Here is a 72,089-nt window from a genome sequence, read left to right on the forward strand (position 1 = left end):
TCGGAAATAATTTTTGTCACTTTTTTGTTCAAGTATAACTGTGAAGTGATCATCCTCTTTTTTCTAATGTGATGGGTGAACGCGAATTCGATTTCTGAACTTTAACATTCCTGTTATGTAGAGAGTATGACCACGACTCTGAGTTCATGATTATTTCCTGTAAATGTTATTGATGATTCATTTTTTGGTTTTACTAGTTTGTGTTTCGACTGTATTTTGTTAATATAAAGAGTTATGGTAAAACCGTTGCATTTCAACAAGGGCTACTCAATACAAGGAAGTGGCAGAGCGGAAAACGAGCTTTAAAAAATCCGTTTCAGTTTCACCACCCTACTGAAATGAACTCGATAACAACCATGCAACACTGTGAATGTCACCACTAGCAATCGTCATGAATCTTCATTTTCAAGGCCCCGTGAAGATCCGGGGTAGAATAGGTCTTCAGCAACCCATACTTGCCGTAAAAGGTGACTATGCTTGTCGTAAAAGGCGACTAACGGGACCGGGTGGTCAGGCTCGCTGGCTTGTTTGATACATGTCATCGATCCCAATTGCGTGGATCGATGTTCATGATATTAATCACTGGATTGTCTGATCCAGACTCGATTATTTACAGACCGCCGACATATAGCTGGAATATTGCTGAGTGCGGCGTTAAACAACAAACCAACCAACCAATCATTTTCAAGACGACAGGCCTGCAAATTAACATGCATATGGTGCATAAAATCAGATACTAAACAATGTCTATATGACGATACGTATGATATGGATAATGCATGTTTCATAACAGATGCTGGCAAATCTAAGGATGTTTCCTTAAACATTAGCGTCTCTTATCGTGTGCTTCATAGTTACGAATACATAGAGTGAGTGAATGAGTTGGGTTTTTCGCCGCTTTTAACAGTATTCCAGTTATATCGCGGCGTGTCAGCTTAATGTGGGAGGAAAGCCCGAAGTGATGGAGGTCTCAGACGTTTACCACTTCGGTGAAACCCACGAGAACGGGTATGGTGCTGACAAACCTTGAAACATAATCGGGGCGAACCGGGATTCGAACCCACAATCATAGGTTTCTGGCGTGCCCAAGGGACGCAACTCTGCTCAGCGAATCGCGGCGTCTTAGACGACTGGGCCTCCCGTGCCCCCTACGAATACATAGAACGATTGATGCTGGTAACAAACACTTGTCGCCGTCGGGGTATGACAACACGTGAGCAACCAAGTCACCCTACCTGACCATCCAATCCATTAAGTCCCTGGGGCTCTTAGTCGGATTCTCTCATGAATTTACACCGACTCTGACTGGTCAGTCAGAGGTATCAAATCTCAATAACCACCTCTGTATGAAACAGCCGAGTTTACGGACACATCACCGCAAAAGCTGATATTAATAGAAAAGTACTGCCGGAAAAAGTCGGTATGTATTTTAAAATAAATATATGTTTTATTATATGGTTTACCACAATAACCAGTATGTGTGGTAATACAGAATTTGGGTACAAAAACCGCAATAGAAATCTACAAATTTTGGTGACAGCAGAAGCCTTGAAATATGGTCTTTACTATATGCAACTGCGACGTCATATCTTTTGCGTCACAATGTAGCGTCATAACAGTCATGTGCGATGTTGAACGAATCCGCGCAAAGCTAGCTTAGTTTTCTTTCGGGATGTCTAATTCAAGTTGGATGAAGGAGTTCGTGTCCTTATATGTTTCCATCTGAAATATTACCGTATAAAACTGTTCAAGCCTGTACAGTGCCAACAGCTGTTGTCGCTGTTTCCCTAATTCAGATCGACGACCCACTAAGAGCAATGGACTCAATCCATGCTTCTCCCCTCAGTGTATGTACCAACATCAAAGTGTTCCTGTTTTATTTATTCATTGTAGAGAGGGGCGGTCGGGTAGCCTAGTGGTTAAAGCGTTCGCTCGTCACGCCGAAGACCCGGGTTCGATTCCCGACATGGGACAATGTGTGAAGCCCATTTCTGGTGTCCCCCGCCGTGATATTGCTGGAATATTGCTAAAAGCGGCGTAAAACCATACTCACTCCACTACTCATTGTAGAGCGGAGATAAACATACTGTGATTTAAATGCAGAGATAGGTTACCCATACCCGGTATAACTGTGCGTTCGGTTCAAAAATCATTTTAGCTCGTTAAGACTGTAGTAGCTATATGTATTTCAGCGATATATAAATTCAGTTTGTCATCGCCAGAGAATACTCTGTCAAAGTCCATAGAGTGTAAAAGGCAAATCAGTGACGTAAATTATATGCGTTGATCACTGAAAGGCAGTGATGCCACTAGATGTTCGCCAAAAGGTGAAACATGTCCTGCGCCCTTGCGGTAGCACCTGTCCCTTACACAGTTTTCATGAAAAAGTACGTTTTTGTTTGTTGCCGAACACCGCACCCAGCAACCCTCCAGTAGCCTGGAAACAATTGAGCCTGGACCACACAATCCAGTGATCAGTTTCATGAGCAGTGATCCACATCGTGGGGGTACGCACCTAGTTATCAACGAAATCCCCTACATGATCACCTGATCCAATTACAGTAAACTACGTTTATAACGAACATGCTTATAACGAACTGCCCGATATAACGAACTTATTTTTTAGTCCCGACCATTTGTTGTATATATGCAGTCTGTATGCTTATAACGAACTACGGTTATTACGAACTAAAATTATTGGTCCCCTCGAGTTCGTTATAACCGTAGTTTACTGTAATAGGACGTACCAGTGACCAAGGGAGTGTGAAAAACGGTTTTAAGTTCGTTGTATGTAATAGCATCGCGCATAATTTATCCATTTGCATGAGCAATCTGGAACGTCACCTATGTAATTATTTCACAGCACACATTTAAAACCAAATGAATGTTATCTGAAGAAGGAAGCTTTTAGAGCAACCATTGTACACCACCAAATCTGCAACGGCTCTTCGCTTGTTGATTGAAACCCAACGAGCTGAAGTCATTTTCCGCAAAGTTAAAAATAAAATATACAGGGAAATCATTACCAGTATTGTTTAGGATAGAGGTGGCCACATGTAACCCAATTCTAACTGGAAGGGAAAACCAGCGTGCTATGTGGTTGACTATCAAAACTGACATCATTGGGGATGGAACAGACGTAAGGTAAACATATTCAGATCTGTGTTTCTTCAGTTGGTTATTCCTTTGATTTTGATTCTTAGACATTGTCCTTTGGCTTACACAATATACACACGTTTAACTGTATTTTACAAAACCAATACATAGCAAAGGTATGTAAATCTCGTGATTGTATAAGCAAGATGTTTCATTCGAAAATTAAAATAAAATCAACAACGATATATATAGGTTAACATGAGAGTCCATCTTGAGGAAGCTAATGGTACATTCCTGAAAACAATTGTATGAATTGAATGCATGGACACCAAAGTTATTCATGTATTTAGTTTGAATGATTTATGTGGCACGTCCACGACAAACTATCTATCTGTATGTCACGTGCACTCTAAAAAGACTTAGCGATACGTATTCTTCACATAACCAATATAATCCATTGGGAATATATTTGGTTCATAATGCCAAACGTGCAGTTTATGTCGAATATTTAGTGCAGGACTGTGGCGGATTTGACGTCTAATTGAACAAAGAAACAGACATGAAAAAGTATTTGATATAATCGTTAACAATTTTCTTTATATTGTGTTTACCATACTTATTCAGATGTCGGTGAAATACAATCTTCCGAACAAACATTAAGTGACAAACAAGGTTCGCCCACTAACATACAATGCCACAGCTCGAGTCATACAATGTGACGTCTTTCATGTTCAAAATAGTTGTAGAATATATGGATCGTCATATACAAAGAGGCGACAGTGTGGTGGTCTCGACCATCACAACCTGCAGGACCGGAATTGACTTCCCATTTCGAGAACACTAAATGTCATTACTTTATCTTAACCAATTACAATGTAATTCTTTAGATATAAACGTCTCTAAGGAATTGGCCTGTATATTTCTTTTTTTTATATTTACCCACCCTAGAAATGCAAACAAAAGTTAAAAAAAGATACGGTATAGTTTTGCTCGTTTCATAGATATCATACATGTGGAGATGATCTTTGAGTTATCGTTAGATGTTTAGATATATGTATCATATTATGTATTGTAGTACTTTCAATATGTAATGCGGGGTGGTCGGGTAGCCTAGTGGTTGAAGCGTTCGCCCGTCACGCCGAAGACCTGGATTCGATTCCCCGCATGGGTACAATGTATAATGGGTAATATTGCTTAAAGCGGCGTAAAACCATACAACTGGACATGCTAAAATCTAGAAATAAGCCAACCATCGGTCTAGAAGTAAATGCTATTTGCAAGCGGAAGTATTTATTTCCGCGTGTGAGTGTACAACGTTCCTTCGGTAACTGGATTGCAGTGGCGTACTGTCATCAGGACATCACCTCGGTTGTTAGTACCCCATCATGTTCAGTTAAACACCGTATGGAGTCACTTAACCTTAAATGCAGTATAGTCCTTAAACAATCGAAAACAGGTAAGACTGTTTCTTGATAATTATACACAATTAAAGGTAACTAGGAAGTAGTTCCCTTTTTTAACTAAAGTACATTTACGTTTTGAATGAAAACATATGTTAAAAAAAGTTGCTTTTATAGTAAAATGTGTAGCACTGAAACAATTACAATGCCAATAGAGGCCGCAAGTTCTTTATGGAAATGAAGGGACATTTCGTTGAAACATAAAAAAATCATTACTATTTCAGACAGTTATTAGGCATTGCGACATTTTCAATGTGTGTATTGATTCAAGTATGAAAGTACAATTGTTTGACTTATAACGAAATTTACAAATACACTTACGGAAGCAATGCATCCATGTGTCACGATCAATGCTGGGAACTAACAGATCCACTGTGTGTATGGCGTGAAGATTCTAGCACCTAGCACTTGCACTTGATTGGATATGCATCCTTTGAACTAGTGCTACTAAATTACGTTTATAAGTATAGACCTTGAGAGGAGCATGACTATATCCAACATGTTGTGAATTTGAAATGTTCCTGTGATTATGAAAAGTACTTCTCCTTGTAGGTTATTGGATCAGATCCACTTCATGACGAGAGGTCCATCCCTGTAAGATGCGCAAAACAACGATATGGGATTTATCAAGCATGTCATCGGTATCGCATGCCTTATTTTATACGGTAAATACCTTCTCGATAACCCTTAAGAGTGAGTGAGTTGGGTTTAACGCCGCTTTTAACAATATTCCAGTTATATCACGGCGTGTCAGCTTAATGTGGGAGGAAAGCCCGAAGTGATGCAGGTCTCAGACGTTTACCACTTCAGTGAAACCCACGTGCACGGGTATGGAGCTGACAAACCTAGAAACATAATCGGGGTGAACCGGGATTCGAACCAACAATCATAGGTTTCTGGCGTGCGTAAGGGACGCAACTCTGCACAGCGAATCGCGGCGCCTTAGACGACTAGGCCACCCGTGCCCCCGATAACCCTTAAGAAAACATTTCGCTATATTGTATACATACACAGAGAAATGCATCTTTCTTTGCATTTATGAAAAGTGTAAATCTCAAGTGATCTCTGTTTGTTTGTTTTGTGTTTGATGAAGCTACACATCAGCTTAGTGAAAATAATGTTAAGAAATGTCTGGACAAAAGAGTTACATACATAATTGGCAAATGGTCTAGATGATTATATGTCATCTGCCCAGTCACATAGAACAAATACAAATATGTCAAGCATATATTTACTTAATGTACTTCCTAAATGCTATGCAACTGAACATTGAGCCATATTGCCGATTAAAGCATGTATTTATTGTTTTTTCGATAGTTCAGTGCGTTTGACTTTTTATTGCCTTACCATCTCATTGTTCACAGCTTCCGCAGCCAGTACTCCTTGTAGTAACTGTGACGGAAACAACGTGACCTGTGTTGACGGTGTGTGTCTACCTCGCTGTGTCAATGTGACGTCATCTGGAGAGTGTCTCCAGTGTCGGGACTCCAGGTTCTATCGTAAACAGTGTGAACATGACTGTCCAGACAACTGTCTCAACTCTCGCTGTCAGATGGACAACACCCGTGTTGTGTGTACAGAGGGATGTGTGGCCGGCAGGAAGGGAGATAACTGTGGTGTGACCTGTCCTACAGCCTGTACACAGTGTGAACGTTATGGTGATGGTTGTACAGGACCGTGTCAGAATCCCCGGTATTACGGTCCACACTGTAGAACACCTTGTTCCTCCAGCTGTACAGATGGATGTAATAGGACCACGGGGGAGTGTGGCAGCTGTGAGCCAGGTTACATGGGGGACAAGTGTAATGTTACCTGTCCCCCAAGCTGTAGAGATGGATGTGACAAAGACACGGGGGAGTGTGGCAGCTGTGAGCCAGGTTACACAGGGGACAAGTGTGATGTTACCTGTCCCCCCAACTGTAGAGATGGATGTGATAAAGACACTGGGGAGTGTGTCAGCTGCGTGTCGGGCTACAGAGGGAAGAACTGTAATGATGCCTGTCCCCCCAACTGTAGAGATGGATGTGATAAGGACACGGGGGAGTGTGACAGCTGCGTGTCGGGCTACAGAGGGAAGAACTGTAATGATTCATGTCCCTCCAACTGTAGCGATGGATGTGATAAGGAGATCGGAAAGTGTGAGAGTTGTAATCCAGGGAACAGTGGGAAGTACTGTAATATCTCCTGTCCTATCACCTGCAGCGAAGTATGTAATCAAGACGGTGGGTGCATCTTGACCGGTAAGTTCTACACATATTATTTTATTCCTAACAATTCCACAAGGAAATAGACAAATGACGAAAGTTGTTGTATTGTGATGGTGTGATAAAATCTGTAAACTGTGACAGCTGTTACTGGAAATATACAGGGGACAAGTGTAATATTACCTGTCCCCCTAACTGTAGAGATAGATGAAATATGATCACGGGGGAGTGTGACGGTTTTGAGCCAGGTTACACAGGGGACAAGTGCGATGTTACCTGTCCCCCTAACTGTGGAGATGGATGTGACAGAGGCACTGGGGAGTGTGACAGCTGTAAGTCGGGTTACACAGGAAAGTACTGCGACAGCTGTGAACCAGGTTACACTGTAAATGTAGAGGTGGATGTGATAAAGACACAGGGGATTAGGACAGTGGTTAGTAGCAAACTGACAAGCATACAAGTCATTGAGGAGGTATGGTACGAAATATGGCATCAGGTTTATAAGTCCCCTGGAAAACTGACACCTAACAGTTGCCCCCGGAAAATCATCCTTTGGAGCAGTGGGGTCAGTTTCCTGGAGGATGTGTGCAGTGTTTCGGGGCCCCGACCGTGATACCGGTGTATTTATCATAACACATGGTGGTGGGGTTTGTTTGGGGGTTTGGTTGGGTTGAGTGTTGGGTGTTTGGTGTTGGGGGTGATTAGTATCCAATAATACGATTATACTTATTTATAAACCCGATCAGTATCGGATTTGGTATCATTGTTGAGTGCATGTCACTGTACCCAAACGGCATGGTACGTTGATCACAGAGTACTAATCACTTATGATCATTTTACAGGCCACCGACATACAGCTTGAATATTGCTGAGTGCGGCGGTAACCAAACAATAAATAAACAAACTTAATATAAGAATATTTGATTAAAGTACTGAAAGTGTGTACAGTAGGAGAAGATGAATATTCATCTCGTTTATCAATGTTAGAATGCATGTTTACAACATGAAACGCCGATGACGATCTTGTCTCAGAGTCTCTGTTTATCTATCTAAGCAGAGGAATCCCAGATGGGATTTTCTCGAGTTGTCTCCCTTACAAAAACACGCAGAAATGTACATGTAATCACAGCTCGACAATTTGACAATGTGACAACGCAACATTTGACCATTTGTCGCATTGTCGCGTTTTGAATAATATAATTTACTTTTACCAAAGGTCGACAACGCGACATATATCGACCTTGAAAGATGTCGCATTGTCGCCCTTTGGTAAAGTTAATTATATTATTCAAAGCGCGGCAATGCACAACGTGACGACAATGTTCCTTTCTTGGATTCCATGCTAAGCGATCTTTTTCACACGTTCTTCACCTCGAAACAGATCCGTTCTCCTAGTTGCATAGTTGGATGAGGTGAACATAAGAACGTGACTCAAGCAAAAATACCTTGATGGGATAGGCCTTATTGAGGGGTAAATGCAGAGGATAGAGTTGATTTCTCAATAACCATACACACGTGTAATGTTTTAGAATTTTTTTTATTTCTCCATATTATATAATTATATAGTTTTATGTACCACAGCTCGGAGATGTTTATTCATTGTCCCAGAAAATAAATCAACTTGCATGGCTTCACCTGGGCACCAACTTCGTCATCCTTTTAATTTGAACTTCAAAATTATATCTGAAACTATTCACATCACTGAAAAGTGGAAGAACAACGGCGCCTACAGAAATCGCTGCCCCCCCCCCCCCCCTCCCCTCTCCCCCGCACATTCAATTAGGGTCATAATTAAGTGTGGCCCTTATCTACATGTAGTTTGATATAACAGCGATATATAGTTACCCTGTTAGCATAATGGAGATACTAGGTGCACTATTGACAATATATATGACAGGAGTTTCGAAATGGGAGTGTCGAGTGTCACATAGTCATGTCAGTATGATAACGTTGCAGGTCATCTGTTTCAGTTAAGACCACTGTTGTGGTAGCTGTGCTTGTAATGGCTGCTTTGATTCTCCTCCTGATCATCATTCTGATGTACACAAGGTACGTTAACAGTAACGACAAACATCACTATATCACATCGGATTATCATAGAACAAATGAACTAATATATACTGCATATTCATTATAGCCAAATCATCTGAATATACTTGTTTCATTTTTCAAGAAGAAGATTTAAACGACGACAACTTTTACCGAAAAGAATATTCCCAGGCACTTCAAATCCAACTTATACATCATGTGCTGGTGAGAATTTGTGATTGTGTATATCTGTTTACGTTACCAGTCGAAATTACGTCAGTTAGAATTTCCGTCTTATTTGATATTGAAATTAATGGTAATGAGTTAGCACATAACAAAATTGATGATAAAATATTGCTACACTAGTCAGAAGACAGCTATTCATTTTTTGAATGTCGAAATCTAAATACAAACTTTACATTAATTGCATTTGACCGACATTACAAGGTGTTACTTTAGAATACATTCTACCATGCTGTAATAAACTGTTCATGAGGATATACCATCTAATCAGATTCGATGTTACACGTTGACGTGTGTGAAGAGCTCAGCGGAGACAAATGGATTGAATACATGCTAGAAGAGTTTAAAGTGAGTATAATTCAACACAGCGTCAGAGAATAATCAGTGATTATCTTACGAAACAGATTTCACAGGGCATAAAAGGCAAATTAGTGATGCAAAATATACACTAGTACATAAGCTTGTGATGAGGCCCCTATTTCGCGGACAACGTCTTCGTTACAGAGTGTTTGATAATCAGATCACTATGTGCTGCAATGAAATATGCAATACAAATGTTACTGCGGTTATTAGCTTATTATTATTTCATCATTGCCTTTACCATCTTCCTGAGGCAAGGGATTTAACTGACTAAAAAAGTCCTTTTAAAGTCAGTCAACGCCCTTGCCTCGGGAAGAAGTCCAATAGAATCTGTTCCTGCAGATAATCGTGACTGATTATTCTCTAGCGTTGACGTTTTATATTCTTATTGATGATGCAGTACCAACAACAATATTAATATTACCATTGTGTCTTATAGCTAGTGACACAAGTACAATTGTGCAATCCTCTAATGACATTTGAACTTTCGTTTCAGAAGCTGCCTTCTCCGGGTATAAAACCTACCTACTGTGCCTCCTTGGAAGAGAACACCGAGAAGAACCGGTACAAAGATGTGCTACCGTGTACGTGATTACAAAAAAAATATATATGTAAGATTCTTAAGACAATGGTCTCGTCACAGCCTAAGTTAACCTAACAATGTGATTATAATGAGGTACATCTTTTCATGATTTATATATATTCTGTGTGTGTGTTCCTTGTCAATATCGATTCGTTATGTATTATTTGATGTTCACAGTTGATGCCACACGAGTACCCCTGGTAATAGAGGAGGAAGATGACAGTGACTACATCAACGCCTCTTACGTAGATGTAAGTAGTCACAGCTACCAACAGTTTCTATCCAAAGCAAATTATTTCCAAATATCCTGAAATCTTTATCTAACACAATATAATTGATTTCCACACATACCCACCACTGATTCGTAGTTTTAATCAGAACGTTTTTTTCTGACAGGGTTACAGAGAACAAACACGCTATGTTGCAGCGCAAGGTAGTATTCATTCCTATCCATCCTAAGTAATAAAACACGTGTTGTTTCATTAGAAATATGTTAATATTCATATCCTAGATTACATACATTTGTTACGATTTTCATAATAGACAGAGAATATCACCCGAGTGTCTTTTGATATCAAATGTATCAACACGAGTTGATAAAAGGGAAAAAATTCCGAGGCTTGCCGAGGATTTTTGCCGATTTCATCAACGAGTGTTAATATATTTGATATCAAAAGACACGAGGGTGAGATTTTTTTTATCATCCATTATCATTCTTTCAACTTTTTCAATTTGTAGACAGAAATTAGCAGTGTCTTCAGTGTAGAAAGGAATGGTAACAGCTTCAGTAGCAGAGCCATTAGTGATATCGTAGATATCGCTTGATTTCATCCAAGCGATATCTCCTGTGGGAGCCAGTTTTGGATGATATATTAACATATTTGTGTTCTATTAACAGGTACCTCTACATATGTTCACACGTACCGGGTATGTAACTTAACCTTAGCACGTTGTTTCAGGTCCTTCTGAGGAAACAGCGGACGACTTCTGGAGGATGATATGGCAGCTGAACACCACCAAGATTGTCATGGTTACAAACCTTGTGGAAGCGGGGAAGGTAAGAATAGAAACATCAGAAATATTATTTATATGTACTGCCGACAGAAAAATATGGGAACTGATGATATGATAGTGAAGGTGTAATGTCGATGAATGTTATGCACCGAATTTATGGAAGTACGACAGAAAGCAAAATTGAGTCACTAGTGTCGCCAGCTGGTCAAATACCTTTCACAATAACCAAATCAGTTCGTCTGTCATGTGTGATACCGCCCCAGACCATGACACTATCTGCATACCGATCATTGTAAAGAATTGTTGCCCTGGCATACCGCTCGCCGCTATGTCGCCATCAACGTTTTCTGCCACGTGTGAATCAGAGGCAAAACCTTGATTCGTCTGTAAACATGGTGTAACGATAGTGGGGTACAACCTGTCTATAGCCTACCCCAATAGTTGCTACTTATTGTAAGTTGTTTGGGTCACACCCTTCACAGAAGGCCTTGATATCAGGCGGGCTGCATAGAGCCGGTGTTTAGTGGTAGATGTTGCTTTTCGCCAATCTGTTATTGTTCGAAAAACTCCTATTCTGTAAAGAGGAATGGATTGCGTAGTACAATTAATGTAATGAGGTAATCTCAACGATAGCAACATCCAAACAATTAGTTCCCGTATTTTTTTCGGTATTTGTATATATGTACTGATGCCTTCGGGAAAAATATTAATATCTACATGGATCATATTTGAACGGAATACGTAAGTACGCTTATTAGACGATATATTCAGCAACATCGTCAATCAGTGTTTCTCCGCTATCTCTTGCAGGTGAAGTGCGAGAGGTACTGGCCGTTCTGCAGCTCTGAGTCCACGATGTATGGCAGAATGAGTGTTCAGTGTGTAGAGGAGAAGGTGTACCAGACATACACGCTCCGCTCCCTGGCCATCTGGAAGGTAGGTATCCTACACACTCCCCTCTGGGAACATCTGAAAGGTAGGAGAGCTACACCACCTACCGCCTCCCTCCACTGTCTGGTCATCTGGAAGGTAGGTATACTGCACCCCCCCCCCTCTAGGGACATCTGAAAGGTAGGAGAGCTACACCATCTACCTCCTTCCTCCACTGTCTGGTCATCTGGAAGGTAGGTATCCTACACACTCCCCTCTGGGAACATCTGAGAGGTAGGCGAGCTACACCATCTACCGCCTTCCTCCACTGTCTGGTCATCTGGAAGGTAGGTATCCTACACCCTCCCCACTGGGACCATCTGAAAGGTAGGCGAGCTACACCATCTACCGCCTCCCTCCACTGTCTGGTCATCTGGAAGGTAGGTATCCTACACACTCCCCTCTGGGGACACCTGTAAGGTAGAAGAGCTACAGATTCTACCTCCTCCCTCACGTATCTGGTCATCTGGAAGGTGGGTCTCCTACACCCTCCCCTCTGGGGACATCTGCAAATTAGGAGAGCTACACCTTCTACCTCCTCCCTCCGCTCCCTGGCCATCTGGAAGGTAGGTCTCCTACACCCTCCCCTCTAAGGACATCTGAAAGGTAGGCGAGCTACACCATCTACCTCCTTCCTCCACTGTCTGGTCATCTGGAAGGTAGGTCTCCTACACCCTCCCCTCTGGGAACAACTGAAAGGTAGGCGAGCTACAGCTTCTACCGCCTCCCTCCACTGTCTGGTCAACTGGAAGGTAGGTGTCCTACACCCTCCCCTCTAGGGACATCTGAAAGTTAGGAGAGCTGCACCTTCTACCTTCTCCCTCCACTTTCTGGTCGGGGGCACGGGTGGCCCAATCGTCTAAGCGACGCGATTCGCTGTGAAGAGTTGCGTCCCTTGGACACGCCATTGTGGGTTCGAATCCCGTTTCGCCCCGATTATGTTTCTAGGTTTGTCAGCACCATACCCGTGCTCGTGGGTTTCACCGAAGTGGTAAACGTCTGAGACCTGCATCACTTGGGGCTTTCCTCCCACTTTAAGCTGACACTCCGTGATATAACTGGAATACTGTTAAAGGCGGCGTTAAACCCAACTCACTCACTCACTCACTCACTTTCTGGCCAACTGGAAGGTAGGTATCCTAAACCCTCCCCTCTGGGGACATCTGAAAGGTAGGAGAGCTACACCTTCTACCTTCTCCCGCCACTGTCTGGTCATCTGGAAGGTAGATATCCTGCACCCTCCCCTCTAGGGACATCTGAAAGGTAGGAGAGCTACACCATCTACCTCCTTCCTCCGCTCCCTGGCCATCAAGAAGGAAGGTGTCCTACACCCTCCCCTTTGGGGACATCTGAAATGTAGGCGAGCTACAGCTTCTACCTCCTCCCTCCACTGTCTGGTCAACTGGAAGGTAGGTATCCTACACCCTCCCCTCTGGGGACATATGAAAGTTGGGAGAGCTGCATCTTCTACCTCCTCCCTCCGCTCCCTGGCCATCTGGAAGGTGGGTGTCCTACACCCTCCCCTCTAGGGACATCTGTAAGGTAGGAGAGCTACAGCTTCTACCTCCTCCCTCAACGTTCTGGTCAACTGGAAGGTAGGTATCCAACACCCTCCTCTCTAAGGACATCTGAAAATTAGGAGAGATGCACCTTCTACCTCCTCCCTCCACTTTCTGGTCAACTGGAAGGTAGGTATCCTACACCCTCCCCTCTGGGGACATATGAAAGTTAGGAGAGCTGCATCTTCTACCCTACTCCCTCCACTTTCTGGTCAACTGGAAGTAATGTATCCTACACACTCCCCTCTGGGAACATTTGAAAGGTAGGAGAGCTACACCATCTACCTCCTTCCTCCACTGTCTGGTCAACTGGAAGGTAGGTATCCTACACCCTCCCCATTTGGGACATATGAAAGTTAAGAGAGCTGCACCTTCTACCTACTCCCTCCGCTCCCTGGCCATCTGGAAGGTAGGTGTCCTACACCCTCCCTTCTAGGGACATCTGTAAGGTAGAAGAGCTACAGATTCTACCTCCTCCCTCCACTTTCTGGTCAACTGGAAGGTAGGTATCCTACACCCTCCCCTCTGGAGACATCTGAAAGGTAGGAGAGCTACACCATCTACCTCCTACCTCCACTTTCTGGTCAACTGGAAGGTAGGTTTTCTCCACCCTCCCCTTTGGGAACAACTGAAAGGATAGGTATCCAACACCCTCCCCTCTAAGGACATCTGAAAATTAGGAGAGATGCACCTTCTTCCACTGTCTGGTCATCTGGAAAGTAGGTATCCTACACCCTCCCCTCACGGGACATCTGAAAGTTAGGCGAGCTGCACCTTCTACCTCCTCCCTCCACTTTCTGGCCATCTGGAAGGTAGGTGTCCTAAACCCTCCCCTCTGGGGACATCTGAAAGGTAGGCGAGCTACACCTTCTACCTCCTCTTTCCACTTTGGGGCCATTTGGAACTTCGGTACCCAACACCGTCCCCTCTGGGGAAATCTGAAAGGTAGGAGAGCTTCACCTTCTACTTCCCCCCCTCAACTTTCTGGCCATCTGGGAGGTAGGTATCCTACACCCCCCACTCTCTGGCCATCTGAAAAGTAGGCGAGCTACAGCTTCTACCTCCTCCCTCCACTGTCTGGCCATCTGGAAGGTAGGCATCCTACACCCTCCCCTCTGGGGACATCTGAAAGGTAGGCGGGCAACATCTGCTACTCCACTCCACCTAGAAGATAGGTAACGTCAACCATCCACCCTCTGGCCATCTGAAAGATAGTTGACCCCAATCCGCCGCTCCCTGGCATTCTAGAGGGCTGGTGACCTACATGTACAACCTCCGCTCCGGAGCCATCTGGTGTGTAGACGATCAACAACCTCCGCCCCCTGGCCATCTGGAAGATAGGTGCATGACACCGTCAGTTTCCTGACCATCTTGAAGGACAGTATCCTAAACCGTATATACACATATTTCGTTTAGGGGATGAAGTTATATTTACTTTCATTCAAAACTAAGTTTACTTGTTCCTCATATTCCCTGTTCGGGACAGACCATTTGATAGAAAATATAAATTGTCTCAGAAAATGCTTGAAAAAATAATTATGTTTCAGCCTCTTGTGAACAAATTAAATTGTCTGCCACAAATATTACGAAGTTGCAAGGTGTTTTTAAAAAAGAAAATATTAAGGCTCTATTGTTTTTAGTTAAAATGTTAACTGAATTAGCTGCAAATCACCAGCACCTCCACCCCTTCCTAAAATATGAAACGTTCGTCCCATAGACGTTCTATAAAGAGACTCTATGGCTTATGTCATTGCAGGAAGGTGCACAGACAAGAGTGATCAACCAGTTCCACTTCACCAAATGGCCTGACCACGGGGTTCCGGAGGACACCACAGCACTATTACACTTCTACCGAGCAGTGAAAGACACGGGACCAGATTTCACAGGACCGCTAGTTATTCACTGCAGGTAACACACTAATTACTTTCAAACACGACCTCGTTCATAACAAAAAAGAGGACGTGTATGAGTTGTTTCTATAGCTAGAAACGAATTGAGGCAATTACTATTGTTAATTGTGAAAGACACTTGTGATGTAAATATTGACTTAATGTTAGTTGACAATACAGTTTTACCTAATCAACGAAAAAATCTTTATGGATGTACCCACGTGTGTGACGAAAAAAAAGGTTTGAGGGAGCAATTTTAATGTACATACGTTTCGCTCTTTCCTTTCTTTCCTTTGTGTCATTTAATTTATTAATTGCAAAAAGTAGCGTACATGTAAATGTATGGGAGAAGACAATCTAAGTTGTGATAACTTGTGCCCAATCCTTTTCACGAGAATACAATATGTTAAAACAAAACTGTTTGAATACAAGCTCAGATCAAAGTCTTGGTTTACATCTTCAAAGCTGCTATTATACTACCAGTTAATCATCTAATACTGTAAAGAAGCCCCGTGTCAAGTATTTCAAAATGTGTTTTAAAGATGTCCATTGTTCAGTTTCATGTTTTTCTAACTTCTTTTCTGAAAAGTAGCACTATTCATTTTTAAACAGTGCAGGTGTTGGACGGTCTGGGACATTCTTAGCGTTGGACTACCTACTGGACCAGGCCAGGAGCGAGGGTCGAGTCTGTGTCTACAACTGTGTGCAACACTTCCGTAGGAAGAGGATGAAAATGGTTCAGACAAAAGTGAATTAAAATTACATTGATCTTTATAATGAGCGTATATAGTGCATTGAAACCTGACATTGCTAAACTGAATCATATTGCAAGTTAAAATAGTTCAAATCAAATGTTACACGTTGTGAGTACAAGTGGCACCAGTGAATTAAATCTTCGCTGGGTCTCTTTTTCAGGAGCAGTATGTCTTCATATACAGCATTCTGAACGCAGCTCTACGGTCTCTTGAGATCCTCCCCCGTGCCAAGAAGCCGATTCGTGTCCAGTGTGAAAAATGCTGGTTCAAGGTCAATGCAGAGATGAGGTTGGTAATCTCAGTTATAACATTTACACCAAATTTTATTCATCAGTGACAAAAATGGTGTCCGATTAATTCACTATTTTCACTTGTGCCATAATCATGTTTCCGTTTTTTAAGGTGCACTTTTCATGTGTTTTTTTTACCGGTGGGCAGGCTATGCTCCCTTTTCGCGAACACCTGGTGTCATCATTATTTGATAGCGATTGATTAATGCATGATTGAATGTGAATCGTACAATGGACCCTGATTTTAGTAGAGAAATCTTATGATTTGGAAATGTGTTTCTCTGTTATTTATATGTATACATGTAATCAATGTAAGTATATTTGGTGATGTGTTAACCTAATGGTTAAAGCGTTAGCCCGTCATACTAAAGGCCCACATGGGTAAAACGTGTGAATCTCATTTCTGTGTCCCCCCGCCATGATATGATTTGAACGTCGTTAATTGGCTTACAACTCTGCTCACCCACCAAGTAGACTGTTTTGGATGTGTGCACATGTACAATGTACATGTATGTTGCGGTTTAATGGGAGAGCGTCCGTCCTGAGAGCGTTAGGTCCGGGGTTCGTCATACCCAAAAACGTAAAATGATGGTTCTTGATATTACCCTGTCTAGCGCTGGGCATTAAGGGTCTAAAACAAGGACTGGTCAGCTCGGAGTCAGGGTGGGGAATTCGTGTTAAACTGCGGCATGGTATCTCAGTGATCACTGAGCTAGCACTGTAAACCGGCATCAGTCCGGACTTATTACAAGAAGCCACAAACACACACGTGTATGCACGTCGCTATATAAGTGCAATAATCTTGGACGCGACGTTAAACCAAATGTCACCTCACCTCACATGCATGTTGCAAATGTCGGTAGTAAGTGGTATGTTTCTGTGACAGTGATGGTGACAGGGATGTGGACGAGGAGGACGAGTATCACCTGCTGTGGACGTGTAAGTTGGAGGATAGACAGAAACTCATACCAGGAGGCCCGACCCCTCTCCCAGATGTCATTACCGTGGTCAGTGAAACCCTGCCCTTGCTGGAGAGAGGGGCAGATCACCCTGACGAGGAGAGACTTTCACCAAAGAACACAGACAATAAAGAAGGGAGAATTAGCTGGGTCACTGCCCTGTAGAATCAGCAGACCTGGACGTACACAATGGTCATTATGGACATACACAATGGACATTGTCTTAAAACAATGCGAGGTCAACTTACTCAACACTGGTTTCATAAACGCGAACGAGATGAAAATACAGATAATATAAGGATATTAAGAGAATATGATCTCTTTAATACACGTCTTTGAAGGAAGGACATTTTGAGCTTTGTATATGCATGTATTCTTATACTTTTGACATTTTAAATCATGATTTATTTCTTATTTTAAGTCAGTAGCTAGGGTATTTGTATGATGATATTTGCAAAGATATTATTATTCCTTTTTTCAATTAGCTAACATTTCGCTATATTTATGATGTACAAATGTAGTTTGTATTATTTCCTTATTATGTGTAATTAACAGTGAAACACCGTTAGCCGGACGCCCCGTTCGTCCGGAAACCCTGCCTACAGGGCGATCTTGGTACGAACGACTCTTATAAACAAGTGGGCATTGCTCCACCCATGATACATTAATCAGGAAACGTATTAAACCGGAATCAATAAGAAGGGTGTACAACCGGAATTTTGGTTTCACTGTACTGTAATGAAATGTGGCAATCAAATGCTAATGTTTTGATACACTCTGTTTGATACATTGCATATTATTTGTGATTTTTTTTTATTGTATTTAGTAACATATAGACATGTGTCATATATCTGGCTTTTTTTGTTATGAGATAGACGGACTTGTGTATTAGTTTCTGCCTTTAGCAGATTTATAGATAAATGGTTGAGTCGTTTAACAGCTTATGAGCACAAAAGAGTGAAATTGGAAAAAAATATAAAATGAAGATTATTTTACATTTTTCGATTGTAACGGGGAATGTAATGTTTCAGTTTGCTTGTAAATAAGAGGTGATGCTAATTTTGTTTGCCAAGGCTGATTCTTAACGCAGTAGAACAGTAACCCGCACGTTTACGTATACATAATTGTGTCGGCTGTAATGTGTATGTTGGGGTTAAGGTTTATCTAAAGAGTGATCTTTGGACAAAGTGTAATTAAATTAGATTGGTTCGTATTTGATAATGATTGGTTAATTTAGCATTACATAGAGTCACTATATCATATCTAATAATGATATTATGGTAGGACATTTTGCATCAGTTTTGTTTTAAATAAAAAGCCCATAATACGTGCCAGTACAGTCACAAATCATTCAGTTTGAGTGAGTAAGTGAGTATGGTTTTACGCCGCTTTTAGCAATATTCCAGCAATATCACGGCGGGGGACACCAGAAATGGGCTTAACACATTGTACCCATGTCGGGAATCGAACCCGGGTCTTCGGCGCAACGAGCGAACGCATTAACCACTAGGCTACCCGACCGCCCCCTTTCAGTTTGATGCAGTAGATGCTGATGACAGTGACTCAAACACATATTTCCGTGGCATGATTCACTCAGTTATATGAGTGAAGCATTGAAAATGTACTTAATTCAATTAACACTTTGGCCTTTAGTGTGAATGGGTGAGTGAGTTGGGTTTAACGATACTTTGAACAGTATTCCAGTTGTATCACGGCGTTATTGGCATTTACAAGCTAGAGTATTACAGAAGACATTAGCATGGACTTCTTAACTGTTAAGCACTTATTTCTCTACAGTGCGACATGTTGGTACGGTTTCATTCATCTGTTTTACTTGCGGGATTGTTCGCTTCATCTCTTCACATGTTTTCACATCAATACATAAGTGTTTTATGACCTAGCATAATTCTTTAAAAGTTTCATTTCCTGAGTGATTTGTCATCAACCGTTTAGCAATTATTATTATGTTTAAATAAATTTTCGAGTTGGTTTCCCGAAAATGCGACATAGATAAATTTTCGTTTCAAAGTCCAGTTTCACAGGACCGTGCTTGGCGGAAATATTTACTGAAATCGTTTTCACAAAACTGGTTAACTGCCACCGGGGCAGAATGCGGAACATTTTCAAATTCTGATATTTTTCTTCCCTGTTTAATTAGCAGGAGCATGACATCTGTCCAAGGTACACTTTGTGTAAACAAAAGAATAAAGAGGGCATCAAGTATGTTTTTGATATCGCCAAGTTGTATTTGAACGTTCCACTCTTTGAACACTACTATTTTCTGATTCTAGGTTGATTACGAGCTTACAGTACATATCATATACGTCAGTGAGATAAAACCCCACATAACCCCACTATCCGAAATATTATCAACATGTATTATAATAGATTTACAATAAGCAAAGTATGTACAGTATTACATTTAACGAAATATTTGATATTTAATTAAGTAGAAAACAGCATCTACGTGTATTAGTCTAAGTGTTATTTCTCTTTTTCTATGGATTTACATTTGTTATATTTGAATGGGTTTTGCACATAATTAAGAAGTGTGGCTTTTACAAACAGTGTCTAAATATACAATCATAACACACCATTGTAGTAAACCCTCGATATCTCTAAAATGACTTTCAATAGATATGTAAGATATATGTATTTACGTTACATGTGTACGTGCAGTTGGAGATAATTGGATTGTACAAAGGTACACATAGCTTATAGTCCAGATATACTGGATGACCACTTTGTAAATATCTATAGAATGCAGTTAACTTCTGCATAATATTCTGTTTGAGCAAATGATCATTGCAATAAACGTGTAAAAAAATCATGTAGTATCGTTTCAGTTATTATTATCAGAAGAGTTGAATGTAGGTTGTTCGATCCCCAGCCGAATCATACCAAAAAAACGCTAAAGATGGTACTTGCTGTTGCCATGGCTGACAATAAGCGGCCCCCCCCCCCCACCCCCCACCCCCCCACTCTCTCACACACACACACACACACACACAGACACACACACACACACACACACACACACACACACACACACACACACACACACACACACACACACACACACACACACACACACACACACACACACTAATTTTTAAAAGCAAATGTAGTATGTTGTAGGCAGTAAAATTATCTGAGAGAGGATTTTGATATTTTGGACCCCTCCCTTTTACAAATGTTGGGTCCGCCCTTGCTGTCGCTCGGCATTAAGGGGGTAAAACAGGATTGTAGGCTCAGAGTCACTGTGAACAATTTTGCATCCCTTAGTCGTGTCGTGATCCGCTGATCGTGGGTTGGAATCCGAGAATCGAACTGATGAAAATCATTATACGTCTACGATCTGCATCATGTCAAGATTTCCTTCCACATTAAGCCGACGCAGTGGTATAACTGAAATGTTGTGTTTGAAGAAGTGTTAAACCAAACTCGCCCAGTCACTTAAATGGCAAATTGAGAGGGTAGCCGTACGTTCGCATTCAAGTTATTCCTGCGCGGTGATTCTATTTGGAGCATTATTCATTTGGACAGAATATGCCAACAATTATATTAGAAATTAGAAATATCCACAATCAAACCATTAGGATGACGTCACGCTATTGTTCTTGCAGCTGATTCTGAGCCATTTGAACGCGCATCTTAAACAAGTAAAACTGAGGCAAATATAGGTCATTATACCAAATTGTAGATAAATTATACATCAAACATGACATGGCTTATGTCAGAGAAATCAGTCGAATCTGATGATTCCGAAAGCAGCATTCGTGACCAACTCGTGTTATTTCGGGACAAGCCGAATAACGACTCGTGCCCCTCTCGTGGCCATTTTTGCGACTGGATTCCGTCTAAGCGCAAATGGGCATAGTTAAAAGAATTGTCAACTCTTTGCGTAATGATTCACGCATATTTTCCCCCATGTCATATATTCCAGATGTTATTTAAAACACATCTCGACTTACGGTATTTATACAGTATGACTAAACATATTTAACTGTATCTAGGGTATATTTTCAGATGCAAGACATTTGTAAAATCATTAATTATTCCCGAGGGACTCTTTGATCGAAGTACCTGATGTCGTACGCGCATTCTGATTGGTTTGTCGTATTTTCGCACATAACATTCATCGATAGGGGGACGAGTCTTCTTGCAGGTTACGGAAAGGGGCGAGCGGTGACGAATGCGAAAGCAGGATAAACTCACCCCTTCGGGGCTCGTTTATTCTACTTCCGGAATCGACATGTTCTCATGATTTCTGCATTAGCAAACAACTTGTCCTTGGACCTTGACCCGTGATTGGATAAATTGTGTACATGTGTTCATCTGTGTGGTAATATTATGCAGGTTCATTTTAAATGAAGGACTAAGTTTCAGTTAAATATGTCCGCGATACACGTTGCGCCACAGTGTTTCGACTCATACAGACATTCCTTTCTGATCACTTGTCCGGAGGTTTATACGAAATCAGCACACTGCTGCGCCCGCAATGTGCAATATCTGTTATTTATTCTGGATTTGTTTCGGTGTAGCTAAAATTTTAATAAAAAAACCCAGGAAATTTAAATCAGGGACAATGAAAGTTTGAAATAAAATTTATGATCACAATGGTAATACTTCCTTGCAGATATTGACAAGAAGGAACTCTCGACTGTGTGTGAACATGAGACAGTGTCCCTGTGCATGTAATGATGCCATTAACGACCTGATCGATACCTTTGTCATAAAGCACAATGTGTCAGAGATACTGCCGACGTCATTTCAATTCTTAAGTCACTCACTGTACCACAGAGGGTGAGTTCTCAAACAGAACCATGATACCCAAGCATACCTCGACCGCTCTCAATGAGACAATTCGGGCCAATATTTTTCGGTGGTCAGACTCGGTAACTTGGTTCGCTGTGTGTCGTCGTATTCTGACAGATAGCTGCTTAATATCAGTCGCCGGTTTGTCTGGTATGGACACGATGATATACAGGCCGCCATGACATAGTTGTGAAAAGTTCTGTCTGTGGTCTCAAACAACACTCATTCACTATGTTATACATTCAATGTTTTTTGAGTAATCACGAATGTTATGTACAGTAAACTACGTAAATTTGACGTAAATTCGAATCCATCCATACACAAAATCTGACTTTTTTTCTAAATACCAATGAGTAGAATATCTATGATGAGCATTTGACATAATTCACTCCTACAATTCACTGAGTCAACTTAACATAACTGAATTATAATTCAATATATTCATACAGCCTACTCACACACGGATGGACAAAGTAGATATCTGACCAGTCGCTGAAGCTTATCAGCCTGTGAAAGCATCAATTTACTCTATACCACCTTGTTTCATTTACTTGTGATTACATAGTAATCTGTACAGCTGAAGCACATGTATCAGATGTGGTCTCTGCTTAGGCTAGAGACTTTGTTCGAAATATGCCTCTATATATCAGTGAATGGGTAACCGGGAGGATGAGATGGCATGACAGTGTTCACCTTCTAGCGCCTCACAGACAGCTTTGGTTGTATACTCCCCGGGGAGCTGAGAATGACATCGGGTGCACAGTGATCCATTGATCGTGGTCATAAAAATATATTTGGCGAATCAGAAATGGAATATAATTTGGATGATACTATTGGAAATATGTATATGTTTTATCTTTTATGTGTTTTTGAAATATAGTTACTATATATCCTATGGCTGACCTGCGTAGCCCCATTAATCGAGTAAAGTATAAAGTATCATTCATGAATAACCTAGTATCCATCGTTGCTAGGGGATTGTGGGGGGCTTAAAATGATAGAGAGGGATCTTCACTTCACGTATCGTCAGTTGCATTTATTTATCATTAACGAGAAAGACGTATCACACTATCCAGAAGATCAGGTCATTAAAGGCATGTTCACAATCCAGAATACCTTCGTTTGCTGTTGTGTGCAGGGTTTGTCTTATGTTGCTTTAAGAATTACGTCAAGTATATCAGCACGACTTCATAGAGACAATACACATGCACTGGCTAGTAATTACGGAGTTCATCTAACAACTTCTATATACAAGATGTATGTAAAAAAAGTAGGTATAAATTATGTATGTATTTTTACATCTTCCAAATCTTCCACAAGTCGCAAATACGTAAAATTTTAACTTTTCTGTAAAGCTGTCACATTGATTTAATATTATATGTCATGTAGTTTAGAAAGAGAGCACTGGCAACTGAGGGAGACCAGCAGCACTACATCTGCACCCCGTCCGCACCTGTAACGTTTAATACTGGACTCCGTTTCAATGTGGCCCCTATTCAGAGGAAGTAACATCCGCGTCCGCAGGACAAAAGGAGAATTGCACTCTGCTCTTTCAGTTGTTACTGACTCACATTCTGTTATCCGTGACACCAGACCGTGTAAATGTTTTCGCCGTAAATCTTAATACAATAGGTTCACATATAGTCACATGCTTGCTGGACTGGAGTAATGTGTGTTTATATTGGCTTATGTTAAGTTATGTAATGGCATGTGAAGTATTTGACACAATCTGATATAAATGTGGTATTAAAGTTTGTATTTGATAATATTCTGGTTTTCAAAATCTGTCTCTTTGTTCATTATTCATTTTGGATGTTCAGAATAATATCTATAAAAACTACTGTAACGACATTCTGCGTAAGGCGGAAATATTTCAAGTATTTATTTTTCATTTCCTTGGGTTTCATGAAACTACGTTTGTATAGTGTTATGTCAAATCAGTTATGTCAAAGTACAGCGCAATACAGACACAAAACTAATTTCTATGTTAACATTTATTCATTAAAATACAGAGCAATCTGAGAGTCATACGTGTATGAAATAGTAATAGTATATAGTCTCCCTTCCTTTACAGTACCTGTGAGCTGAAATGCAGTTAGCTAATATTAGTTCACTACTATAAGACTAGCTCGTGGGGCATACATGTCCTTGATCACTACATTCAACCGCCGCAGTGGTCTAGTGGTAGAGCCTCCGCCCGGGAGATGAAGGTCCAGGGTTCGATGCCAGACCGCGTTATAACAAAAGACGTTAAAAGAATCGATGCTACTTGTTGGCGCTCGGCATTATGAGGCTAAAACAAAGACCGGTTGGCTCTTGGGGTATTCATGTTTAACTGCAGCATGGTATCTTAGTGGACTAGCACTATAAAATCGGCACTCGTCCGGATTAGTACAATCAACCAAACACTCACACACGTGCATGCACGTCGCTACATTAGTGCACTAATCTTGGACGCGACGTTAAACCCCATTTCAGCACACCTGTGACTACATTCAGATCTACATAAACTGGAGAGAGGTGTATTTGTTTTGTCCTGAAATTATAACACTAATCAACATTGTTTTCAGTAACATTATGTACATGAGAAAACATTTGTACATGAAACATAGAAGCTGATTTCGTTGACATGAATCTACAATTAACATGTATCTTGAAAATTTCTAGTCGGTTAGGACTATTGCATTTATCATGCTTTGTACATACATGTATGGATTCTGTTTCTATTTGGGGCGGCGTAAAACCATACTTACTCACTCTGTTTCTATTTAGTAAAGTGAGTGAGTGGGTATGGTTTTACGCCGCTTTTAGCAATATTCCAGCAATATCACAGCGGGGGACACCAGAAATGGGCTTCACACATTGTACCCATGTGAGGAGTCGAACCCGGGTCTTCGGCGTGACGTGTGAACGCTTTAACCACTAGGCTACCACACGCCCCTATGTGGGAAGCATACATTGTTGTCCAAACAATAAACAGTATAGCTATTTGAATGTAATGGATAAATACTTTAGTTTGATCCATGTAAATGAATTCGTTGTGTTGTGATGACTTCCTTGATATGAGTAATTACATTGAGAACAGTTTCCTATGGTATATAATGATAGGCCAAAGCAGTCTGCTGAATGACTAATCTGTGATACTAAGATTGTTAGTATAAATCAATTTAAAGTGTGAGCAAACGGGAAGCCATAATCGTATACAATAAAAACAACTTTATATACATGCATACATTGTGTACACTGGTATCAGTTTGCAGAAAGAGCCTAGAAAATATATACTTCAGCAATGACAGAGTATGACTGATGTTTGTACAAATGTATAAGCGATCGAGGGAGGACTAAATTGTGTCAGAAAAAAAATGAACATGAAAAGTGAGAAATATATATTAGCGGAAAATAGACTGAAGTTTAACGTTAAAAAAAGGCTTCAAGATAAAAATTTATCGCTTCTTTGACGCTATAAGCTATAAATTTCATAAATTAATTTCATTGCTTATTATTAATCCAGTTGACATAACATATGGTTGAAAAGCTCACTCCAAATATTTGCAATAAAATGGGCCTCTTGTGGAATAACACTTTAGTTGGGTTAGTTCAAACGATGAAATCATTGCAGATAGACTCTGACTTCGAGGAAAATAAGATGAGGCGGTCATTTGAAAATCTGTCCCAAACAATTTACAACATGGACGTAAGACCATAGGCCAAATATGCAGTGATGAACACGTTGAACGTGTTTCAGGGGGACACATCCGTAAGTAGGCAATGTGGTATACACGGGCATGTTATGAACGGCTCAATTATGAGTGACGCGTGGACAAAGAGAACTCATCCGGTTTTACATTGCATCTTGATTGGCGTATGAATTCGCTGGTCTATTTGCCACTTGCCTCATCAACACGCCGTTGCATCTGTGAAATATGAAAGATGAAAGTGAAATATGCTGAATGAACGTCATGACAACACGAGTTGTGTTTTTAAATTATTGGTATATCATCATCTCCCCCCTCACCACTGAAAGGACACGTACTAATTTCCGAAGCGAAATGTTTGAGGAAATTGTATTCAGGGAATCTGAATGTAAGCAATTGAATGTGCTGGCGTTAATACGATATTGCTTCCTTCTGCATTCCTTTCCTATTATATATAGCTCCGACGCCAGAAAATATTGATTTTTTTTCGCTAAACAGATTTCTTTGGGCGTATAAGTCGATTAGAGTCAAAAGTATATGAATGGATCACTGAAAAGATGACACAAGGTGTTTGCGAAAAGGGGAAGCACTTTCCACCCCTCATATAATTTGCTGTAACTGACACATCACATTACTGATGTGACTGGACCTGTGAAGATCCGGGGTAGTCTTCAGCAAGCCATGTTTGCCGTAATAGTCGAAGGATCGGGTGGTCAGGCTCGCTGATGCATGTCATCGTATCCAAATTTCGTGGATTGATGCTTATGATGTCAATAACTGGATTGTCTGGTCCAGACTTGATTATTTAGAGACCGCCGTCATATTGCTGGACTATTGCTGAGTGCGGCGTTAAACAACAACAAACAAACTGATATGACATACGTGATGCCGTGTAGTTTCATCACTTGCTATTGATAGTTTTGATGCTTACACAGGTTGGTGAGCGACATTGTTCCAGCATCGCTGACACTGGAGCCACACAGGTCTACAGTTGTCAGGCAGTATCCCCCGGGTCTGCAGGGCTCCGATCAGGGCTCTGTACAGGAGAATGTACTGTTCCTGCAATCCAAAACATTTATTCATTAAAAGCAGTCTCAAAATGCATATATTATTCCTAAAAATTCAATATGATTACATGACAAAGAACGGAATATTATTTGGGTACCTATATAATATAACGAACCATTCTCCACATACTAACATGTGTGTGAGATAATATCTGTCCACTTACCGGTGTGTTCACCATATTCATTCTCTGCATTCGGAATCCTTTGACACAGGCGAACACACAGGCTTGACCTTCATACCGCGACTGTTCAATCAGAAACCCCAGGGCCAGAAACGTTCCGGTTCGTCCAACCCCAGCACTGCATTACACGAAGAGAGAAAAATTACAGAAATTATTTAAGCATGAACATATGGTTCATGGTGAAGCCAAATAGGGAATTATATTTGACAACATTTTTCTCACTGATGAGTCAAATGTGCAAATATTCCACATGTCTACCACAATGTTTTCTGAAAGCCTTGAATGCTGTAACCCTGATCCCACTACTTTGGAGCAATACTATAATGTCACTCTGAATCTTTTTGCAAAGATGTAAATATGAAATAGATGAGACTGTGTCCTTTGTATCTTTTATCTCAACTTCTTCAGGTGGGTAATCCAGTAAAAGGGGTATTTGGCAATTTGTGAACGATATCATATCATCGGAGCTTAAATGTAACATGACCAAAGTCCCGTGTTTTGAATTTGCAAATCCCAGCAGAAATCGATATATCAAGGGTATAAAGGTTAAATGCCTTGGCCAAATTCCCTTGCGCTAATCCGAGCAGACATTTGTACTCACATGCAGAATCAAACAGATCAGCACACAGGGGAGCACAATTGACACCTTTTGCCTAAATGTCCTATCACCACATTTTTCGAACATGTTATCTATAGGGAAGTCAAGCATTTCACATGTTTTTCCCAATGTTCTAAAAAATGAAAAACGCATTTCGATATATGTGTGCGAAAGATACTTCTGTAGTTAAGCTCGACAGAATGATGTTGGTACAAATTTTGATATCTTGAAATGCATAGGCTCAACATTGAAACTTGAGTGTACCTGCAATGCACCACTGTTGGGCCTTCTTCATCTGCATCCGTGTTCTTGACCACCTTATAGAAGTCAATGAGAGTAGCCACTTCATCGGGTACACCATGGGCCGGCCAGGATGTGTAGTGCAAGTGGTTGATCTTCCTTGTTTGGGAGTTGGCCTGTTAAACACGTTTTTATGAATTAAGATCATACCGTGAAAACAATGTAACGTTTGTAATGTTTCAATGCGATGGAGAAGCAATTAAGTCACAAGAGACTAAATATTAATTACTTTCCAAACGGCGAATTGTCGTGTAGTGTAATGTTCAAACACCCTCTCCTCCACGCACTGGACGGACACATCCCCGTAAGTCTTGCAGTCCATGCTGCAGCATGGCCAGTACTTGTCACACTTTACCTACAATGAAGGCATGAAACCGGTGAAGCATCGTTAGTCTTGATCCCTTTGATAATGAAGCCCGCTTTCCGAAAGATTACTTTTGAGAAAACTCTAACTTATGATAAACTTTACACCGAACCCATAATACGTTAATACGGACATTCGTTTACCCGGACTATTTCAAGGGAATGCTAAGAAATGAGGTTTCATTGGATCTGAACAGAGTAACGGTCAAGAATTAAGGCAGATAAATGACGTTGTGTAGCGATGAGATATAGTATCACTGTTAGCATAAAACTACTCTCCAAAGCTGAATGAAACTAAATTATAAAAATTATTTATACAAACATGAATTGTAATACCTCTTAATGGGGAAACCTCTTTGGAAAGATTTAACGCCCATATACCACTTACAAATCCTGCTTCTACAAGTCTTGTCAGCATTACAATCTTGGTGGCTTCAACCTGCCAGATCATTCTCCAGAAGTCCAACATCAAGTGGCTAGGCGGACCTGTGCTCAATAGAAATTAAAACAGTTATCCCCACAGAAGGTGTTGTACCAACATATGTTCATAACAGATGTTCATAACAGATGTTCATAACAGGTCGAGGATCGGTTGGATGATAAAATTGTCAGGAGAGCATTACACAGCATGCTTCATGGTAATGTGCTTGAGTATTTACTGAAAATTGCTGTAATATATATATTTGAAGGAATTCCTATATGTTATATTGTGTGCAAACATGCAATAGTATACATGCGTACAGACCCGTGAAGATTCCGAGTCTTCAGCAACCCATGCTTGCCGTAAAAGGTGATTATGCTTGTCGTAACAGGCGACTTACGGGATCGCTGACTTGGTTGATGCATGTCATCGATCCAAATTGCGTGGATCGGTGCTCATGATATTAATCACTGGATTGTCTGGTCCAGACTCGATTATTTACAGACCGCCGTCATATAGCTGGAATATTGCTGAGTGCGGCGTTAAACAACAAACCAACCAACCAACCAAAATACATGCGTATAACTACCTTGTGTTGCAATCCACTCTGATTGATGTCCGTAACCCTACAAAAAGGTGGAAAAAAGAAGGTTAAAACACAATTATATTTTCTTAAGTTTATCTTCTCCCTATTGGATGGTTTACGAAATACATGTGAATATCCTAACACTTGAAGTGAATATACTTACGTCGATGTACGAGGCGTTGATATAGTCACTCTGCTCCTCATTCTCCACTGTGAGACAGACGCGAGTTGTGTCAACTGAAACATCACCCATACCAAGTTGCAGTGAGATACACAGTCTTTACAAACTACGTCCTTACTTTACACACTATTTGTGTCAGGGTAGACGTCTTGCAATATTTCCGGTATATGACAAGGGTTTGTAAATAATCGTTTGAAATTATGAGTAGATCAAATATGTCATCGATCAGAAAGTAATATTTGAACCATCGATGTATCGATAGCCCATTTAATAGACCTATAAAGCATAACTACATACATGTACATACTTACTTACTTATACTCTATATCTAATCTCTAGTTAAAGAAGAGTGTTAGCGAATTCGTGAGTAGGTATGGATCCACCTCATTCTTTGCACTATTCCAGTAATTAAAGGGATTCTCAAGCCGAATCCATGTTGGGAATTAAACATGGTTTGACAAAATAACGCTTTGACCACAAATCCTAGATAGCCAACGACACCGATTACAATGATAATACCAATAAGCATTGATGTCGATCTTATAAAACGGAATGAATACGTAGTAACTTTTATCTTGGTTTGGAGGTGCAGGTTACTTACATGGCAGAATGTCTTGGTATCTGTTCTTAGATATGTTTTCTGTCAAACGTCCACAGTGTGAAGATTGGTTATTAGGTGTTGGCAGATTCTGAGGAATATCAAGGGGTATTATAACAAGATATGCACATATTAATGTGAAAACCACGTAGAAGCAACAATCGCACACATGTCTTTCAATGATTAATGCGATAAACTCGAAACATTGTTCCACAATTCAATAGAGTAATACCCGAAATTCCTGCGCCATGTGGGTAACCGAGTTGTCTTCCTGCAGTTCCGGGCACATCTTAATGTGTGGAAGGTTTCTCACTGCAACAGAAACCTAATTGTTTTAACACATGTCCATATCTTCTCATGTCATTTCAACCCAAGTGATGATCAAACTTAATTCTGACATGAATTATTCCAGAATCCTCGTTGATGCTAAGGTAGGGTAACTTTTTTATGTAATATCAGAATTCTTGTAGGCAACACGTACTGGAGAAATAACCGGACGCTTATTAAGATTTTCAGTCAACACTCTGTATTTTGTCCTGTCCATTCTAGATTAATACTTTGGGTTTGCAGGCGTGATAATAATAGCAATGCCTCTTAGAAAATGGTCAAATGTAACATATGTTATATTCGGGATTACACCTTCTTCGTAAGTACAAATTCTGGTATTATTTTAGGCGTAGTCCGGTTCTAGATTCAAATTTAACTGCCACCACACAGAGGGGTACATAAAGTACGTGATCTATCAGTTGTCGGACTTCCATTTTGTCGACGCCTCTGTAGCTGATTGGGTTATGTTGCTCAGGTTGTGTGCTGGCGAGTAGGTGCCTCACTCTGAGAGTGTGGGTTCGAATCCTCTATAGGACGCCACCCCTAAAATGTACTAGAATTTGTACTTTACTAAGATAGCATATTCCCAAGTATAACGTATGCAACATGATATCCATGTCACACTTACAGGCACCAGCGTGTTCATATAGAGGGTTAGAGGTGGATCCATCGGACGCCTCACTGATGTCATCCAGACTTACTGCAGGGTTTACATTCATGGGAGTAGGCCCACTCCGAGCAGCTTCACGTTTCAGTTTGAGTTTTAATCTGTAATTAGCCGTGAGGATATTCGAAAACAAAACAGCTTAAGAAGACTTTAAGAATTCACCACTCATTCGACATCAAAGACAAACTACTGCTAAATAAGTATCTTTATAAAATATATATTTGTAAATCTTAATATCATGTCATTTGTTTAGTATTTGTTTTGTGATTGCTAAATATTTTGACGGATCATATTTGGTGCCAATTCTGTGCCACTTTTGTGTACACCATCACACTAAACTCCTTTATTACATTATAAATGTCAATAAGGTCTCGTCACGATATGGCTGAAATGTTGCCGATGTGACGTTAAACTTAACTCACTCACTCAAACCTATATTACATCATTAGTTAATTCTGAAAGATGGAGGACCAGATGACATTACTCGCAGTGAATTTGATCAATTACTTTCGGTAACGCACGGAGCAAATTCAACAAAATTTCAAATAATGTCTTTTCAGTCAAGCAACAGATGCCATCAGTCAAACGTTGCCATGTCGTACCCATGGCTGACTATTTACCTTCTCAATATTAAACACGCAACGACCGCTATACAGATAGTTACAGCCAATGACGTCAGTATGGATCCGACTGTAGACATGTCTGCAAATTAAGGAGTGATATAGTTCTTCAGGAAAGAATAAAAAAAGTTGGTATCCATAAAAAAGTGTTATGTATTCATGTTCTCCAACTTCTAAATGCCTATGAAAGACTCCATATTGATTCATTTTGTTTTCAGTTTCAGGATACAGGCCACTAGATTTTTCGATAGGAAAACATTTCATGTAAAAAATCCACTAAACATGTAATATACTTGTAATTGTGTCAACAGTTTCAAATCTACATTTGTAAATGGTCTGTTAAAACGATGTTAATTTAGATATAGGTATATTAATATATTAGTTAAGTATGTTATTATGAAAGTTTTACACATGTGTCTGTTAACTATATCAAAACATTTACGTTACTTAACAATTGAAGTAACAGTACTATTTATGTTGATGCTAGAGATAAAAACAATACAATGAGTGATCTTATATGTCAACTAAAGTGTGGCCTAATAACCATCAATACTCGTACTACTTGACTATTGACTATGAAATGACAAAAATTACATATCGTCTTAAATGTGAAAATACAGTCTGAGTCATCAATGGTTCACTGCTATATGCATTTTCTACTGCTGGGCAACCTTTAAATAAATTATTCCCCATAGCATCATTCGAAGTGTTGTGGGGGTGGCCTGGCAGTTAAAGAGTTCTAATTCTAATTAGTACTCCCTGAGGGGGGGCACACACTTGAACATTACAGGTGTTAGCGACAGGTGAGCTAAGCGTTGCCCATGGGTGGCTATTCACGAACATACACAAAAGTCAGTCAAGCGTTCCCATGAATAAAAACGGGAACACAAATTATATTTATGACACAAATTTTGTTTTTGTTTATTTGTTGTTTAACGCCGCACTCAACACTATTCCAGCTACATGACGGCGGTCTGTAAATAATCGAGTTTGGACCAGACAATCCAGTGATTGACAAGTCAAAATAGGGCTCAATTCTATTCAGTTGCGGCGGTGTTCTAGTGTGTAGGGTATACGTATGTGCATATATTCAGATGATAATTGTGTATTATTCACTCCAAAATGCCACGCGTATTATTCAGTACACATTCGTTACAGACAGTTCGTGGGAACATTGTTACCCAATGAAATATGTACATAAAGTAAATTAATAACTATAACTGGATGTTCCTTTAACTTCATGAAACCGTCACCTGTTTCCATGTGAATGTTAATTTACTGTATGTATGTCCATCATATACATAAAAACCTTGACACTTACCATTTCCAATTTTGCATTCCCCTGTGCGCCTGTAACATCCATCTCTACAGTTGGGGGGACAGGTAACATTAAACTTTACAGATTTTATCACACCATCACAATACAACTACTTTCGTCATTTGTCTATTTCCTTGAGGAATTGCTAGTAATAAAATAAAATGTGTACAACTTACCTGGACGTGAACAACATTTCTAGTATCACAACTGTCACAATGTCCCACAACACAACTGCATTCGAAATTTGTCTATGTCCTTTCGGAATTGTAAGACATAAAATGTGTACAATTTACCTGTCTCGTTGCAACCGCCGTCTTGGTCACATCCTTCCCTACAGGTGATAGGACAGGAGACATTACAGTACTCCCCACTGTTCCCTGGATTACAACCCTCACACTTTCCGATCTCCTTATCACATCCATCCCTACAGCTTGAGGGACAGGCATCATTACAGTTCTTCCCTCTGTAACCTGGCTCACAGCTGTCACAGTACTTCCCTCTGTAACCTGGCTCACAGCTGTCACACTCCCCCGTGTCTTTGTCACATCCATCTCTACAGTTTGGGGGACAGGTGACATCGCACTTGTCCCCTGTGAAACCTGGCTCACAGCTGTCACACTCCCCCGTGATCCTATTGCATCCATCTGTACAGCTGGAGGAACAAGGTGTTCTACAGTGTGGACCGTAAAACCGGGGATTCTGACACGGTCCTGTACAACCATCACCATAACGTTCACACTGTGTACAGGCTGTAGGACAGGGCGCACCACAGTTATCTCCCTTCTTGCCGGCGACACATCCCTCTGTACATACAACACGGGTGTTGTCCATCTGACAGCGAGAGTTGAGACAGGTGTCTGGACAGTCAAGTTCACACTGTTTACCATAGAACCTGGAGTCCCGACACTGGAAACACTCTATAGATGACGTCACACTGACACAGCGAGGTAGACACGCACCGTCAACACAGGTCACGCTGTTACCGTCACAGTTACTGCATGGAGTAATGGTTGTAAGAGCTGTCAAAAAGTAGAAAATGCAATTTCAGAGGACACGTCAAAAATATTTACGAAAGGAAAACATGTTAATTAAATAAAAGTGCATTTTCTTTGATACAGATTTTATAATAACGATGAGCGAAACGTATCTAGAGAAAAAAAACAGTGCCAAAGTGCCACTTGTGTTATTTATTGCCTTTTCTAACTGGTCGCTATATTATGGAGTTGTTGATACAGCGAGGTAGACCTACAACACAAGACTCATCACCGCCACAAGGAATCTTGGCGACAGAAGCGGTGAAACATTTTATAACACAAGCTGAGAAAATTATTTATATTTCAAATTATTTTTACAAACAACTACTCTCAATGTGGACAGCGCATCCGTGGTCTAGTGAATATAGCGGAAAGGATCGCCGATCTTGTCAATCCAAAACCCGTTAAAAGGTACCTGTTGTTACTCTGCCTGGTACTCGGCATTAAAGGGATTGAGGGGCGATCGGGTAGCCTAGTGGTTAAAGCGTTCGCTCGTCACGCCGAGGCCCGGGTTCGATTCCCGACATGGGTACAATGTGTGAAGCCCATTTCTGGTGTCCCCCGCCGTGATATTGCTGGAATATTGCTAAAAGCGGCATAAAACCATATTCACTCACTCACTCACTCACTCACACATTAAGGGGATTAACAACGACTGACCGGCTCAGTGATATCCTATATCAGTGGAATAGCACTATAAGACCGGCATAACTAGTACAAGCAGCCATATGCACGCACCCAGTTACACATCGCAATATAAGTGCAATAATCCTCATTTCACATCACTTCAATATATAATTAAGAATAACATGAAGAAGAAATTTATTATTGTAAAAAATGCACGGTATTTCAGATATTCAACATGTTAGAACAACATCGGTTTACTTCCATTGTGATTCTCTAGCGTTGACGTTTTATAATAACACCCTTTAAGCAAACAAAATCTGTGCTTCACGAGAAGATTGATACACGATCTTACCATTTGCTACAAGGCATGACATACAGAAGATTTGCTTAAACCAAGCCATCACCAGGGTCAGTGTGCCAAAGTGCTACAATCAATACTTCAAGGCCTTAGTGGTATTCTGTAACAGAAAAGAAAACAAATTGAGAAAGATACATTTATGAGTGAGTATATAATGTAAATCGACAACGCCATGACATGTAAACCGTTATTTTGCTGCCTGCATGTTCAAAGTAATTCTATTAGAAATGACAAGGGTTCATAAGCATTATATCGATTCGTTATTCGCGAAGTCTTTACATATCGTGCTAAAACATTTCCAAACAGGTGTACTTAAATGAATTCATACACGATAAGTATACGTTTTAGGAAGTAAGCAAATCCCTGCACACGGGAGCGCCTCCATGGTCTAGTGGTAGAGCGTCCGCCCGGAAAGCGGAAGGTCGAGGGTTCGATCCCCGGCCGCGTCATACCAGAGACGTTAAAAGATGGTACTTGTTGTTACCTTGTCTGGCTTCCCGACCGCGTCATGCCAAAAGACGTTAAAGGATGATACTTGTTGTTACCCTGTCTGGCGCTCGGCATTAAGGGGCTATAACAAGGACTGGTCGGCTCGGAGTCAGTATACTGTGTCTGAGTGGGGTATTCATGTTAAACTGCGGCATGGTATCTCAGTGAGCTAGCACTATAAATCGGCACCAGTCCGGACTAGTACAAGCAGCCACACACACACACACACGCATGCACGTCGCTATATAAGTGCAATAATCTTGGACGCGACGTTAAACCCAATTTCCCCTCCCCCCTCAGTATACTGTGTCTGAGTGGGGTATTAATGTTAAACTGCGGCATGGTATCTCAGTGTGCTAGCACTATAAATCGGCATCAGTTTGGACACACACACGTGCATGCGCGTCGCTACATAAGTGCAATATAATTGGACGCGACGTAAACGCCGTTTCACCTCACCACTACCTGCACACAATTAAAACTAAAGAATGCCATGTCAATGCATTTGTGAAACAGTTTCAACAAAATCAGAAAATGCGCTATTGTATCACTAGTCCTGGTCGATCCTCTGGCTGTCTACTTTGTTTACAGGCTGCCGTCGTATGGAGTACAAAACAACTCATATTGTTTAATGCAAACTGTGTGAGTGGTGGGTGTTTCGGGTAGGGCAGCACATGCTTATCCTTTTCGTGAACACCTGGTAACATTACTGATTGTCAGTGGTCCATTCAAATAATATTCACCGCTATTTGTCTTTTACGCCCAATGTTTCGGCAGATGACATTTTATGTTTCAGGAAACATCCTGTGTTTTATTTATTCTCCATGGAGACAAAATGTTGGTTCATGGATATATAAAGCATATTTTCATTCAATTAATGACGCTCTATTTCGTATGGTTGTTGATGCCATTTGACTATTGTTTATTGAAAATGATAATTAAATTTTGTTAATTTACGAAATTACGTGATAATCGTTCTTTTCATCACAACACGTAGACGCTCATTAAAGAATAAGGTGTATGTATTGGCAGTATTGCACTCATGCTTCAACATAATATCACTGTAATGATGCTATAACATAAATTATAAAGTCAGGTTGAAAGTCGTTGTACTGAAATAACTCGCACGATCTTTCCCCAACGTCCTTATTGCGACCATTATCCACATAAGTGGCTTGTCATGAACTGGGGGCACGGGTGCCCTGTCGTCTAAGGCGCCGCGATTCGCTGGCAGAGTTGCGTCCCTTAGGCACGCCAGAAACCTATGATTGAGGGTTCGAATCCCGGTTCTCCCCGATTATGTTTCTAGGTTGGTCAGCACCATACCCGTGCTCGTGGGTTTCACCGAAGTGGTAAACGTCTGAGACCTGCATCACTTCGGGCTTTCCTCCCACATTAAGCTGACACGCCATGATATAACTGGAATACTGTTAAAAGCGGCGTTAAACCCAACTCACTCACTCACTCTGTCATGAACTGTCTCCCCATTATAACGTTTGTCATACAACGACAAGTTCCCATCATTCTCTTACATTACACGATGATGCATTGGAAAAAAATTCTTATGCAATCTTCCTTTCTGTGTATATTTACACCAAGATGTTTACAGTGGGTATATTCAAACGAGACTTATTCCTTGCAGGTATCGTTGAATGTGGCCATAATTTGAACTGTCCCTAATCACTGCCTCATGCGATCCCTTAGTGTTTACTTGAGAACATGACATCAGGTGTTTGGAGATCTTTTCCCACAACAGACTTGAAAACTTAAATACCCTTGTTGACCCATCATTCACATGTACATACGAACATACAGTAAACACATTTTGGATACCAAACGCATATACAAATAGTTTACAACTGTTAATATAATCAAGTTGATGAAGAAAATGAGAAATCTTTCATGGATATTCATAGCTTCAGAAAGCACAGAAAACATCCTAGAAAACGGATATTTTTTATATTCTTAAAAGAAGAATATTACTGTAGTTTAATGATATCATGTTATCGTTAATGCGTGGATGCGTCAACGTGAATATTATGTCGAGAACTGTGTTATCTCAAGCTAAATGTTGTAAATTGGTATGATTGTATTGGTTTGACGTTCATCTTGTACTATTGATTTTAAAACAGAATACTGTTTGGAAATAATAACATGACAAATATATGTTCGAAACTATATTGATAATGTGAAAACATAAAAAACCATGGCGAACACAAAATACTTCCAGTAGAATGCTCTTACAGTGCTGTGTCGTATGACATTCTACTAGTAATACACTTTTTGTGTCTAGCATGTATAATCCTTTTCTCGAATATATAATCTTGAGCGTGATAGTTACTGAGTTATAGACAATATGGATGTTTAGATTTGTAAAGCCAAAGCTATAATGGGGTAAAAAAAATACAACCTACTTACCCCAAACGGTCTTCCCCGGACCCCAAATGATCCATTACAACAACCGGTTACCGTGAACTAGTTGAATGAGATAATTGTTATGGTTTGCATCAGATAACAAAAAAATCTCGCAGTCACGGAAAATGAGGGGTGCAGTAGCTCGTGGACTATTAGTAATATTTTAGAGGATTGGAACCCAGTGTGGCATCCTGACAAGTTTCTATGTCCTTGTCAATCCATGACATCACTTAAGCTTGCCTCATGTCGCCTCTCCATGTGTAGTTTGATACTACTATTGTGGGTCAGTCGACATGATACTGAAACTAACATTTTCCTGTCGATTTATTGCAGGACAGCATTCGGTATATTCGCACATTAAGAATAATTAAAGTAGTTGTTCAAGGACAGGAGCGAACGAGTGAGTGACTTGAGTTTAAGGCCGCTTTGAACAGTATTCATGCCATATACTTAACGGCGTGTATGTTTCATGTGGGAGGAAAGCCCGAGTGATTCAGGTCTACTATTTTGGTGAAACCCACGATCTAGAGTATGGTGTTGACACACCTAGAAGAATTATCGGGGTGAACCGGGATTCGAACCTATTATCATAGGTTTCTCGCGTTCCCAAAGGACGCAATTGTGCACAACGAATTGCGGCGCTTTAGACGAATGGACCACCCCATCCTCTCAGAGACAGGAACCCATTTTGAGTATCCATAGGAACAAACATGAATGATAATAATGATTATAACACGTGTGAATGCTTATTTGTGATAGGTTCATGCAGGTGTAGAAGTTCTTTATTGTGTCAAATGGGATACCGGCATGGTAATGTCGTAAACCTTTTGTTGATTTAGGCAGAGCTAGAACCACAATTCAAACGGGAAGCATGAAAGCATGTACCCATGTCGGGAATCGAACCCGGGTCTTCGGCGTGACAAGCGAACGCTTTAACCACTAGGTTACCCGACCGACCCGGTAATCTATTAAAATAGTAGTAATACGAGTAGGCATTATGCGATATGAAATGTCAGCACACTTATAAGGAAATAGCACAAAATATATTCCTGCAGGTTTAGGGTTCGGGGAGTACAAAATGGTTTATTTTAATTCAGTACATAAGTAAAACCCAATAGATGTTGCACACAATAAATACCATGTGTAATTCAATGCAGTCAAACTTTCAGACCTTCTTTATATTGCTACCGTTGGAGATATTACACATGTCAAATGCTTATATTTTTCGTGTCACATATAAACTGTAACGTTTTGGGGCAAGGGATATTGTCAACCACTTAATCACTTAGAACCAATTCTGTGACCGCCATTTGAGGGTAATTTGTCTGAGACTATTTTGTGAACATGATTCGCATGGATTTGTTATGATGCTAATCACTATTCAATGTCTGATCTTACGTGACATAATGACTGGTTCAGCATCAAAGGACAAAACCACAGTCAGAACAATCACTAGGCAAAGCTTCTTTATTCAAATGTTTTCTTAATACAAAATCATCTATAAACCTCTGACAACTTTTATTTTCTCCTACGCTTGTAGAATAGACTTGGTGCCAGTTCTGGGGAATTTAACGGCACAACGTTACACGGATGAGATTCTTCGGCAACACGTCCTTCCCATTATGCAACGTCGTTTTCCAACAAGACAACGCCCGACATCACACGCCAAGACTGACAACAACCTTTGTGAGTAATCACAACATCCAGCTCCTGCTATGACCCTTCAGGTCTCCAGATTTAAACCCAATCAAACATTTATCGGATGCACAGGATCAACGACTGCGAGCACGTCAGCAACAACCACAGAACCCTCCACAGTTGGCACAATCACTGCAGGAAGAGTGGGTGAACACTCTTTAGGCCACAACACAGGTTCTGATTGTTTCCATGAGACGACGATGCCAGTCAGTTTTGGACACTATTGGTTGACATACAATATATTGAGCACAGATGACCGTCACGTTGAAAATCTACTGTGTGCCATATGGACCCTTGGTCAATGAGAATGATGTCTGCAGATTTCGAACAGTCGATCACCAAATGTTTAGTGTTTATATGATCTATAAAATATACATCTAAAATCACTTTTGCGTTTCTCTGATTTTTCAGAAAAAATGTATGTATAACCCCTGATTGTTTTTTTTGTACACTTACAACCAAGAGAGTTACAACTAAAGAGATTTACGTTTGAACTGGCTGACTCGCTGACTTGATGCTGTTGTTAACAAGACGTTGAGAGGGTCCTGGAGCGGCAGTACAAAGCCCGTATTGAACAAAATTATATTTCAAAAAGGCTTTCCTGAGTAATGCAATCTGCACCTTTAACAATGCATATCTTAAATCAGAAAAAAATTAATGTACTAAGTGTTTGCCATTGGTAAGGAGATCATTACTATGTGAACAGTATGCGACAGGACTACCTACTCATCTGAAGGACACACACAGCCAAGCAATTGCAGACCTCAAAACAAACCAAGCCAGATAGTTGCTCATCGGTATACATTTGCTTATGAAAGGTTGTGTATGAACATGTTGCTTCTGACAGTTATTCAAACTGAACCAATTCGATCAAAGAAATGTAAAAAAATAAGGAAATTATATCGGTGGTGTGTTCTCGTTAAATTCTATACCTCGCCAGTGCAGCTGGCATACGAGAATGTGGTGATAGTTTCTGATGATGGTGGAAGGGAGACAACTCCGACACTTAACTAACACTGGTGCACAGCATCCTGCTTGTGTATCCTGGGTTGTTAGCGTGCAGAGTATGTTGCGCTTGTGTTGCAAGAAGGCACGTAGGCGATATTACAGTAAAATAGGCCTCGGTGATACGTGTTTCTACGGAAGCCTTTTAGGGCCATTTCTTTCTTATTTTTGTTGGATACTATCTTGAAATTTCAAGATACTAAGTTGACTTTTCAAGATACTATTTTGAAATTTCAACTTAGTTTTTAAAAATTTCAACTTAGTTTTTTTTAAATTTCAAGAAAAAACACAAAAAAACACATGGCCCTAACAGGCTTCCGTATGTTTCTTTCTGCACTGTCCATTTAACATGTCAAATCCCCAATATGACTCATGGTTTGCATTTCCTTTTCACATTCCATCGTCTCACAGCTGGTGTGACAAAACAAAAACTACATAACCTTTGACCCATCCCCTCATACCCAAACGCGTGCGGTGTAGCACTGTATGAATGCAGAAAAAACTACACGACCTTTGACCCTCCCCCTCAATACCCAAACACGTGCAGTGCAGGAAGCAGAAGAAATGCACAACTCCCTCAATACTCAGCACAACAATATACAACATGAATGCATTTTCTCTTCTGTAGTAAGTAATATTAATAGTTTCATTGTTTGACCTTTTTATTCAGGTACCTGACTCCAAATCTCTTTTTGTCTTTTTTACACCATATTTTCATGGGAGTAAATTACCTGACGCTTTCAAAGAACCATGATATATGTATGAAATTGTACCGTGATTGAGTGAGTGAGACACCACTTCCAGCAATATTCCATCCATTTCGGGGATACTCAAAATGGTCTTATAATATTATTGCAGATACGTGTGTTGAATCGAAAGCAGGCCTTTAGCGTGACAAGTCAATCCTTCACCACTAGGCGCAAAAAGAATCGGATACAACTTAACCTGTCGATCAAGAGAATGTTATCTTATTAGCAAAATTAGGCTTAAAGTATCCATTCTACGACGTAAGGACAACGAAAGGACGAAGAATATACTGTATTTGTACACCAGTGTAGCCATTGCCATTACTTTATAGGGAATATGTAAACATGAAATACAGCTAAAAACTCAAAAGAATCTCTGCACTTGTACACGGAAGACGTAATTCAAAATGAACATATGGTTTTTAGTTTCAACTAAATGAGCTTTCATTTCAGCTGACAATTTGCGTGGATCGATGCGGTCCAGTCTCGAGTATTTACAGACCACCGTCATACAGCAGAAATATTGCTGAGAGCGGCGTTAAACAACAAACACATGTTTATAAGAGATAGTGATACTAGTTGTACACTGCAGAGTGAGTGAGTGAGTGAGTGAGTGAGTGAGTGAGTGAGTGAGTGAGTGAGTGAGTGAGCGAGTGAGTGAGAACACTATTCCGGCACGACAACCTGATGTAGTGAGTGAGCGAGTGAGTGAGAACACTATTCCGGCACGACAAACTGATAGCGTGAGTGAGTGAGTGAGAACACTATTCCGGCACGACAACCTGAAAGAGTGAGTGAGTGAGTGAGTGAGTGAGTGAGTGAGAACACTATTCCGGGCACGACAACCTGAGTGAGTGAGTGAGTGAGTGAGGACAATAAATGAATGTGTCTAAAACCTCTCCAAAGCCACAAGAAAACCAGGAGGAATACCACACTCACGTGATGCAAATCTTATGTACCTGCTCAGCACAGGACCTGCTTCATGTGTATGAATAAAGTCGAAGACGAAATACATGTCTTTACAATACTTCCTCTGCACGGCGAAAAGTCAGATGAGTTAATATGGTTTTACGCCGCTTTTAGCCATATTCCAGCAATATTATGTCGGGGGACACCAGAAATGGGCTTCACACATTGTACCCATGTCGGGAATCGACCCCGGGTCTTCGGCGTGACGAGCGAACGCTTTAACAACCTGGCTACTCGACAGCCCCTGCCCGTCGAAGAAATGAGAAATTATTAATCATGTTTTAGCAGGTCGTCTTCGTTTACCAGTAAGACTGTAAAACGTTACCATATTTGACTCATCAGTGACAAAAATCATATCCGATGCAATTCTCTGTTTTGACTTGTACCATATGTTTCCGTGTGTTTTCATCTAAATATCATATGTTCACGAAACACTACCGTCATGGGTTATGAAACCATGCATGCATAAAACACGTCGAGCCCCATTTGGTGCATCACTTAGAACAGACACGACTTACTAAACCAAAATCTCAAGATAATCAATGAGTGAGTGAGTGAGTTGGGTTTAACGCCACTTTTAACATTATTCAAGTTGTATCGCGGCGTGACAGCTTAATGTGGAAGGAAAGTCTGAAGTGATGCAGGTCTCAGACGCTTACCACTCCGGTGAAACCCACGAGCACGGGTAAGGTGCTGACAAACCTAGAAACATAATCGGGGCGAACCGGGATTCGAACCCACAATCATAGGTTTCTGGCGTGCCAAAGGGACGCAACTCTGCACAGCGTATCGCGGAGCCTTAGACGACTGGGCCACACGTGCCCCCTTCAAGATAATCAACAAAGAGACAAACAAATTTGTTTTTTCATCGTTTATGTTTCTGTCAGCTGTACATCAGATGATGGAGAACGTCTTGGTTTCCGCCATCAGGTTACAGCTAGTCTTGTTCTCCGTCAGACAGATGTCTTTCGGCCAGAGTCTGGAGGGCTAATGGTGGAAGGGGGAGGCAGACGAGGGTTATTATTTCGACATAAATATAGAATACTAAACGAGCTCCCGTGTAATACCAATTTTATGAAACGAGTGAATAGTTGTGGTATCTGACGAGCGAAAGCGAGCGTAGCGAGTTTAGTATTTTATTTATTACTTGCCATTTAAAACGTTTTTAGAATTATACTGTCGGGTGTGAATAGGCTGACACCTACACGATCCACGGCATAATACAATTGAGTTTAACAAAATAATACTTCAAACACGTCAAAAGTTGAAACGTATGAATTTATTACCATACAATAGTCTACTTTTAGAATTCCGTTCCACAAAATTATCGTAGCGTTAAGGTTATCGCAACTCACATACTTAAACTTAGACCAACGGCTGTCGTTGCGCTACAGCACGATCGCCTTGTGGAACGGGGCCTTGCACCTCAAAGTTTACAATCACGTCACAATACCTGATGACGTAATTTGTGGAATTTTGTTGCAAGATCCTTCGGCGAAACAATGCCATGTGACGTCAGCCTAGCAACAAGGTTGCTGGCGTCATCGAGTGTGCTTAAGCTCCTCTCAGTGATCTATCATCTCCACACGCAATGTCGTTGAATAAGCCAAGGGATGTTGAGAGCTTTCAATATGTTTCATGAAACGTGTTCCGAGAGTACATGAGCACGCGTTTTGGTATTACACAATGTGTAATACAGCTGTATGTTTATTAAACGGGTGATCTCTTCACGGGCAAGTAATAAACAACTTATTCAAGATAAGGATATTCAGATACAAAAAAAATATGAACATGGGAAAAGGGAATTACTTGAAAAAACAAAAACAAATCAACATTAAATACATTACACATAATAGTGAAAACCGTCGACGTTTACCTTCAACAACTCTGTCAACGGTTGCCTGCCTCTCATCCATGGTGTCTGAAAGTAAACAATTCAACCATAGACATTTCACGTTGTCACTGTTTGAATTAATGAGAATAATGTGAAACAAGCTTTAACTGCGTAATATATAAGACGTCAATGAAAGAGAATAACCAGTCTCTTCAAACCGCAGAAACAAATCCATTGAGCGCAAAAGGTATTATAACAGTGAAAATTATATCAATAGATCACTGGGTGAGTGAGTGAGTGAGTATGGTTTTACGCCGCTTTTAGCCATATTCCACGGCGGGGTACACCAGAAATGGGCTTCACACATTGTACCCATGTCGGGAATCGAACCCGGGTCTTCGGCGTGACTAGCGAACGCTTAACCACGAGGCTACCCGACCGCCCCCAATAGATCACTGAAAATCAGTGGTGACACAATGTGTTTGAGGAAAGGGTTAACATGTTCTGCCCTACCAGTAGCACAGGCCACTCACAAAAACAATTCATAAAAAGGTAAACCTTTGTTGGCTGTTGCCTCCCAGCAGCACTCCGATGAGCGGTATACAATATTAGGATTTTATATACGTTGAGTAAGCGGTTATGGCAATATCAAATTTATCAACCGTTATACCTTAAGCTTTTCATGCTTACTGGTTAGACCAACCATTTTATCATAGAGTGCCTGACATTCATTCATTTATTATGAACTTACAATAAATGTGAGTAACCACTAAGCTTGTACTGTCCATAGTAATTTTAATTTGGCATATCAATGTCATACCCCTCATTTCGTTCTGATCACTGTGAACACTCTCATCTGGGACATCACGACCGACAGCTGCAAAGAAATAAAATCGATGCACGTAAATGCTACTGGCAGTAACATAAAGTACAGCAGGAATATGAAGGAAACTCCTTCAACATTATCTAAATCATCCTGAAATACATACTCCGTACTCGCCATGGTATTCTTGGCCTCCGCCATGGTATTCTTGGCCTTCGCCATGGTATTCTTGGCCTTCGCCATGGTTTTCTCCACCCTTCCGAGTAGCTCAGGTACACAACAAGCACTGCAATCGGCAAAAGCAGTGACAGCCGCATCTGGAAGAATTTATATTATTATTCAAGAACATATCTAAACATTCTCTACATTTTGGACTACTCTGTACTCCTTATTTGGTTCATAACACCCCACCTTCATACAGCAGGTGACCCGTGAAGATCCGATGTAGAATAGGTCTTCAGCAACCCATGCTTGCCATAAAAGGCGACTATGCTTGTCGTAAAAGGCGACTAACGGTATCGGGTGGTCAGGCTCGCTGACTTGGTTGATGCATGTCATCGATCCCCTATGGGTGGACCGATGCTCATGATATCAATCACTGGATTGTCTGGTCCAGACTCGATTATTTACAGACCGCTGTCATGTAGCTGGGATATTGCTGAGTGCGCCGTAAAACAACAAACCAACCAACCAATCATACAGCAGGCCGTCTAAAGGCAATTGAGTGAGTAAGTGAGTGAGTGAGAATGGTTTTACGCCGCTTTTAGCAATATTCCAGCAATATCACGGTAGGGGACACCAGAAATTGGCTTCACACATTGTACCCATGTCGGGAATCGAACCCGGTTCTTCGGCGTGACGAGCGAACGCTTTAACCACAAGCCTACCCGACCTCCCCTAAAGGCAATTGAATTATATTCTCTTAAAAAATAACCCAACTTGACACCGTTTTTCAAAATTTAAGATAAAAACAATGTTTGAAAAAGGGCACAGAAACAATAATTGAAACACCGTTTGAGGATCAATGTACACAATGTTCAAAACATTTATCGTGTCGCACAGACAGACACACGTACACAATAGAGCTAATGTCACAGGGGTACAGGAAATGTCAGTATCGGTTGTGACGGTTGTGACCACCACGTGCATGAATTACCGCTTGACACCGACGACCCATAGATGCAATCAAGTTGTGAAGTTGTGCTTCCTTTCATGCTGAAGTGCCACAAGAAAGGCCGGAAGTGTTTGGGGTGGTGGAGTCCTACTGCGCACGCGTCGATCCAACACAGATGCTTAATCGGGGACAAATCTGGTGACCGCGCTTGCCAAGGTAATGTTTGGATGTTGTTGCGCTGTAGAAAGTCCTGACAAACACGTGCAATTTGCGGTGCACACAGTTGAGGGCGTAACGTTCACCCCGACGCCTGTAGACACGTGTGCGCCCATCAGCACGTGTGAGTAGAAAACGGGACATGCCCATCTCACCCTCTGTTGACACAAATGAAGACGGTCTGCCAGATGACGTGGGGTCTATACATGACGTCGAACAGGTTTCGTGCAAAATGTCCGGCCTCCCCCAATCTGTTGTGTACTGTTTGATCTGAAATTCTGCGTAGCCCAGGGATCTGTGTGCTTGATTTTTGTGAAAATATTCCTAAAGCGATACAGAAACTATACTCTTGAAACGAAACCTGCTCACATTTAAACTTAAGCCCTTTTCTCACAAATTGATGGTATAAATTATTTTTGCTATATTTAGTTTATTACATTTTCTTGGAGAAATGGAGAAAGGCTCATACGTGTAAGTTGGGCACTGGACTAATACCCTGCCCAGGCCGCCTCCGTGGTCTTGTGGTAGAGCGTCCGCCCGGAGAGCGGAAGGTCCGGGGTTCGATCCCCGGCCGCGTCATAACAAAAGACGTTAAAAGATGGTACTTGTTGTTACCCTGTCTGGCGCTCGGCAATAAGGAGCTTAAACAAGCGCTGGTCGGCTCGGAGTCAGTATACTGTGTCTGAGTGGGGTATTCAAGTTAAACTGCGGCATGGTATCACAGTGAGCTAGCACAATAAAATCGGCATCAGTCCGGACTAATACAAGCAACCACACACACACGTGCATGAACATCGCTATATAAGTGCAATAATCTTGGACGCGACTTTAAACCCCATTTCACCTCACCATCACCTAACACCCTACCCTCAGTTCCAGTTTGTGCCTAGGCAGCGGAAAGATTCCATGTTAAATGTTAAATGTTTGAAAATCAAAAGACATTCAACAGTTCAACAGTTGTCAGATATGTATATGCAAAGTTACATGAGTGAGTTGGGTTTAACGCCGCTTTTAACATTATTTCGTTTTTATCACGGCGTGTCAGCGTCATATGGGAAACCCGAATTGATGCAGGTGTCAGACGTTTACCACTTCGGTGAAACCCACGAGCACGGGTATGGTGCTGACACACCTAGAAACATAATCGAGGCGAACCGGGATTCGAACCCACAATCATAGGTTTCTCGCACAGGGAATCGCGGCACCTTAGACGACTGGGCCACCCGAGCCCCCCAAAGTTACATGAAACACATTGAGTTCCACAGGCTACATCAGTTAAAAACATTTTGTTCAGGTTAGGTTTTAAACTGGCGATATAACATTGTTCCTAAATCGATTTCAGCAAAGACTGAGTCTACATCAAAACTGGCATTTATAATGGAATTATCTTTGAAATGTAAATACCATGTCACTTCAGAGCTCTGATGAATATAGAACGTCAATTACCAAGTGACATTCTACATTACATTAATATATATATCTCAAAGTTTAGATGTAATAATTTCCGTTTATATGTGGAACTAAGAAGACACAGGTACTCTCTCCATAATTAACGATTCAGCGATTTCTGTTTATCCAAAACTGTAAATATTTTGAAAATGAGTACCATGGGTGGTTTAATATTTGAACGATGTTCCAGAGTAAGAACAAAGTACCTCTCGCCTTGCTACACTAAATATATATCTCTTATGAAATGCACACAGCTGATGCAGACAGGTGATAATCCTGTCCTTCATAATATGGGTGTATTCTTAGCAAAAACCTACAAATTAAGAAATACCTCATACCTTTTTTCATGAATGAAATTGTTATATATATGAACTTTACCCCAGCATACGTGATGTATCATGCTATATTAATATATAGTCTGTCTGAAACACATTACACCGTTTTCGAGTTTTGTTCCCCAAACGACCTACATTTGAACAAATTTCAATTATTGTTTTGGAAACTAAAAATTTAAAATATAATTAACAGCAACAGTCACCGTTTCATCATTAGTCTGATTTTAATGGAAACTTTCATAAGTTAAGCTCCGGAAATTAACCCAACTCACATCTGCACATATGTCCCAAATGTTTTACAAAATACACAACAAATTTCAGTACCTAATGTGTATATTCCCTACATCTCATATTCCTTTAAACGGTTGAAACGTGGTCGCACAAACTTTTATACAACACCTACAACTAGACTACGACTACACAATATTGTTTCACCAAATTCGTTTCTTCAATGATGGTGAATTGTGCAGTTTGTAAAGCGAATAAATAACAGGAGCTTCAATATAACTATACTTTCAATGTAAAGGGACCGCCTCCGGGGTCTAGTGGTAGAGCGTCCGCCAGGAGGGCGGAAGGTCCAGGGTTCGATCCCCGGCCGCGTCATACCAAAAGACGTTAAAAGATGGTACTTGTTGTTACCCCGTCTGGCGCTCGACATTAACGGGCTTAACGTCAGTTTACTGTGTCTGAGTGGGGTATTTATGTTAAACTGCGGCATGGTATCTCAGTGTGCTAGCACTATAAATCGGCATCAGTCCGGACTAGTACAAGCAGCCACACACACACGTGCATGCACGTCGCTATATAAGTGCAATAATCTTGGACGCGACGTTAAACCCAATTTCACCTCACCTTCAACGTAAAGGAACACTAATTAAGAACAAATATAAAACAATGCAACTTACCTTGGAGATCAGTCTTCAAAATGATCGCACTCGCATCTGGAGCCAATATTTAACATTTGCAAGTGTGAAAAACACTTAAGCATTGAATGAAAAAAACAACTGCAATGTGTCAATCAATCAGGAAGCTTAACTGTAAATCGTACGAAGTCGTGCCAGCTGAAAGCATAATGACATGTTCAGGATCCGGGACCACGATGAGTTCCATTTGATGGCATATTTATGATGCATATTACTAAAGGTGTTATTGTGACCTGGTCATTATGTACCCACGTCACCATGTACGTTTGTTTCATATCGGAGACAACACACAAAGCTTAACATAAATATCCACGAATACTGGACCAGCGGAAGAGAACTGTTCCAAAGTTCGATCGCAGATAAAAAACTAACAAAATATATTTTCCTGGGGACCTACAGTTAAGGTAATTAGTGAGTGAGTGAGTATTGTTTTACGCTGCCTTTAGCAACATTCCAGCAATATCACGGCGGGGGACACCAGAAATGGGCTTCACACGTTGTACCCATGTCGGGAATCGAACCCGGGTCTTCGGCGTTAACCACTAAGCTACCCGACCGCCCCGTTAAAGTTATAAAATAACAATATATATGTATGTCTGGGTGTATGTCTGGGTGTTGAGAGAAGGGACATATATGTCACACTAATAAAAATTAAGTATTTTGTAAAAGCCGCAATACTAAGATAAAGACATGTTGGTGGATTGTTTATCAAAATACGTAAAGATGAAAAAACAAGTCACTTTCGATAACCAGGTCGATATTGAGTAGATCAAAGGTTATCGATCACATTGCTGTTTTTGGTGTACAGCCTTTCGTATTATCATTTTCTCTCAATGGTTTTTTGGCTGCTTGTGAAAGTAACGTGTTTTATCCCAAGGTGAAGGAAAAGGAGAAACACACATTACATAAGAGCATTGTAACTTGCACAGCTTATTTCACTTATATAGCGAGGTGCATACCCGGATTCGTGCCGTTTGATATAGTGCCTACCCACCTCAGATTAACAAGGACACCCAAGTCAGGCTAATTTCAATATCTCCGAACCGACTTGTCCTTGTTTTCTCCCTTTAATGCCCAGTGCCAGGCAGGGTAACAACACTTACCATCTTTTGACGTGGTTTGTATAACGCGGCCAGGAAGTCGAAACACCGACATTTTGTTCTCGACAGACGCTGTATCTCGGAGGTGGTATGGTAGCTTTGGGGACACGCATTGGGAAAATGAGGATGGGGCTGAGGGTGGTAGAGATGGGAAGGGGTATACATATATTACATCTACGTATTGTGAAATGGTGAATTGGTTATATACATGGGTTAAAATAAACTATGTTTTACCAAAGCATGTTTCTTGGTTTTGGTGTTTGTTTTCTTAATGTATAGTTTAGTAGGGTAATCGTGCATGTATATAAGGGGGCAAGGGGGGTCCAGTCGTCTAAGGCACCGCGATTCGCTGTGCAGAGTTGCGTCCCTTGGGCACGCCAGAAACCTATGATTGTGGGTTCGAATCCAGGTTCGCCCCGATTATGTTTCTAGGTTTTTTAGCACCATACCCATGCTCGTTGGTTTCACCGAAGGGGTAAACGTCTGAGACCTCCATCACTTCGGGCTTTCCTCCCACATTAAGCTGACATGCCGTAATATAACTGTAATACCGTTAAAAACGACGTTAAACCCAACTCACTCACTCACACATATGCATGTTACGAACACTCTCTTTGCTTCACTACAATTAGGTGATACATACTGTGTTTTCAGTGTAGAGCTAGGTTACCTGTAGAGTTAACGAAACAAACAAAGATGCCAACATATGGTGTTTGAATTATTTTGCCTTGGCGTTTTGCAATCAAAATCCGTCAGAATGAATTCCGCTGGAGACACTGTACGGCCGGTCCGGTATTCCAAGTAAGTGAATATTCTATCACATTTAGGTATTGGAGTCATATGTTGTTTGCATGCTATGTCATAGGTCCAACAATCATATGCCAGATAGTTTACAGAAATATTATTTGTTGAAGTTTGAATACACCATGAAAACTCTTACACATAACCTGATTACAAGTACCCTATGTCTGACAAATGTCATAGAACCAATTTCGATTTATGTTATTTATGAATTTACAATTTTTATAACAAACAAATAGCAAAAAAAAATATATAAAAGTAACTTTACAATCCAAATAAAACTCAAAAAGCGAACAAGTCTAAAATTGTTTGCTGGTCAAAGAAAATACATGACCTTTCATTCTACATAAGAAGGGGGTTTTAGGTCGGCATTAAGTTTTCAACCGAATCCATCGGATGGCTACTGAGGTCAGCTTCCAGGAATAAATAAGCAACGACCATAAATTTCAACCGATACGAATAAAATCGCCTGTTCGTTCAGATTCTATTTTATAAAATTTGAAACGCTATGTATAATGTTTTGGGTTGCATTTTAATTGTTTGCCTGTTTAGGGTTATTGCATGGTATGTTAATAACATGGAGACTGCTTCAGCCGTGGGTATGATGCTGGCAAATCTAAACAAAAACATAACGATTCTGCATTCATGGGTTACTATGCACCGCGAACACATGTGCCTTAGACGACTGGCTACACATGCCCCTGATTATACAGAAATACTATACACGATACCTTTTCTTTCAGGACACGATGCCATTTTCTTTCGGGACATGCGTAGAAGGCACCAACATTAGAAGTGTCAGTTTGCACTCAAGGGGGAATATATCTGTATCTGGCGATTACTAAAATATTTTAAAAAAACCCAGTCGTACCCTGATAGCAGCTTTCTTTATTCAATGGCTGCACAAGTCAACAATTAACTTACATCCAGATGTAACTGGACACTAATTATATTCCTTTTTAAGCTGAGGGAAGGACGGATGGTGAAGACTGTATACATTACGCCTCTGTGTTTTAGTATGCTTGAGAGTGTGCGTTAATGGATGTCGCTGACGTTTAACGGAATCGAATATTAATTCCATTCTTGCACTATTAACCAAAACACAAGCAGAAAGCATATCCAGTTGCTTGCAGTATTTCGAGAAAGCGTACATTTGATTATTTTCAATTTTTCCGGACACTGATGTAATACATTAGATTAAAGATTACCCAAGGAAGATCTACAAACACGAGAGGTGAGGTGAAATGGGGTTTAACGTCGCGTCCAACATTATTGCATTTATATAGCGACGTGCGTGCACAAGTGTGTGTGTGTGTGTGTGTGTGTGTGTGTGTGTGTGTGTGTGTGTGTGGCTGCTTGTACTAATCCGGACAGTTGCCGATAACATAGTGCTAGCACACTGAGATGCCATGCCGCAGTTTAACATGAATACTCTACTCAGACACAGTGTACTGACTCCGAGCCGCAAAGTCCTTGTTTAAGCCTCTTAATGCCGAGCGCCCGACAGGGTAACAACAATTACCATCTTTTAACGTCTTTTGGTATGACGCGGCCATGGATTACACCCCGATTCTTCCGCTCTCCGGGTGGACGCTCTACCACTAGACCTTGGAGGCGGTTACAAACACGATAAATTGTGGTGTGAGTATAATTACCACTAGTAACGTTCAAACTTATATCTTCTTTTCAACTGTTTACTTTGAACAAAATTGATGAGGTATGCTTAATGTAGACTACAGAATGTAAATTAAGATTCTCTTTTCTACGTCGTCGTGAGGTTTACTCGTATATTGGCTCTATCACGCCGTGTAAAATCATCACAAACATCATATCCGCGTTTAAGCGTGTTGCTATTGATCTAACTGAACCCACATTTATAATGGACTACATTATCTATCAATACAACGTGTCGCACAACGTTAACACTGACCGGATGGTCGCGTAGGTTGGTCATATTTGTTCCTACACGCGTAAACCGGTACACTGCATCATCAGTAACGCCATTACTATGAAATCCATGTGGCAGGGTGTGAACTCCTTTCATGTATGTTGTAGCACTTTCCGACAGCTGTGATTTACGGACAAGCCAGTACCGGTAAATGTTGATATAAATCTGCCAGTCTAATTGTCATTTTTACGGGATTGTTTTAATGCATGAAAACATAAATCATATGCAATTTCATGTCCATTTTCTTTAGATTAGTATATCATGTTTTCTTTCATGAGTTTATTGAACATGTTCTTGATTTGTAGGAATTGTGTCTCTGAGGGTCAAGCGTCACAGAGAGTGATACATATTGGTTTCTGTAATCTTCTTTTCACCACAAACACATTTTGAAAAGTATATGTTAATCACAAGTGCTCATGTAGTGACTTTCGGCTTTTAAGATGCAACGATTCGGGTAAATATGTATACAAAGAAGGTTGCACGGGAATGCAATATTTGTCAACACATATTTATTATCTCATTTTAATACTAGTTATCCAAATAATAATTACACATCAGATTTTCATTCTTTATTCTTCTCATAACCACCGACAGTGGTACATGAGTAATGACACAATGATTGACACATACAATATGAACAATCAATCAGAGTATATGACTTTATAGATCTTTATCTTTATAAATCTCACCTTTAAAGTTGCTTTTCAATCTTTATAGTTGGAAGTACACAAGAAGCATTTTTGATTCGACATGTTTGGACGGTAGAATATATTTTCTTATCGATATTGGCTATTCGTCGTTCTATAAAAGTTTCACAGCGTTCATAAACGTTGTTCTTTTGAAGTATTGGTCCATTGTATGGGCGGCCATTCGGTCAAAAAATACAAAGTTTAAAAAAAGAACAAAAATACGCAATTGAGGTCAAATATTACGAATAAAGAACTAAATGTTACTACTAAAGGTCAAAATACAATATCAATAGTCAAATGTTACGAAAAGACGTCATAAGAAAAGAAAGAACAATGTGTACGAAATAACGTTTTCAATAAAGAACGTCAGTGAGCACGAAAGGACGTTTTCAATAAAGAACGTCAGTGAGCACGAAAGGACGTTTTCAATAAAGAACGTCAGTGAGCACGAAAGAACGTTTTCAATAAAGAACGTCAGATGGCGCTGCAGTTTGTAAAACATTCCGAGTTTAATCGGCTTGTTCCGCCGTGTATATGATAACTGCATGCCGAGGTGCACAATGTATTACGTCGTTCCTCGTGCACTCACCGTCTGACGTCACACATATATAAACAGAATGCAGGAATTTCAGTGAATTTAATTATATGCAGTTATTTATATATTGTGTAAATTATAGCATCAGCTTTCTACAAATAATTTCTATTTACACATGCTTATCCTCAACATTATGTACTATGGATTTCACGATATATGTAGGGTTATGCATTGTTGAAAATTTACCTGAAATAGGTTTTAGAATTGTAATTTGGGGAAGAAATGACAGCCAAAGCTTTGACAGAAGTGAATGGGCATCATTGGTTTTGTCTTTTCGCGTACATTAGTCACGTGACACCGCCCGCGTGTATCTTCTAAAGTTGTATTTAAGCAAGGGGATTACATGGTTGGTTTCTTTATTATTTCTTCGCAAGAGTCAATTTTGTTCATCATTTTTAGATTAATATTTCTCTCGCACAACGTTCACTTTTCAGATGAAAATGTGCGTCTGAAACAAAACTTGGCATCATAGCACCCTCGTGTTGCACCACGCATGAACAGTTATTGGATCATTGTAGATGAATCCTAGTTAAGTGAGTGTTTTTTGAAGGTTGTATACAAAATACATTTACTAATGTTAGGCAGATGTTGGATTACACAGTATACTGTATTTATGAAAAGGCCCTTAAGCGGTGACAAAGCTTTACGCCACATGTTTATACACAATGTGTACATTATACATTATAAATACATGTATATATATGTGTGACGTCAGACGGTGAGTGCACGAGGAATGACGTACTACATTGTGTACCTCGGCATGCAGTTATCATATACACGGCAGAACGTTTTTAACAAGCCGATTAAACTCGGAATGTTTTACAAATTGCAGCGCCATCTGGCGTTCTTTATTGTCAACGTCATTTCGTGCTCACTGACGTTCTTAATTAAAAACGTCCTTTCGTGCTCACTGACGTTCTTTCGTACACATTGTTCTTTCTTTTCTTATGACGTCTTTTCGTTACATTTGACTATTAATATTGTATTTTGACCTTTAGTAGTAACATTTAGTTCTTTATTCTTAATATTGACCTTAATTGCGTATTTTCGTCCTTTTTTTAAACTTTGTATTTTTTGACCGAATGGCCGCCCATACCAATGAAACAAAACATTAAGTATTTAACACTAAGTGATTAGATTTAGCTATATTTTTGCAAATTCATGTGATTACTTGATAGTACCGGAGTAAGGGTGACAACTATTAGTATTCAGATATGAAAGTGATGAAATAATGTGATTGCTTCATTTCGATTCCATCTATTAAGGGTCCTGTATCTTAGGTAAGTCCTTCGTCATTCAACACTTCAAAACCTGATAAGTCATAGTTCGGTGTCATTTGATGCATGATTGCATCCACTTAAAACTGTCAATACAAAGTGTTGTTGATGTCATTTTGGTCGCATTCTTTCTTCACATTTGCCAGAGGGAATAAAACATCGAGGTATGCTGACAACAATTTACCAATTGTGGACCCCAGTGTACACTACATGAACGTGTGAATGTCTGAACTACAATACCTTCGTAAGGCATGGGTATACAGACAACATATTGTTGTGTTGACTATTAAACACCTTGAATTGCATTTTGTAGTAAACTGCAGGTTTGAAGGTACACAAACACACACAGATAATTAATACACTGTCATTTGATTTATGAGTGGCATATGGCAGTTTTAGTGATTGTTTACTTTTTTCCTTAAATTATTTACAGTTTCAGTGCAGTTGTCAAAGGGAAGTAATTCATTTGAGAATAATCGATATGTTGTACAGCCTAAACCCAATGAGTGAGTGAGTGAGTTGGGTTTAACGCCGCTTTTAACAGTATTACAGTTATATCACGGCATGTCAGGTTAATCTGGGAGGAAAGCCCGAAATGATGGAGGTCTCAGACGTTTACCACTTCGGTGAAACCCACGAGCACGGGTATGGTGCTGACAAACCTAGAAACATAAACGGTGTGAACCGGGATTCAAACCCACAATCATAGGTTTCTGGCGTGCCCAAGGGACGCAACTCTGCACAGCTAATTGCGGTGCCCGAGACGACTGGGTCACCTGTGCCCCCTTAACCCAATGACAGATAAGGACATCAAAAAACATTGTATGAAATAAATATAAACCAGATGAGCAAGGAAGGTCCTTCTTTAACACACATGCGAGTTTATAGATCGTGAACATTCCATGTCATAGTAAGACCAAGAATGAGACGTACCATTCGCATCAATGCACCTCTCTCGAAGATGTTTTTTTCACAATCGTACTATGGTATTGATTCACATAGATCCAAGAATTCCAATGTTTCAGGAAAAACAGAATGATGTTTTCAGGAGGCGTTTTATTATGTTTATTTATTCACAATATATACAAGCATGGACGCACAGGACAGTGATGTATGTGTATCTACATCCCCTGGTCTATCAACTACCATAACATCTGCTACAATACATATACAGCAAACATGTGTCATTATGTGACAATCTGATTTTCCTGCAATATCGTAAACATTTTTAATGTTTCATTTAAATGGCATGTTTTAAACAATGCCAATCCACAACTGTACATATGTACTGAGTTTATTACAATATGTGTGTATAATTACGGTATGTTACCGATAGGTTACAGATAGGATGTTGTTTGGTGTAGTGTTATTTACAAGTCTGACGATTTCATATGATCTTCTAGGGTAAGGGATGTGTGATATGTGTTGGTACTGGTCATGATGGGATGTGTTTTGGTACTGGTCATGATGGGATGCGAGTTGCTACTGGCCATGGTGGGATGTGAGTTGGTACTGGCCATGGTCGGATGTGTGTTGGTACTGTCTATGATGGGGTGTGTGTTGGTACTGGTCATGATGGGATGTGTGTTGGTGCTGGTCATGATGGGATGTGTGTTGGTACTGGCCATGGTGGGATGTGTGTTGGTACTGGCCATAGTGGGATTTGTGTTGGTACTGTCCATGATGGTGTGTGTGTTGGTACTGGTCATGATGGGATGTGTGTTGGTACTGGTCATGATGGGATGTGTGTTGGTGCTGGTCATGATAGGTTGTGTGTTGGTACTGGTCATGATTGGATGTGTTGGTACTGGTCATGATAGGATGTGTTGGTACTGGTCATGATGGGATGTGTTGGTACTGGTCATGATAGGATGTGTTGGTACTGGTGATGATGGGATGTGTGTTGGTACAGGTCATGATGGGATGTGTGTTGGTACAGGTCATGATGGGATGTATGTTGGTACTGGTCATGATGGGATGTGTTGGTACTGGCCATGGTCGGATGTGAGTTGGTACTGGCCATGGTGGGATGTGTGTTGGTACTGTCCATGATGGGGTGTGTGTTGGTACAGGTCATGATGGGATGTGAGTTGGTACTGGCCATGGTCGGATGTGTGTTGGTACTGTCCATGATGGGATGTGTGTTGGTGCTGGTCATGATGGGATGTGTGTTGGTACTGGCCATGGTGGGATGTGTGTTGGTACTGGCCATAGTGGGATTTGTGTTGGTACTGTCCATGATGGTGTGTGTGTTGGTACTGGTCATGATGGGATGTGTGTTGGTACTGGTCATGATGGGATGTGTGTTGGTGCTGGTCATGATAGGTTGTTTTTTTGGTACTGGTCATGATGGGATGTGTTGGTACTGGTCATGATGGGATGTGTTGGTACTGGTCATGTTTGGATGTGTTGGTACTGGTCATGATGGGATGTGTTGGTACTGGTGATGATGGGATGTGTGTTGGTACAGGTCATGATGGGATGTGTGTTGGTACAGGTCATGATGGGATGTATGTTGGTACTGGTCATGATGGGATGTGTGTTGGTACTGGTCATGATGGGATGTGTGTTGGTACTGGTCATGATGGGATGCGAGTTGCTACTGGTCATGATGGGATGTGTGTTGGTGCTGGTCATGATGGGTTGTGTGTTGGTACAGGTCATGATGGGATGTGTGTTGCTACTGGTGATGATGGGATGTGTGTTGGTACAGGTCATGATGGGTTGTGTGTTGGTACTGGCCATGATGGGATGTGTGTTGGTACTGGTGATGATGGGATGTGTGTTGGTACTGGTCATGATGGGTTGTGTGTTGGTACACGTCATGATGGGATGTGTGTTGGTACTGGTCATGATGGGATGTGTGTTGGTACTGGTCATGATGGGATGTGTGTTGGTACTGGTCATGATGGGATGTGTGTTGGTACTGGTCATGATGGGATGCGAGTTGCTACTGGTCATGATGGGATGTGTGTTGGTACAGGTCATGATGGGTTGTGTGTTGGTACTGGTCATGATGGGATGTGTGTTGGTACAGGTCATGATGAGATGTGTGTTGGTACTGGTCATGATGGGATGTGTGTTGGTGCTGGTCATGATGGGTTGTGTGTTGGTACTGGTCATGATGGGATGTGTGTTGGTGCTGGTCATCATGGGTTGTGTGTTGGTACTGGTCATGATGGGATGTGTGTTGGTACTGGTGATGATGGGATGTGTGTTGGTACAGGTCATGATGGGATGCGAGTTGCTACTGGTCATGATGGGATGTGTGTTGGTGCTGGTCATGATGGGATGTGTGTTGGTACTGGTCATGATTGGATGTGTGTTGGTACTGGTCATGATGAGATGTGTGTTGGTGCTGGTCATGATGGGTTGTGTGTTGGTACTGGTCATGATGGGATGTGTGTTGGTACTGGTGATGATGGGATGTGTGTTGGTACAGGTCATGATGGGATGTGTGTTGGTACAGGTCATGATGGGATGTCTGTTGGTACTGGACATGGTGGGATGTGTGTTGGCACTGGTGATGATGGGCTGTGTGTTGGTGCTGGTCATGATGGGATGTGTGTTGGTGCTGGTCATGATGGGTTGTGTGTTGGTACTGGTCATGATGGGATGTGTGTTGGTACTGGTGATGATGGGATGTGTGTTGGTACAGGTCATGATGGGATGTGTGTTGGTACAGGTCATGATGGGATGTGTGTTGGTACTGGACATGGTGGGATGTGTGTTGGCACTGGTGATGATGGGCTGTGTGTTGGTGCTGGTGATGATGGGATGTGTGTTGGCACGGGTCATGATGGGATGTGTGTTGGTACAGGTCATGGTGGGTTGTGTGTTGGTACTGGTCATGATGGGATGCGAGTTGCTACTGGTCATGATGGGATGTGTGTTGGTGCTGGTCATGATGGGTTGTGTGTTGGTACAGGTCATGATGGGATGTGTGTTGCTACTGGTGATGATGGGATGTGTGTTGGTACAGGTCATGATGGGTTGTGTGTTGGTACTGGCCATGATGGGATGTGTGTTGGTACTGGTGATGATGAGATGTGTGTTGGTACTGGTCATGATGGGTTGTGTGTTGGTACACGTCATGATGGGATGTGTGTTGGTACTGGTCATGATGGGATGTGTGTTGGTACTGGTCATGATGGGATGTGTGTTGGTACTGGTCATGATGGGATGTGTGTTGGTACTGGTCATGATGGGATGTGTGTTGGTACTGGTCATGATGGGATGTGTGTTGGTACTGGTCATGATGGGATGTGTGTTGGTACAGGTCATGATGAGATGTGTGTTGGTACTGGTCATGATGGGATGTGTGTTGGTGCTGGTCATGATGGGTTGTGTGTTGGTACTGGTCATGATGGGATGTGTGTTGGTGCTGGTCATCATGGGTTGTGTGTTGGTACTGGTCATGATGGGATGTGTGTTGGTACTGGTGATGATGGGATGTGTGTTGGTACAGGTCATGATGGGATGCGAGTTGCTACTGGTCATGATGGGATGTGTGTTGGTGCTGGTCATGATGGGATGTGTGTTGGTACTGGTCATGATTGGATGTGTGTTGGTACTGGTCATGATGAGATGTGTGTTGGTGCTGGTCATGATGGGTTGTGTGTTGGTACTGGTCATGATGGGATGTGTGTTGGTACTGGTGATGATGGGATGTGTGTTGGTACAGGTCATGATGGGATGTGTGTTGGTACAGGTCATGATGGGATGTCTGTTGGTACTGGACATGGTGGGATGTGTGTTGGCACTGGTGATGATGGGCTGTGTGTTGGTGCTGGTCATGATGGGATGTGTGTTGGTGCTGGTCATGATGGGTTGTGTGTTGGTACTGGTCATGATGGGATGTGTGTTGGTACTGGTGATGATGGGATGTGTGTTGGTACAGGTCATGATGGGATGTGTGTTGGTACAGGTCATGATGGGATGTGTGTTGGTACTGGACATGGTGGGATGTGTGTTGGCACTGGTGATGATGGGCTGTGTGTTGGTGCTGGTGATGATGGGATGTGTGTTGGCACGGGTCATGATGGGATGTGTGTTGGTACAGGTCATGGTGGGTTGTGTGTTGGTGCTGGTCATGATGGAATGTGTGTTGGTACTGGTGATGATGGGATGTGTGTTGGTACTGGTCATGATGGGATGTGTTTTGGTACAAGTCATGATGGGATGTGTGTTGGTACAGGTCATGATGGAATGTGTGCTGGTACTGGTCATGATGGGTTGTGTGTTGGCACTGGCCATGATGGGATTTGTGTTGGTACTGGTCATGATGGGATGTGTGTTGGTACAGGTCATGATGGGTTGTGTGTTGGTGCTGGTCATGATGGGATGTGTGTTGGTACAGGTCATGGTGGGTTGTGTGTTGGTACTGGTCATGATGGGATGTGTGTTGGTACTGGTCATGATGAGATGTGTGTTGGTACAGGTCATGATGGGATGTGTTGGTACAGGTCATGATGGGTTGTGTGTTGGTACTGGTCATGATGGGTTGTGTGTTGGTACTGCCTATGATGGGATGTGTGTTGGTATATACGTACAGATCTCTTACCCGAGAAGATCATAAATGAGGAAGCAACAACACAACTTCGCCAAGCATGACAGCACTTTATAAAAGTGACAATTCCTCGTTTTATCAGAAGGCTGAGAGCATGTCAGTCATTGAACAGTAAACGTGGTCGACATACTCGAAACAGATCGCACAGAATATTTGAGGCTTTGTGAATTAACCTGAGAATGCTCAACATAGGTAAATACTTCGTTCACTTATTGTTTTCTGTTTGTCGATGCACTTGATCAAGACATGTGAGTTGGACTGATCCTTGTCCGCCTTCCTATCACCTCATCAGCACACCGTTACACCTGCAATGAACAACGGGAAGTATGTCATAATGTTCACTACTAATTATTTCCCGATAATATGATAACTTATAATCATGATGCAGTTTACTGAAGTTTTTGCTTGACAAATCCACCTAAAACATTGAATTGTGAAATTCGACTGTATGATGCCAATTACATACATGTGTGTTCCGCCTTGTACTGCGGCAAAAGACTCCAACGTCATTTAAACGATAAACACACTCAATTGAATGCAGTTCATGACTGCCATAAGTGTTTCGATATCACAGCACACCTTCTCCATTCCCTGCTAACTTGGTGGGTGGGGGTGTCACAGGTGGACTAGTCGTCTAAGGCGCCGCGATACGCTGTGCAGAGTTGCATCCCTTGGGCACACCAGAAACCTGATTGTGGGTTGGAATCCCGGTTCGCCCCGATTATGTTTGTAGATTTCTCAGCGCAATATCCGTTTCATCGAAGTGGTAAACGTATGAGACCTGCATCACTTCGGGCTTTTCTCCCACATTAAGCTGACACGCCGTGATATAACTGGAATACTGTTAAAAGCGGCGTTAAACCCAACTCACTGACTGAATCCTGTTAACTGGACTGGTCTTTGTCAACAATGGAACATTTACGTACACGGGATGATGTCTGAAGTTCTCCCAGCATCGCTGACACTGAAGCCACACAGGTCTACAATTGTCAGGCAGTATCCCCCGGGTCTGCAGGGCTCCGATCAGGGCACTGTACAGGAGAACGTACTGATCCTGCAATCATTAATATAATTTTTGTTTTCCTTGTGCATGAATGGGTCAGTCTTCTTAGGCGTCACAATTCACTGTGAAGAGTTGCTTCCCTTTAATTTGCAAGAAATTAGTGATCTTTCGTTATAATCCAAGGTTTTAAGATTTATTTAGTGGAAAATATCCCTCCCGGATCAAGCTAACATGCCGTGATATAATTGAAATGCTGTTCAAAGCGGCGTTAAAAACATCCACTTGGTTGCTGAAACCAAACATACACATGTATATTTTAGACGAAAGCAAGAACAGTTACTGAGGAAAACGTAGATATAATCCGTGCATACCTCACAAAACATACACATGAACACCGCTGGAGTAATCATTCGAATAAACTATAAAGGTATTGGACAATAGCGTATCTCTGTCGAGAACGAATTACCCAATATTGAACCAAAACATATGACATATTTGTCGCCTACACACATCATACATCTGAGAGCAGTTGTTATGAAATCACTAAATGAATCAGATACATCTGTATCTGTTATCAGAACATATAAACATTCAAAGGCACAAAGAATCACGAGGTGAGGTGAGGTGAAATGGGGTTTAACGTCGCGTCCAAGATTATTGCACTTATATAGCGACGTGCATGTACATGGGTGTGTTTGTGTGGCTGCTTGTACTAGTCCGGACTGATGCCGATTTATAGTGCTAGCTCACTGAGATTCCATGCCGCAGTTTAACATGAATACCCCACTCAGACACAGTATACTGACTCCGAGCCGACCAGTCCTTGTTTTAGCCCCTTAATGCCGAGCGCCAGACAGGGTAACAACAAGTACCATCTTTTAACGTCTTTTGGTATGACGCAGCCGGGGATCGAACCCCGGACCTTCCGCTCTCCGGGCGGACGCTCTACCACTAGACCACGGAGGCGGTCCGAAGAATCACGAATCGCAAATTGAAACATATGTAAAGTCAATGTTTCGTTACCTCCGTGTGAACCATGTTCATTCTCTGCATACGGAATCCCTGGACACATTCAAATACACAGGCTCGGGAGTCATCCCTTGCCTGCTCAATCAGATACACCAGGGCTAGGAACGTCCCAGTCCGTCCAACTCCAGCACTTAATGAGAAACAATTACCTTTCACAGCTGTCAACGTCTTATGTTTATTATCATTTTAAACAAACACAATGTATTAAGATGTGTAACAGCTTTGTATTCAAATTGTATGCTACCTGTAGACTAGAACAGCTCACTCCTTTCGAGAACACCTTGTGTCTTCCTGATTTTTCCGGAACCACATAAAATGTTCACAGCTGTTTTGCCTTATGCGCCCAATGGAAAATATTGTGCAGGTACTCGAGATTGATTGTTCTCTCACTTGAATATTAATGTTTAATGTAGTATTATCAATATAACCTCTGTTGCAAAAGGGCTGCACTCTTTGGGTTTCATGTCCAATTATAAAACAACATGCTTTGCAGACAAAGCGTTCGAATCCCGGTTCGCCCCGATTATGTTTATATGTTTGTCAGCACCATATCCGTGCTCGTGGGTTTCACCCAAGGGGTAAACATTTGAAACCTACATCACTTCGGGCTTTCCTCCCACATTAAGCTGACACGCCGTGATATAACTGGAATACTGTTAAAAGTGCCGTTAAACCCAACTCACTCACTAACTGCAGATAGAGCGCAAAGATTTTGTCAAAGATTAAACTAGGTTGTACATGTGTTATAACTGTACTTTCAACATGTTTGCCTTTACAAAATTTAACATATTAAGTATTGTTATTGAATTAAATTGCATAAGACTACACAATTACGTTTTCGCCATAAAAAGTGTAAATGATAGCCAACTAGACACAGTAAACGACACCTGCAGTGCACCACTGTTGTGCCTCCCTCGTCTTTGTCTGTGTTCCTCACAACTTTATAGAAGTCGATAAGTGACGTCACTTCCTCAGGGACACCGTAGGCCGGCCAGGACGTGTAGTGCAGGTGGTGAATCACCCTTGTTGGAGTGTTGGGCTTTTATAAAAGTGAAATCAATGTCTGGATGACATGTGCATGGTGAATCATGCGACAGTCATACAATACGAAATGAATATAAGTAGCTTTATGAATAAGGCATGTTTTGTTTGTTTGTTTGTTTGTTTGTTTGTTGTTTTACGCCTCACTCAGCAATATTCCAGCTATATGACAGCGGTCTGTAAATAATCGAGTCTGGACCAGACAATCCAGTGACTAATATCATAGGCATCGATCCACGCAATTGGGATCGATGACATGCATCAACCAAGTCAGCAAGCCTGAAACCCGATCCCGTTAGTCGCCTTTTACGACAAGCAGAGTCACCTTTAACGGCAAGCATGGGTTGCTGAAGACCTATTCTATCCCTGAATCTTCACGGTCAATAAGGCATTTACGTGTGTATGTACTTCAGTTAAACATCAGTGTAAGTCTTACTTTCCATATTGCTAATCGTCTTGTCGTGTAATGCTGAAACACCCTTTCCTCAATACATTGGACAGACACATCCCCATACGTCTTGCAGTCCATGCCGCAGCACGGCCAGTACTGGTCACACTTGGCCTAAACATGAAAGGTATATGAATATACATGGATAAGTAGATGGTGTGGCAATAGGTGACATGAGTCGTTTATGCTACTCTGATATGACTTTTCTTACTTTTAAATAATTAAACTTACAAAGCCTGCCTCGAGAAGATTTGTCAGCATCACAATCTTGTTTGCATCAAGCTGCCAGATCATTCTCCAAAAATCCAACACCACGTGGCTGGAAGGGCCTATGTGTAAATGTAAATAGTTAATATATAGCTTTTGTTACATAACACATGTGATATAAACTTCAACATTAAGTGTAATACCATGTTGTAGCTATTTAATGCTCTGACAATGTGCGTTTGCGTAAAAAAACATTTTTTGGGGGCAAACAACTTTCTATTCATTAATTGAATTCATTTAGTGTATACCAAAGTACGAACCTTGTGTTGCGATGAATTGCGTTTCTTGTCTGTAACCCTGGATTGACAACAGAGAGGAATACATGGTTGATATGTGTGAGTATAATCAGGTCATTATTTCAATATACTAGTATATGGCGTAACAAAGATTTATTTCCAAACCAAATGTAGTGAGTTAGTGAGTGAGTTTGGTTTAAAGCCGTTTTTAACAGTATTTCAGTTATATCACGGCGTGTCAGCTTAATGTGGGAGGAAAGCCCGAAGTGATGCAGGTCTTAGACGTTTACCACTTCGGTGAAACCCACGAGCACGGGTATGGTGCTGACAAACCTAGAAACATAATCGGGGCGAATCGGGATTCGAACCCACAATTATAGGTTTCTGGCGTGCCCAAGGGACGCAACTCTGCACAGCGAATCGCGGCGCCTTAGTCGACTGTGCCACCCGTGCATTACATGTATATTTTATTCCATGTAGATTTGGATGTTATATACTTACATCAATGTAGGAAGCGTTGATGTAATCACTTCCGCCTTCGTCCTCCACCGCCAGGCACACTCGGGTGGTGTCAACTGTAACATCATATAAAACATCTACAGTTCCTTCTGAATCCGTGACGCTAACGGTTTTATTTTGGAAGGTATTTCTCTTCTTTAAACACACAGAAAAACAATTTAACGTTTGATGAAACAGAAGACACGTGTAACATCGTAAATAGTACTTGCATGGTAGAATGTCCTTATATCTGTTTTTAAAGACATTTTCAGCCAATAGTCCACAGTGACTTGAGTTGGCGTTTGGCTTGGGTAATTTCTGGAGATAGAAAGGTATACACATATAAAAGAACTTTATATACACATATAGCCTAATTTATGTACTCAATTTGAAGTATCCATTATGATAACACTATGTTCATTGATTGAAAACAATTATATGTACGTAAGCATAGACGCCTCTTTAGGTAAGTGTAGAATGGTACGTGTGCTGGTACTGACTATAGTGGAATGTGTGCTGGTAACGCCATGATTGGATGTGTGCTGGTACTGGGCATGGGTGGATGTGTGCTGGTACTGGCCATGGGTGGATGTGTGCTGGTACTGGCCATGGGTGGGTGTGTGCTGGTACTGGCTATAGTGGGATGTTTGTTGGTAGCGCCATGACTGGATGTGTGTTGGTGACGCCATGGGTGGATGTGTGCTGGTACTGGCCAGGGGTGGATCTGTGCTGGTAACGCCATGATGGGGTGTGTGTTAATAATGCCATGATGGGATGTGTGCTGGTACTGACCATGGTAGGATGTGTGCTGGTACTGGCCATGGGTGGATGTGTGCTGGTACTGGCCATGGGTGGATGTGTGCTGGTACTGGCCATGGGTGGATGTGTGCTGGTACTGGCTATAGTTGGATGTGTGCTGGTAACGCCATGATGGGATGTGTGCTGGTACTGGGCATGGGTGGATGTGTGCTGGTACTGGGCATGGGTGGATGTGTGCTGGTACTGGCCATGGGTGGATGTGTGCTGGTACTGGCTATAGTTGGATGTGTGCTGGTAACGCCATGATGGGATGTGTGCTGGTACTGGGCATGGGTGGATGTGTGCTGGTACTGGGCATGGGTGGATGTGTGCTGGTACTGGCTATAGTGGGATGTTTGTTGGTAGCGCCATGACTGGATGTGTGTTGGTACTGGCCAGGGGTGGATGTGTGCTGGTACTGGCCATGGGTGGATGTGTGCTGGTAACGCCATGATGGGGTGTGTGTTAATAATGCCATTATGGGATGTGTGCTGGTACTGACCATGGGTGGATGTGTGCTGGTACTGGCCATGGGTGGATGTGTGCTGGTACTGGCCATGGGTGGATGTGTGCTGGTACTGACCATGGGTGGATGTGTGCTGGTACTGGCCATGGGTGGATGTGTGCTGGTACTGGCTATAGTTGGATGTGTGCTGGTAACGCCATGATGGGATGTGTGCTGGTACTGGGCATGGGTGGATGTGTGCTGGTACTGGGCATGGGTGGATGTGTGCTGGTACTGGCTATAGTGGGATGTTTGTTGGTAGCGCCATGACTGGATGTGTGTTGGTACTGGCCAGGGGTGGATGTGTGCTGGTACTGGCCATGGGTGGATGTGTGCTGGTAACGCCATGATGGGGTGTGTGTTAATAATGCCATGATTGGATGTGTGCTGGTACTTGCCATGGGTGGATGTGTGCTGGTACTGACCATGGGTGGATGTGTGCTGGTACTGGCCATGGGTGGATGTGTGCTGGTACTGGCCATGGGTGGATGTGTGCTGGTACTGGCCATGGGTGGATGTGTGCTGGTACTGGGCATGGGTGGATGTGTGCTGGTACTGGCTATAGTAGGATGTGTGTTGGTAACGCCATGATGGGATGTGTGCTGGTAACGCCATGATGGGATGTGTGCTGGTACTGGGCATGAAGTGATGTATTAAGTGTTAGACATGTATGGAGGTGAATTACAAAACAACCCATGGAGCAAAATGTATGTTTACAGTTATAACACAGTCGCAACTGTAGATGTGAGTGGTTTACCATGAACTCCTCTACCATGTAACTGACTGACTCTTCACCCTGAAGTTCCGGACACATTTGTACTTGAGGAGGACTTCTTGCTGTAAATAAAAACGCTACTGAACAATTCCATGTACTAACATTCCCAATTCAATGTACAGTCAAATACAGTGGTTAATACAGGAATATTTGGAAGTATAGCAGATAATGACGAAGATACTATATTAGCATGGCGGAACATTATACATTACAAGAGAGAATGGACACAAAGATCAACAGTAGGAGATATACGTGTTGGTCTTAATATCACAAAACCAATCTAGAGTATCACTTGCATTTTACTGGATACATGTAACAATTATCCTGAAATCTTACAGATGACATTTTCTATTTTCTATATACAAGTAAATAGATCATTATATTTTCTTGATGTTACAAGCTACAATGTACACTTACAGCCACCGGCGTGTTCATATAGAGGGTTATCAGTGTCAGACATGTCACTGTCGGTGTCCTCATTCTGGGCAGCCATTGGAATGAAAGGAACAATGACCCGGTGGTCATCTTTGTGCCTAAACTTCCGTCTTCGTCTGTAACAATATATTGTACACATGAATAATCTCACTTTAGTGAAGCATGATGAAATATTTAAAAGAACCCTCTAACCTGTGTCTTTCAGGATTATTTCTTAAAGTCATAATTGTTATTATCAACTCAACTTACTTGATCTACATGCTTACCTTCTCCACACAACAAGTCCAACAAGAAGCAGGATCATGAGCACAGCCAACACCACCAGTATTACACCTAGAGTTGCTGTACTGGCTGCAACCGTCGACATATTAAATGTACTGATGTAACAACGCTGCATTATGTAATATACTCAATGACGAAAGAAACGCGAATACCATTCATGTTGGTTAAAGTTTGAAGTATTATTCACATTCAAGAGATATTAGATTGGTTCGATGCACACACGACCATACTGTTATTTTGTGTGAACCGACGCGCATGAACGCTTCACATGTGACGTCATATATCCATGACACCATTTGTCTCGTGCAGGATTAGCGTGTACAGTTTGGAAATCACGTGCAGCATATCGTTATAAGAATAAAGACACTCTGTGGTAACACTTGACTGAGTGTGAGTTTTGTTATTAAGCGGTACACATTGGAAATATCTATTCTCAACGTACATACGTCTCTATGTCTTTCTATGGTTCGCGTTTCTTTTGGCGGTGAGTATACATCAACTCAAAGACGATTAAAGAATACACAGGTGATGATATCTATACATTGTATTGAAAAATTATCTCACATGTTAAATATGATTCACCATTTGACATGAATGTAATCTATTGAGAACAAAATGTATTGTTTAATAAAGAAATAAATCATTCGGATTGGAAAACGGAAGGCGTAAATAGGTGGGACTAATTTATACCAGCCTAAAGTAACCAAAACATGTATGGTGTATCAAAGTTCGTGGAACTGCACACACCATACTCATTTTCTAATCTGTTTGGAGTTTATCAGTTTTATCAGAAATATAAATGCATGTGGTATTTATCAAGTTCAAAGTTCCAGTAATATAAGGCGAAAACAAAGGTTACCATTTATACCTCGGTGTTTATTGACCTCCAACTAGCTGATCTCATATCACTGGTATTATCTACTTCTCCGTGTTGCCTGTATCTATTGTTGTCTATGTTAGTTTAATCACATGTTAGTTCATCCAGAAAATATTGTTTCCAAACATCAAATCAATGTCTCCGCTACAATATTCATTCCATAACCAACTGCACACTGCCTCCTGTAAACTGTCTCTGATCCCCTCCAAGAGTTGATTTACCGGGGTTAATTGTTAGGGGGCAGTTTTCTGTGGAGGGGGAAGGTTTATCCGTAACCGCTTAGCTAATCTCCACTTAGTTACAAATTCCCCGTGTCTTTATCACATCCATCTCTACAGTTGGAGAAACGGCTGTCTTTACATTACGTACCCCTCTAAACTTTCCTCACAGCTGTCACCCCCCCTCTGTTATAACGTCCATCTCTACAGTCGCTCTTACAATAAGCATAGGTCGTCGCGGACCTACTCGGAATCCCATCGGATAATTGTCTGTAGACTTTTTTTTTCTTTTATGTAGGTTTCTTCACTCAGGATACATACTCCAAAGTTAACATAGAGAAACACACAAAATAGACTCTAATGTTTGTCTAGTATCACAATTCGCCGCCATATTATCACGCCATCACAACACAACTACTTTCGATATTTGTCTATTTCCTTGCGGAATTGTAAGAAATAAAATGTGTACAATTTACCTGTCTCTTTGCAACCGCCGTCTTGGTCACATCCTTCGCTACAGGTGGTAGGACAGGAGATATTACAGTACTTCCCACTGTTCCCTGGATTACAACTCTCACACTTTCCGATCTCTTTATCACATCCATCGCTACAGTTGAAGGGACAGGTGTCATTACAGTTCTTCCCTCTGTAGCCCGACACGCAGCTGTCACACTCCCCCGTGTCCTTATCACATCCATCTCTACAGTTGGGGGGACAGGTAACATCACACTTGTACCCTGTGTAACCTGGCTCACAGCTGCCACACTCCCCCGCGTCTTTGTCACATCCATCTCTACAGTTGGGGGTACAGGTAACATTACACTTGTCCCCTGTGTAACCTGGCTCACAGCTGCCACACTCCCCCGTGTCTTTGTCACATCCATCTCTACAGTTTGGGGGACAGGTAACATTACACTTGTCCCCTGTGTAACCTGGCTCACAGCTGTCACACTCCCCCGTGATCCTATTACATCCATCTGTACAGTTGGAGGAACAAGGTGTTCTACAGCGTGGACCGTAATACCGGGGATTCTGACATGGTCCTGTACAGCCATCACCATAACGTTCACACTGTGTACAGGCTGTAGGACAGTTCACTCCACAATTATCTCCCTTCTTGCCGGCCACACATCCCTCTGTACACACAACACGGGTGTTGTCCATCTGACAGCGAGAGTTGAGACAGGTGTCTGGACAGTCATGTTCACACTGTTTACCATAGAACCTGGAGTCCCGACACTGGAGACACTCTCCAGATGACGTCACATTGACACAGCGAGGTGGACACACACCGTCAACACAGGTCACGTTGTAACCGTCACAGTTACTACAAGGAGTACTGGCAGCAAGTGCTGTTAAAAGTAGAAAACAAACAATTTAAGAGGATAAGACAAATAATATTTATGAAAGGAACACATTGATTTTGTGCATTTTTCGAGTTTCATAGTTTCTATGAATTACATTTAATAATAAGAGTGCCACGTGTGTTTTATATGTCTTTTTTCTAACCGGAAGATTTTTATGGAGATGTTAATCGAAAAGGACTCAAGGAATCGGTGCGTACACTACATGAGTCCAACTCCAAAATGTAATTGGAGATGACCGTAAATATCGTGATGACTCACTGAAAACAGCACATACCATCATGAATATAACAGGGTATCTTACAATACTCTTGAGTATTGGGTCATAGCTACAATATTGGGTCAAATATCTTACAAGCCACCTGAGGGTGCCGATTCATCAGAATTTCTTCCAATTAATAGATACTTTCTTAGTGTTTCCGTAGATGTATGTTGAAGATGGCACGCACACACAGGCACACACAGAGACAGACACACACATATACATACACACAGAGACACAAACACACACAGAGACAGACACACACACTCACACACACAATCATACATACAGACACACAACACATACAGCAACATCCAGACACACACACATACACAGACACACACTCACATACAGACACATACAGACATATACAGAGACACAAACTCACACACACATATGCATACATACACAGACACACACACAGGGGCACAGACGCAGACACACACAGACACGCAGACACACACATTGACACACACAGACATACAGATACACACAGACAGACAGGCTGACACACAGACACATACATATATATATATACATATATATATCTATATACGCGCGTGTGTGTGTGCGTGTGCGTGTGTATGTCAGCTTACCATTTAACACAAAACATGAGCAAAAGAGAAGTTGCTTCATCCAATCCATGACTTGTCTTTGTGTGTCTGGATCTATTTTGCCGTGTCCAGACTGAGTGTGGTGGTCATTTCACAGAGATTCCTTAAATAAAAAACACCAAAGACCATATGTTTTCAGCATCACCAACCATGTGGGTTATACATGACGTTCACATTATAAAGTTATGACACATTCAGGAAATCCGAAGTGTATTACAGGGACGTTTCAGTGAATGCACATATATGCAAATCAGCTGAATAAAATATATTAAAAGAGGATACGATACATGCATACAAATTAAACGCACATAA

The 72,089-nt window shown here is 41.3% G+C and overlaps 4 protein-coding genes across 6 annotated transcripts in view; 1 reads left to right on the forward strand and 3 right to left on the reverse strand.

Annotated features, from left to right (window-relative positions):
- The first annotated feature begins 3,054 nt into the window (after window positions 1-3,054).
- LOC124153063 (receptor-type tyrosine-protein phosphatase H-like) lies at window positions 3,055-20,200 on the forward strand. Of its 3 annotated transcripts, none has more exons than XM_046526188.2 (15): window positions 3,055-3,144; window positions 5,109-5,221; window positions 5,921-6,796; window positions 8,731-8,809; window positions 8,934-9,013; window positions 9,303-9,379; window positions 9,888-9,975; window positions 10,152-10,225; window positions 10,371-10,407; window positions 10,934-11,031; window positions 11,799-11,924; window positions 15,234-15,385; window positions 15,979-16,114; window positions 16,282-16,409; window positions 17,298-20,200. In XM_046526188.2, exons 2-15 carry the CDS (start codon window positions 5,173-5,175, stop codon window positions 17,533-17,535), a joined length of 2,238 nt encoding a protein of 745 aa, XP_046382144.2. In that variant the 5' UTR covers window positions 3,055-3,144; window positions 5,109-5,172; the 3' UTR covers window positions 17,536-20,200. The 3 variants fall into 3 exon arrangements, with proteins under 3 accessions (XP_046382144.2, XP_046382146.2, XP_046382145.2); XM_046526190.2 differs by having other exon boundaries at window positions 8,937-9,013; XM_046526189.2 differs by lacking the exon at window positions 3,055-3,144 and adding an exon at window positions 4,317-4,552.
- Window positions 20,201-25,001: 4,801 nt separating this feature from the next.
- Window positions 25,002-38,254, reverse strand: LOC124153038 (receptor-type tyrosine-protein phosphatase T-like). Its single transcript, XM_046526147.2, has 15 exons — window positions 38,038-38,254; window positions 35,125-35,230; window positions 33,405-34,130; window positions 31,794-31,875; window positions 31,135-31,274; window positions 30,412-30,491; window positions 30,183-30,270; window positions 29,564-29,637; window positions 29,404-29,440; window positions 28,782-28,879; window positions 28,260-28,385; window positions 27,995-28,146; window positions 27,115-27,250; window positions 26,815-26,942; window positions 25,002-26,102 (listed from the first exon to the last, which is right to left on the reverse strand). The coding sequence occupies exons 2-15, from the start codon at window positions 35,171-35,173 to the stop codon at window positions 26,030-26,032; spliced, it is 1,989 nt and encodes a 662-aa protein (XP_046382103.2). The 5' UTR covers window positions 35,174-35,230; window positions 38,038-38,254; the 3' UTR covers window positions 25,002-26,029.
- A 5,054-nt stretch (window positions 38,255-43,308) lies between these two features.
- LOC124153068 lies at window positions 43,309-45,461 on the reverse strand. Its single transcript, XM_046526201.2, has 4 exons — window positions 45,276-45,461; window positions 45,107-45,163; window positions 44,329-44,373; window positions 43,309-43,439 (listed from the first exon to the last, which is right to left on the reverse strand). Exons 1-4 carry the CDS (start codon window positions 45,424-45,426, stop codon window positions 43,390-43,392), a joined length of 303 nt encoding a protein of 100 aa, XP_046382157.1. The 5' UTR covers window positions 45,427-45,461; the 3' UTR covers window positions 43,309-43,389.
- A 15,830-nt stretch (window positions 45,462-61,291) lies between these two features.
- The window catches only part of LOC124153062 (multiple epidermal growth factor-like domains protein 10), a 14,862-nt gene continuing 4,064 nt past the window's right edge, over window positions 61,292-72,089 (reverse strand). Inside the window, exons 2-14 of the mRNA XM_048400028.1 lie at window positions 71,760-71,880; window positions 70,014-70,889; window positions 68,427-68,511; window positions 68,143-68,276; window positions 67,708-67,787; window positions 65,651-65,965; window positions 65,174-65,210; window positions 64,878-64,975; window positions 64,635-64,760; window positions 64,045-64,196; window positions 63,152-63,287; window positions 62,052-62,179; window positions 61,292-61,430 (exon numbers count right to left, since the gene is read on the reverse strand). Of these exons, the coding sequence (XP_048255985.1) occupies window positions 61,406-61,430; window positions 62,052-62,179; window positions 63,152-63,287; window positions 64,045-64,196; window positions 64,635-64,760; window positions 64,878-64,975; window positions 65,174-65,210; window positions 65,651-65,965; window positions 67,708-67,787; window positions 68,143-68,276; window positions 68,427-68,511; window positions 70,014-70,889; window positions 71,760-71,808 (2,241 nt within the window). The 5' untranslated portion in view covers window positions 71,809-71,880 and the 3' untranslated portion in view covers window positions 61,292-61,405. The remainder of the gene's footprint in view (window positions 61,431-62,051; window positions 62,180-63,151; window positions 63,288-64,044; window positions 64,197-64,634; window positions 64,761-64,877; window positions 64,976-65,173; window positions 65,211-65,650; window positions 65,966-67,707; window positions 67,788-68,142; window positions 68,277-68,426; window positions 68,512-70,013; window positions 70,890-71,759; window positions 71,881-72,089) is intronic.

The sequence above is a fragment of the Haliotis rufescens genome, unplaced genomic scaffold, assembly GCF_023055435.1.
Source record: "Haliotis rufescens isolate VD_foot unplaced genomic scaffold, xgHalRufe1.0.p SCAF_2, whole genome shotgun sequence".
NCBI classification, from domain to species: domain Eukaryota; kingdom Metazoa; phylum Mollusca; class Gastropoda; order Lepetellida; family Haliotidae; genus Haliotis; species Haliotis rufescens.

Excerpts from the sequence above, each read along its gene's own strand:
- LOC124153063 (XM_046526188.2), top strand. The coding sequence starts at position 5,173 with ATGGGATTTATCAAGCATGTCATCGGTATCGCATGCCTTATTTTATAC. Across the intron at positions 9,976-10,151 it reads GTACAAAGATGTGCTACCGT|TTGATGCCACACGAGTACCC; the intron begins GTACGTGATTAC and ends TGATGTTCACAG. Across the intron at positions 11,925-15,233 it reads GCTCCCTGGCCATCTGGAAG|GAAGGTGCACAGACAAGAGT; the intron begins GTAGGTATCCTA and ends ATGTCATTGCAG.
- LOC124153038 (XM_046526147.2), bottom strand. The coding sequence starts at position 35,173 with ATGGCTTGGTTTAAGCAAATCTTCTGTATGTCATGCCTTGTAGCAAAT. Across the intron at positions 31,275-31,793 it reads GCGTGTTTAATATTGAGAAG|ATTAAAACTCAAACTGAAAC; the intron begins GTAAATAGTCAG and ends GGCTAATTACAG. Across the intron at positions 26,103-26,814 it reads AATGTCGCTCACCAACCTGT|ATGCAACGGCGTGTTGATGA; the intron begins GTAAGCATCAAA and ends CATATTTCACAG.
- LOC124153068 (XM_046526201.2), bottom strand. The coding sequence starts at position 45,426 with ATGCGGCTGTCACTGCTTTTGCCGATTGCAGTGCTTGTTGTGTACCTG. Across the intron at positions 45,164-45,275 it reads AATACCATGGCGAGTACGGA|CTGTCGGTCGTGATGTCCCA; the intron begins GTATGTATTTCA and ends ATTTCTTTGCAG. Across the intron at positions 43,440-44,328 it reads CGTTGACAGAGTTGTTGAAG|CCCTCCAGACTCTGGCCGAA; the intron begins GTAAACGTCGAC and ends TTCCACCATTAG.